The following is a 72,089-nucleotide window of genomic DNA, read 5'->3' as shown; positions in this document are numbered from 1 at the left end:
TTAAATGTGTTAATGTGCCTTTAAAGCCCCCCAGAAAATACAGTTGGTACACAATGCAGCCATGTCATGTGCTGCTGGATGCAGTGAACACACTATTCCTGTGCTGCAGGCCCAGCCGTGGCTGCCTGTAAGTTTCCGGGTGCAATTTAGAATGCAAGTTTTGTCTGATGAAGTCCTATATGACTTGGTGCTGCAGGACCTGTAGGACTGCCTCTTTCAACAGAATCCGATTGTTAGTAGCTCCCTGTTACTATGGAATGGAGGAGGAAATGCTTTTCTACTACGGCTTCTGTTATGTCGAATAGACTTCCATTATCTGGTGGCCTTCGGGAAGCAGGTTAAAAACTCTTCCAGAGGGCTTTTTAACTAGTGCCATAGGAATTGTTCATATATTGCTCCAGTTTTAAATAAATAAAACTAACCAAAGAGAGAAGCAACCTAGAACTAAAGAGAAACTTCCTGACAGAACAATTAATCAGTGAAACAACCTGCCTCCAGAGGCTGTGAATGCTCCAACACTGGAAGTCTTTAAGAAGAGATTGGACAGACATTTGTGCAAAATGGTATAGGGTTTCCTGCCTGAGCAGGGGGTGGACTAGATGACCTCCAAGGTCCCTTTCAACTTTATTATTATTATTAAATGTTAAGTATTATTTTATCACCAGATAGTGATGACGAGGGCATGGGTTACTGCCAAAGGTTACTGTCACAAGGTCCTCCTATGAAGTCCAGATTAAGACTGGTCTACCAGCTGAGCAATAGCTCTATGAATTCAATGCACTGGTTTGAATTATGAGCAATTTCCACATACACAATTTGTTAACACTTTCTTAAGAAAATTAGGAAACTAATGATACAGAATCTCTGTAGCATGTACATAGTGGTTAAATATATTCCTTTCTTTGTAGGTGCAAAAGTCAGAGGTGAAATTTATGAAGCATTTGAAAATATTTATCCTATTTTAAAAGGATTCAGAAAAACAACGTAACAGTTCCGTGTGCTTATTCATGAAGCTGGAGTACATTTTTAAAGGTATTAATTATGGCACAGTAATAACACACACATCAGGACTTGGAATTCATCTTCCCAGATAGTGCCTCTTTCCCTGTTTTTCACGGGAAGGGAACATATCACTGTGCGTTTCGTCTGCACTAAGTTACTGTGCATTGCTTTTCCGTGTTCTCACACAAGAAAAACAGTTTATTTATATTTCTGGCTCTTAAAACGGCTAATTTTTAAAATCTGAGAGTCTTATGCTGGCAAGCTGGCTAAACTGTATTATCCAACATTTAAAAACCCGGCGTTACAGTATTCTTTCAACCATGGATTTTATAATCAGAAATGTTAATTTTATGCTTTTAGACCTACTTCCACATTCCCTACATTTCCAGTGTTCAGCAGGACAGAAACTTTGCTAGTGAAGACAAATGGCTGTACATATTTCTCATTTTGTGAAGCAATTCTAAATGTATAATTACTTGACTAAATAATTTGAATAGTAAAATTTGTGGTCAATCTTTGCTTTTGCTGTTTTAATGTGCTAACTGCATGCATATAGCTAAAATAACTTGATTTTTATAAGATTTTTATTAACAATCCCAGTATTAAAGTAATGTTATTTGAAATGTTCAAAGTTATTTTTGTGTTGTTTCTTAGTAGTGTCTTAGTTTGAGGTCTTTATCTCAAAGAGGACTTACAGCTACAGTATAACAGTTTTTCCCTCCAGTATTAAGAGGAAGAATGATAGAAATAGCTTTCTGTCTCCAATTGGTTCTTTCCACTAGCAGAAAAAAAAGAACATGAAGCAGACCAGGTGTTGTACCAGAAGGGAACATGAATTCTGTATATCCAAAGCCCTCATGTCAACTTATCCCACTCACACTACTGTATTCCTATTAGGTTGGAGTGGAGAGGGATTTATACATATTTAAGTGCCAAATAAAAAAGCATTTCTTCCTCATCCGTCCCCTATAAAACAAGCAGGTGAATTTCAGATATAATTTCTCTTCAAATTCCTTCCTTCTTTCTTTCCTTCCTTCCTTCCTATTTATGGTCAATTCCTGTAGAAGAGGTTGAGCCATTCAATGCCAAAATGACAAGACTTTACCTCCATCCTATTGTTTTCAGTGTAAATTGATCTAAAATTTCAATAAACCATAATGAGTGATGTCAGACCACAGCCAATAAAAAGAATAGGACATACTGTATTCAGAAATATACATAGCTTATTTTCCATTTTTATTGAAATACATTGTAAATCATCATTGAAACTTAGAACTCAAAATTAAAGTTTCCTATCTATTTGTACTTCAAGACTCATTCCACTGGTTTATTTCCACTGCAATGACAAATAGCCATTATTCATTTTGTGAATTGTCAACTAATTTCTTAATGAAAACAATCTTTTCCAACAGGATGAATGTGAAAATTCTAGATTCTTGAATGAGTGAACGTCTTCTCAAATATGAATGGCATATTCCAGCCAACATACTGAAGAGTATTTTTTAAAAATGTGCTTCATTTGCCTTTTTACTAAACTGTGTTTCAAGGATGCTAATCTTTTATTTCAATTTCTCATCAAAGAAACTAAAGAATCGGTGCCTGGATGGGATGATCCCACTATAGTTCCATAGTTATATAACGGAATAAACTATACATTCCGTGTTTCTAATTCCATTCCACACCTGGTTTTGCCAAAACTTTCCTGGTTTGTTAAATTATATTTCAAAGTAGTTAGTCCTTTGAACCAGACTATAACCAAAATAAGCACAATGAAGAATAAGTGACGAGGATCTCTCCCATAAAGCAACCAATGGTAACACAAGAGCAAATTCACCTAAAGCATATTCAGACAGGCTCTTAAGATCCTTTACCAAGGGTGGCAATGGGAAAGGTTTCAGGAATGGGTGGAGGAAAATAAACAGTGGAAACAATTTATCACTTGATTCTTTACTATAGTGAATGTATCATGTCTATCATGATTTGATTTTTTTTCATTTCAAAGTTCTAGCAAAATAATCACCTCTCTGGTCTCAGATTGATTTTATATTCTTATTCTATAACTGATGTGGAAGTTGAAGCAATGGCGATCATTGTTATCAGTTGAATATTAAAAAAGGTGAGAAAAATTTATGATAACGGAAGAAACTTATCTCACTGCTTAAGCTTTGCAGACATTAAACAGAATTGGAAATGTCCTGCTTCCAGATGAACTCTTCAACATAGTGGTTTCCTAGATCACAATTCACAGCACATGTGTAGATAGCCAGTGTTCCCCAGTCAATACTTTCTCCAAGACTGTCGACATTTAAGTGAGCTAGAAGTTGCGGCATCACCTTAAACAGACAAAATACTTAAAGTGAGCTTTTAAAACTAAGTGGTCAAATCACTTTAATCCATAACCAGAAAGAAATATATTACTGTATTATCAATTTTTAAAACATCCAAGAGAAAAATAGGCAAACAGAGAAATTGTGTTAAAAAGAAGCTTTATGGTCTTTAATGTGCAGTTTTGCAAACATCCATACCTGGAATTCAAATACTCTTTTACTACCACACTGACAGTTAGGAATATCTGTGTCTCGAGGAATATTTAACCCTGAAATCCAGATGGGCCCATCTCCATTTCTGCAGTATCTGATCACCTGAAATTCAAGAAGAATCAGAATTGAAAATAAAATTATGTAGATTTTGTAGGAGTATATATCATATGAACTAAGAGATTATTCTTCTCTCGTTCATTTGAGAAAAGTATCTTTTATTAAATGCCCATTTATATGTACCATGTAATTACTTATGGTGCAAGTTTGTATGAAGCATGCTTCCATTAAAGTAATTAACATCTTGTAGTTTTCCCCCAAACCTGCCCTAGTTTCTAAGGCATTGTAAAGGGTTAATAAGTGCATCACTCCCTTGCATTCTATCCTTCTATGTGCATGGCTTAACAATCATGTGAATATGGAACCTTTGCTATTTATCTATCTATAAAAGCCATACTTTGAAACCAACGCTTTTGGGCTTCAGAGTCCAATTTCGGTAAATGGAAATGACAACCAGCCCAAGATTACATGATTCACATGACTTCCTTTCTTGGTTAAGATATAATTGAAGGATGAAGCACTCCTTTGTTGACTTTTCACATTGATTTAGCATGTTGTGAATATGGTCTTTGTCTTACTAGTATTTCCATGCAAAACAGTATTAATGGATCAATTCCCAACATCCAATTCTTTTAGTCAGGTTTCGTTTAATTTGTTGCTAATCTCCGTCTAATCATTTTGGTAGCATGAAGTAGAAAATGAATTCAAAGTGACAAAATTCTGGGCTGGATTATTAATATCCCATTCCCATAGTAATAAACCAGTATAAAACATTAATGGACATGAAAAATACATTTAAAAGACCTGTTCTGGTTCCAAAGATATCCTTTCTTTGAATATTTGAAAAATTCTATCTTCCTGAGTTTCATGTTTTGCCATCATCTCCAAGGACATCTCGTCTAATAATTCAGAAGCTTCATCTGGGGGGAAAAAAACCATACAGTAATTAAATTGTAAGACTGCAATTTATAAAAAAAGGGTTTTGGCTTAAGTCTCTCAGGGATGAATCAGTATTCATGAAATTTGATTTAAAAAATATCAATAAAAAATATTGTGTCCCTCTTAGAAGTGTGCAAAAAAGGGGGAGAGAATGAGATCTGCATTATGGAGGGCAAGACCGCAAATTGATGTTACAAGAGTTTCCTCTTTTCATCTGAATTGGGATAGGAGAATTTGGTGGTATTTTTTTTAAACAAATCCATCTTACAGCTTCTGTTACAGTGCTATGTACTTTCAATGTCAAAATGAGAGGAAAACGAACCAGATGTTTTTAGCAATTACATGCCAATACAGTTCTGATGCAACATACTTATGTGTCTGAAACTAACTGTTTCAAGCAAAGTCTAAGTTAAAAACTTCGGAAAAAAGCTGTCATTTGGAAGCTAGGGGGCAGATCTATACATTCTTTAATGCAAGATATATTTCAATTTAAAATAAATGCTAATTTAAGAAACAGCCTTGAAATATGGGCATTCATTCATAATTCTTACCTAGATTACCTGTTGTTGTATCCTCAATTTTGTCTAAATCTTCCTGCTCTGTGTCACTGACAGCAGCAGAATCCAACTCCTCATGTTCTCTTACAATTTCATACTCGGGGAACAGAAATTTATGATCCGGAATTACATCTTCTATAAAACAAGAAGCCAGTATCTTCATTTACTTTCTCCTAGATTTTATTATTACACATTTGTCAGAGAGTGGAGAAAAGGCAGGAACTTTCCAGACAATCCCCATTCTCTATTTACAATGATATTGACTATATACTGTGGCTTTATTTTAACTGCACAGTTACAGCCTTAAACAAAAAATTTCAAATGGATTCTTTCACATTATCTATTCCACTCCCTCTCCCAGCTACTTTTTGTGTTTTCACTTATGGACTCATTTGTATCTCAGGGAAGTTAATGAGAACGGGGGGAAAAACTTGATTCTAGCATCTTTGTCAAGCTGTCCTTGCTGGCAACTAATCTGTTCTCCAAAAATGACAATCCTTTTCACCAAATAGTTTGTTTCTCAGTTCTCTCTGAGTCCTGCTTACTCCTGCTGGGTCTCCTCCTCCCTGACATGTATAGAACTGTCAGTCCACACCATGTAATAATAATACTAATAATAATAATAATACTAATACTAATAATAATAATAATACTAATAATAATAATAATAAAGTTGGAAGGGACCTTGGAGGTCATCTAATCCAACCCCCTGCTCAGGCAGGAAATCCTATACCATTTCAGACAAATGGCTGTCCAGTCTCTACTTAAAAACTTCCAGTGTTGGAGCATTCACTGCTTCTGGAGGCAGGTTGTTCCACTGGTTAATTGTTCTGTCAGGAAGTTTTTCCTTAGTTCTAGGTTGCTTCTCTCCTTGATTAGTTTCCATCCGTTGCTTCTTGTCCTGCCTTCAGGCACTTTGGAAAATAGCTTGACTCCCTCTTCTTTGTGACAGCCCCTGAGATATTGGAACACTGCTATCATGTCCCCCCTCGTCCTTCTCTTCGTTAAACTAGACCAGTGGTGGCGAACCTGTGGCACGGGTGCCAGAGGCGGCACTCAGAGCCCTCTCTGTGGGCACGCGCTCCGTCGCCCCAGTCCTAGGCCTTCAGCTGGGTTTTATAAAACCTTTTCGCTTTAGGCCTCCACTGCCATGTGCAAAAAAAAAAAGGTTCAATCAATCAGTCAATTTCAACTTCTCGCGGGGAAAAAAAAGATCTTGCAAAGTTGGAATTGATTGATTGAACTTTTTAGTCCCACCCTGTCTGCCGTTACCACCACAGCCATGCCCACCCAATGGGCCACGCCCACCCGGCACCCGACAATACATAAGTGGGTTTTAGGTTGCAGTTTGGGCACTTGGTCTCTAAAAGGTTCGCCATCACTGAACTAGACATACCCAATTCCAGCAGCCATTCCTTATGTGTTTTAGCCTCCAGTCCCCTAATCATCTTTGTTGCTCTTCTCTGTACTTTATTTCTAGAGTCTCAACATCTTTTTTACATCGCGGTGACCAAAACTGGATGCAGTATTCCAAGTGTGGCCTTACCAAGGCATTGTAAAGTGGTATTAATACTTCACGTGATCTTGATTCTATCCCTCTGTTAATGCAGCCTAGCACTGTGTTGGCTTTTTTGGCAGCTGCAGCACACTGCTGGCTCATATTTAAGTGATGTTCAACAATATCCTCCTCCTCTTCTGCTCTTTTATTTGGTTAGAATTAGGAGACAGATGTTTTAATTAAGGATGATGTTTCTTGGTGCCTGTGGTGGTGGTGGGGAAACCCTTTAACTCTGACACCACTGCATTATCTCACATCCATCAGGGCAACTCTCCCTGACACAAATATACCTTTGTGGGGTTGTGAAACAAATCTTAAAATTACTAGACAGCAAATGTGGATTACACTCAGAACTGTACTAAGCCAAATGTGGTTTATTTGCCTCCGATATGGTACATATGACCCTTATATCTTAAAAATGATGACTTCTGCCCTAGAGTGATGTATGAACCAAATCAAGCAACCCAAAAAAGCCCCACAGTATATATATTTAATTGAACAATGGATTTATGTTTTAAAGAATGAAGATAGGTCCAAAAAACTTCAAAGCAAACTACCATTTTGGCTAAAGCTCCCAAATGAACAACCAGAGGGCATAATTGGGGTAGCAGAAAATAGGGCCCCATAGCATAGCAGGGCCAACTGGAGTTGACAATGCTAAAACTAGCATTTTTGCTTTTTTTAAAAAAAATAAACATGTTACTGTAAACAAAATATTTATAAAACCACTAGTTAAGCCATTAGCTAGAAATGTAGATAACTCTTCATTATTTTTCTCCAGAAATCTTTATTTTAAAGAATTTGTGCTTATTCTAAGAAAGATACCAACAGACGGTATTAAAAAGACATTGCCATATAAAATTATTAATCCACTTCCAATTCTTTACAATTAGCATAGAAAATAAACTCTCTTAGAATCAAGAGTGCTAATGCACACAAATCAAAGGACTATATATCTTCCAACATACATTCTTATATTTATTATATTCTATAATATTATTTTGGTGAGCTCTTACAATTCAAGAGTATTTCTAGCTACCTACCAGGCTGCAAGCATGATACGTTATGTCCTGCTTTCCAATCTTTGATCTGATGGTCTTTGCTACAATAATGAGCCTTATGACATTTGGAACATGTGCTGGGTCCCAAGCAACCACAGACTCTGCAAAGCATAGCTCCACATTTTAGCTGCAGATTCACAGAAGGTAATTCTTCCAAAGGTGGTTCTTCAGGCGGTGGATTATAAGAGTAAGTATTATTCTTTCTTGGAAGTTGGTTCCTAAAAACTTAAATGAGAAAAAAAATATCATCTAACAAATGAATACAGTACAACATACTACTCTTATGTCATTCTAGTTTAGTCTCTGCCCACACTGTGCCAAAACAGAACACTGAGGTGCCATGGGATTAACATTTGTGCATTCTAAGACCATTTAATTTTTGAAGGCCCTATAGAAAAAATGTCAAGAGTGTAGTATAATAGAATAGGCAGCATATAAATGAAATGTTTAGAAGGCGAGATCTGTATCATGGCTGGTGAAAACCTGGGGAGAGCCATCTGGATAAGGGAAGCTGTGCATTCTTTGAGGAGCTGGCCAAAATTCTTGGTAAACAATTCAAAGGAAGCAAGCTGTGGATGCTCCACTGCTTAAGAAAGTCTGGGCAGCTCACAGGACATGTGATCATGCTCCTTTATAAAGGAGTTGCTAGGTGGCACTTCAAAGAACTTTAAAACTTAAGACGTATCAGCTGCTCTTTTTTTGCTCTTTCAGATGTTCAATATATAACCAAGACATACTTTCACACAATTATTTAAAGTATTTACATATTGGTCTCTGCAGTGTAGTTATATTCCAAGGCAACAGTTTTATGGGTGCTTAACTTTTAATATCACAACCTGTGTCCCATTCCAGACAATTCACTTCTGGGAAGGCAGGCAAAGTGAAATGGTCTGGGAGAAAAATCAATGATCCAGAGTGTTTAGAAATCCCCTCTACAATGGGCTCATTTCTATAAACCTGAATTAGTAAACATTTATGAATTAACCCCAAAAGAGATCATGATAATGTACTGTTGCACCTGAGGAATTGCAGTGGTCTCCTTTAATATGCTCATATTGATCTACATCAATAGGCTACACACTGGAGTTCAGAAAAAAAGCCATGTTTTATTAGAAAAAAGGGCCATAAGTGGTAGAAATGCGTTGCATATAAAAGGTCCGCTGTTAATCTCTGAGCACAGAAGGTGCGAGTCCCCAATGTGAGGAGTGCTCCATCAATGGAGATTTTTCAAAAAAGAGGTTGAATCACCTTCTGTCTGAAATGGTATAGGGCAGGGGTAGGCAACCTTGGCTCTTTTATGACTTGTGCTGGCTCAGGAATTCTGGGAGTTGAAGTCCACAAGTCATAAAAGAGCCAAAGTTGCGTACCCCTCATATAGGGTCTCCTACTTGAACTATAAGATTGAAGAAGATAGAAGTTACAAGTTAGACTAGAACAGTGGTGGCGAACCTATGGCATGGGTGCCAGAGGCGGCACTCAGAGCCCTCTCTATGGGCACACGCGCCGTCACCCCGGTCCTAGGCCTTCAGCTGGGTTTTATAAAACATTTTCGCTTTAGGCCTCCACCGCCGTGTGCAAAAAAAAAAAGAGGTTCAATCAATCAATTTCAACTTCTCGTGGGAAAAAAAAAGATCTTGCAAAGTTGGAATTGATTGATTGAACTTTTTAGTCCCCCCCCCATCTGCTGTTACCACCGCAGCCACGCCCACCCAATGGGCCACACACACCCACGCAGCCACGCCCACCCAATGGGCCACACACACCCAGCCAATGGGCCACACACACCCAGCACCCAACGATGCATAAATTGGTTTTGGGTTGCAAAAGGTTCGCCATCACTGGACTAGAAGATCTCCAAGGTTTCCTCCAACTCTGTTATTCTGTACAGCAGTGTTTTTCAACCTTGACAATTTTAAGGCATGTGGACTTCAACTCCCAGAATTCCACAGCCAGCATTGCTGGCTGTGGAATTCTGGGAGTTGAAGTCCACATGCCTTAAAATTGTCAAGGTTGAGAAACACTGCTGTACAGTATTCTGAAAACTGGTTCAGCAAAACCAAAACAGTCTTTTTGCATTTTGAAACCTAACTAACTCGATTTTACTACCACCTATTTTATTTACAAGCCACTTCCGGACAGCTGTTTCCTTCTCAGGAGGCAGCCCCGCTGCACGCTCCCTCGGATGTTAAGTTACTTCCAAGTGAACGCGCAAAAAAAGATGCTTCGGCTGCCCCCTCCGCCTGCGCGGGGGACGCTCGAACTGTGTCGCCACAATCGGGCAAACGCGGAGGACGGTTGCGCCCCCGGACTCTTTCTCGGGTCGCAGCCGCCGCTTCTTGCAGAGGGCGATCCCCACCCACGTGCAGCGCCCCCTCACCTCTCAGGCTGCCCGGGGCTGGGCCGGCGGGGCGGTAGCAAGAAGGCTGGCGGCAGCCGAAGAGGAAGAGGGTCCTGTGGAAGGCCTCGGGCCGCTCTTGCACCGGCGCGTAGAGCTGCAAGAGGAACGCGCACGGCTGCCCGCACACGCCGCACCGCAGCTCAGAGGGCCCCGGCAAGCCGGCCTCGCCCAGCCAAGCCGGCCTGCCCCCGGCCTTGCAAGGGAACTGGTCACTGCGCAGCCGCCAAGGTGCCGCTTCTTCCACGAAGCCCAGCTCGACCTGCTGCGAGCACATTTTCTTTTTCCAGCAATCGGCAACAGCCGCTTCCAGAAGCGGCGGAAGATGTCAGTAGCCGGGCAAGTCTGCGGCGAGAGGAGCGAGCGCCTCTAGCGGGGCGGCGGATTCTCTGACCCGTCCGGGTCCCCGCTGCACTTGGCAGTCGGTTCCCGGTTCAGGATAGAGCAGGGGTCCTCAACCTTGGCAACTTTAAGACTTGTGGACTTCAACTCCCAGAATTCCTCAGCCAGCAAAGCTAAAATTCTGGGAGTTGAAGTCCACAAGTCTTAAAGTTGCCAAGGTTGAGGACCCCTGGGATAGAGGAGGTGTGACCATTTTACGATTTGTGGACTTTAAGTCCCAGAATTCCTGAGTCAGCACGGCTTGGCTCAGGAATTCTGGGACTTTATAAGTCCACAGGTCGTAAAGTTGCCCTGGCATAAAGGAAGGCTCCGCTCTGTACTGAGAGCAGTTTCCAAATCAAGTCTGAAAGACGACGGCACGTCCCATAGATCGGACTTGTGAATTGCGCAATCAGTTCGATACAGGGACTTTTGCTTTCTGATTCTATCTTCCAACTCGGATAGTTTTTGGAGGGGGAAGGAAGACGGTCTTCTCGCTGCGAAAGCACATGGTCTTCCGTTCATGCAGAGTGGATTCTGCGATCACTGAGTCTTGAGGCAGAGTTTTTGGGATCATGATGTTGCCTAGTCGAGTAATGAAAGGTCTGCAAGAAAACAACCCAGAGAGAGAGCACTCAGGATCCCGCAGTTGTTAAGATCATCCTAACACCAACTGTGCGATTTAATCAGTGTGAATTCTTTTGCAGTTCTATTTACATCCCATTTTTTAAAAGCATAAAATTTTACAGTCAGAGGTAGCCCCGGCCAAAAAACAGGAAGCAACACTTTTTAGTATAGTAAAAGGCGTACAGTAGGTTTTCATGAGCTACAGTTCACTTCATCAGACAGCTTGCTTAAGTTATAAAAACTATTATCAGAGTCCTTCCCAAAAATATAGTTTTCAAATTCCTGAGTGTAAATGTTGCCCTTATATCTGTAGGTATGGGAAATAAAGGTAGTACAATAGCAAAGGTGGCCACTTGTTTTTCTTTTGAATGGAAGTAAAATAATGTTTATTTACCTTTCGAATAAAGTTGAGGCTAAAAAAATGTTCCAAGATGAGCAGCAGCTCAGAGGCAGGAGCCTGGCTGGCCTCTTTTACATTTGCCTTGTTACCAGTTGGGAGAGCAAAGTATTGATGCTGCAGACTGCCCTGCTCAGTCTTCAGCATTTCAAGCCCGATTCTATGAAAGCTTCGCTGTAATTCTGTGTCAATTTTAAATTGTTTATGAGGACTGGAGTGAGAACTGGGGAACTGAAACAGCATGGAACTTTGGGGGCTTGCAGTATTTTTTTCACAAAGGACCTGGAATGTGCTACTTCCCCCCCTCTCCCCCAATATTTAGAATTCTATTTACTCAGGCTTATAGTGTGGGGTCCTTGGTGATTTCTGAACTTGGTTATTTTCTTGCAGACATTTCATTACCCAACCAGGTAACATCGTCAGTACTAGAAAAGAATGAGGTTTGTTCTCTCTATATATGTGTGGCCTGCCCTGTCAGTGTTGGTGGGATTGTTTTTGGTGGTTCCTTGATTAAGCTGTTGTTAACAGTTTGATTCTTTGTGTTGGTAGTTTCTTTCTTGGGATATTGTTTACTACTTGATTGTTGGTTAGTATTGATCTTGTTCATCTCTGCTAATCTGGGTGTTGATTGCTGCCAAGTAGATGTTGTGGTCTTTTAACTTTTTGATTGCTTTGAATGGTATGTAGGTGTTTATCTGTGTGTGCCTGTTGATGAGTGGCAGGCATCCAGGAATTCTCTAGTGTTTTTGGACCTAATTTAGTCTAGGATGCTCATGGTTTCCCAGTTGAAACTACGGTGAAGTCTACCAATTTCTTGTGCAATTAAGGAGTTTTCATCATATCTTCTGCCAGTTGGTGTTCATGGATGTGCTTAGCTAATCTATCTTACATAATTGCTGTAATAGCCCTTATATTGTATGTTGTAGATGACTCTTGTTTTTATTTTTGAAGTTATTGAGTCTTTTGGTTTACTTAAGACATTTTAGGGGACTTTAGTTGGTTTGTGTACTATGGTTGTAATACTATGTTGGTTGTTTCTGAGATGTTTTTGATGTATGGCAGTGATATCCTTTTCATGGCTTCTGTTGGTTGTGCTGTAGTGGGCTAAGGGGTCAGGCATGTTTTGATAAGTTGCGTGGGTATTTATTTTATTGGAAGGTGTTATATAGATGATCTGTTTCCTTTTTCTGACATCCAGGCTTGCTGCAGTGTGTTTATGCTTGTCTGAATAATGTCCTTACACAGCTTCTCTTTTGGGAGGTTGGATTGTTATTTTCTAGTGACACACTTGCTTAGTATGGGTGGTTTTATGATAGACTTATGTTTCTAATTTGCAGTCATTGCCTTTGCTGATGGCAATATCCAGGAATTTTAGTCCTGTGAAGATGTTGCTGATGGCTTCATGTGTCTTCTCTAATTGTTCCTTTTTTATGAAAAAGGGGTCATCTAGTTCTGCCATGGATTCTTTCACTAATTCTGGGTCTATGGATATTAAGAGTTACAGGAGGCATGATGGTTCTAAGCAGAAATCGAACAGGAGAGGACAGCTGATAGTGATCTGACCTACCATTGTGATGTGTTCCACTTTTGAAACCTAACAGCAAGGAAAGAAAAAAAAAATGCCATGCACATTTAAGACTATGTGCAACAACCGAGAACAGCAAGTAGCACACATTCCTCCTGTGTTAGTTTTTAATATTCCAAGAGATGCAAATACCACCTTTTAAAAATCAGTTACATCATTAACATTTTGTCGGAATTAATTTCCACGAAACAGATTAATCTCTTCATAAATACAATGGCAATAATATTTTTCTTTAAATATTGCTTTCAACTTTATATAACCTTGGCTTACTTTTTTTTTCACAGCCACAAAATTACATATAAAAACAATCATTTTGTTATCATGACAAACATTTCAGATATCACCTTATTAATCAATATTAATATCTGGCTGAAAGAGGGAGTCAGATGATATTTGCTGAAGGGAATTTGAATTTGAATGTACAAAGACTCCTAAGCATTAATGCTGATAAAGGTCCTTAAGTGATGGTGTAAACAGTTTGACTTCTGGAATTCTTCCCCACCACTGTGTAGCAAAAACATGTCAAGGTGGAAAGGGTATTTTGTAGTCTTCAATAATATTTTCCCCACTTGCGCCTCATTTCCAACCGGGCTCCACCGTTAACAGTGGACGTAAGACAAGCCATTCTAGCCTTCTCCAGTTAAAGCCTTGCAGCCATTGCGTTCCTTACAGGTATCCTAGATTCTAAAAAAGAAGGAATATAGTCTGCCAACAATTCTGAGCACAGAGAAAGAAAGATCACAAGAAACATTCCAAAGTTTTTATAGAAATAGTGCACATTGTTTTAAGTATGCATCTGAGAGAGACAGAAATATTTAATAAACTGAAATAAATTGTCAGAAGTGGTGACATTTTAGGTATCCAGTCTGATAAATTATGGGGAATCACAAATAATCATGAACAAATACACTTTTGTCTAGGAGAATGTATTTTCTTTATTCTTGTCTTTAACTGTTTCTGTTAATAATGGTTGATTTAATAACATCCACTGAAACCACAATAAAGCTCCATTTCATTACAACTACTGAAAACAGATTATTTTAATACTGTACTTTGAGAATTGTAAAAATACAAAAATATAATACATTCTGCTTCCTGCTTTGAAAAACGTAAGAGGCATACATAAGTTCCCTTACTCTATAGGATCAAATATTAATCCACTGTGAACAGTGTACAATAAGAAGCTAACTTTTACTGAACCAGAAAGTATTAGTTCATTTAAATTAGTATTCTGCCTGCTAGTGTATGATAGGAAGTAGATTTCCAAGATTTTATTTGGACTTTTCCCAGCTAAGACAAAAGCTTACAATTAAAAAAATATATTCATAGCATGTAAATCCTCTATAGCTGGACAGAGACCTAAAAGTTCCTCCAGAATTTCTAGAATTCTTGATCACTGCTAAGATCATTAGCATTTTTTAATTGTTATCCGTCACTACCATTATCAAGTCTATGAACTGTTTACCTGTTTTATCATGGAAGTCAAGTACTATTATAAAAATGGAATCATCTACCCAAATTTTGAATTGTAATAAGTAGCCAATGTAGACAGAGAGGATGTTTAGCTCACACAATTGTCTCTCTCAAGGAGAAGTCTAACTTTGACTGATCTTAAATTTCCATAATGGACAGTCCCAGTTCCTTATTAACTTGTCTATTAGAATCGAAGTAATCAAGCAGCCAAAGGTGAACGTGCAGTATATCTAAGGATATTTCACAAAGTACTACTAGATCTGGGCTAAAGAAGCTTTGTTCAATATAGATAACACATCTCTTAACAATAGTCAAAGTGCCTCGTGCCACATTCTTCCTATCTGTAACATGCCAGGCTACCACAGGAACCCACTAGAGAAAGATTATTCCCTGCTTTCTGCCATCAGTTTGACAAATGGGAGTAGTAGGTTTATTACATTTTTTTAAAAAAACCCAGCACAAATTTAATGAAATTTAAGCCATTTAATGAAATGTGCAGGTAATATCCATTCCCCTGCTCCAAATTCTCTGTAATTCAATATCTCCTACTGCATTCCTTTTCAAATTGTACTATAATTTCTAACTTGCATTGTTGTTTTTATCAACAGCAAAACAAAAGTTTAAAAATCTAGACATAAAATTATCTTATGTCAAGGTTCCCATCCCCAGATTCTTATATATATCAGTTACGCAGATTTATTTATCAGGTCTTAAAATATGACCATCCCAAACTACAGGAACAGATGCAAAATACAAAGAAGGTTTTGTTTTGATGGTAAATTCCACCCATCATCTAATTGACAGGAAAGAAAAAACAGGAAGAACAAACTAATGTTAGAATGTGAATAGTATAATAGGCCTGTGCCTACACACAGGAAAGAATGGTGGACACTGGCAATTGCCAACAAGGTGTTCCACCCTAATTTATGTAAATGACATGATAACAATTCAGTTAAAACTGGTTTTATTTGCATGGAATAAAATGAACCATCTATATAAACAGAGTGATGCAATGAAAGACTCTTCATTTAATTGGGGAGAGGGAAGATTTTATAATTTATTCAGATGCACACTTACCAAACATTCCTGCAGTCTTAGTCAGAGACTCTTTATTTACTCTGTAAGTGAATCCATCCATCCTGGTGGTGGAGGTGAGAAGGGGAAGAGAAAAATTCTGAATGAGATTCTATAATATCCAGTCTTTATTGGGGGAAAAAGACTATGAAATGAATTCTCTGAGCATGTAAACATTAAAATTATTAATCTTGCCATCAGTGCAAAAATGTTCAAACATTAAATGCTGAAGTACAACATTTAGCACATTGATCAAGCTGGCAATGCTTTTTACTGCTTGAAACGTAGAGCTTCAGTGTCTTTTTAAAAGAAAAATAATAACAACCATAACTGTTCATTGTAATCTGGGGAATAGTTAATCTATTATCTAAAGAACAAACAGCACATAAAACATTTAACCTCTGAACTGTTTTATGAAGTCATCAGAATCCCTGCCATACTTGTTGGTTCAGGTCAAGTATTTATGTTGTCATTAGTTTAACTGTGCAAAATAATTAGATCAATGTATTTTATTTATCTATTCATTTTATTTATTTATTAAATGTTTATGCCTCCCATTTTCCCTATAAAGTGGTTCTGGGCAGCTTACAAATTGTAAACATCATACACTAGCAACTTTGAAGACCAACAGATTTTATTATAAGACTTACGTTAATGCCATATAATAACATTTGTTAGTCTTAAAAAATGAAGTATGAGGTTTTTGTGTTACCATAGATCAGGGGTCTTCAAACCTGGCCCTTTTATGACTTGTGGACTTCAGCTCCTAGAATTCCTCAGCCAGGCATGCTGGCTGAGGAATTCTGGGAGTTGAAGTCCACAAGTCATAAAAGGGCCAAGTTTGAAGACCCCTGCCATAGATTAATATAACTTTCCTACAATGTGGTGCTATTTACACTTGTTCCAGATATGTATTTGGCTAGAATACTTTGTAAATACAGCTTAGCCTGCGAAAGGCACTTGTTTCTCCACAGGCAACATTTGCTACCTGATTTAAAGGTTTGGAATACTCCATCAGTTGTGCAGGTCATTTTGATATTGCCTGTCAAGGCTCATCTACGATATGGCCCCAAAATCTGTGGGGAATAAACACATCAACTCTCTGAATTTTGTCCTTCATGACATCATTATATAATCTGTCAAATAACGGACATTTGTTCTCATACCGTGAGTCATGCAATACGTATTTAAGCATTTGCTCTGGCCTTCAAATTAGGACCACTGAAGAGAGTTGTCACATTTACTGACATGGAATTGCCAGATTCTCTAGTACATCAGGTATTCCAGATTGTGGTAGCATCAGTTGTGGTAGAGTTCGCAAGAACGTTCCAGCAGTTCTCTTAAATATTTCCGTTTCAGTCCAATCTATTAGACGTGCAGCCATATTTATAGGTACAGGAACACCTACTTATATGCAGTGCCTACTCCTCCTACATACCCAAGTCATAAGAAGGATATTCTTATGGATGTTGCCATGGATTTGCATTTAGTGTCAGAAAATGGTTGTGTCTTTTTTTCTATGAAACAAACCATGCTATAGCTCAATTTGTCAGGAGAAGAAGTGAGCCCCTCCTTACCATAGTTTAAGATGGGGCTAAAAACCTTATTTACACAGTCTTTTAATGTTTTATTGTAATTTTTATATTTTTTGTTAAAATTTGAACCATCATTTTCATGAATACTTGACTGTGCAGTACACACTCAGAATCACAAAGAGAACAAATGAATATAAATCTTTACAAAAAATATATGTACAAATTTGCTACCTAATCTCCTTCATGATCGATATATTGTACTGCAAACTATAATGTCTCCAAAACTGGGTGGAAAGTGAGACCAGGGCAAGGAAAGCTCCCTTTGTGGGCAAAAAATGCTCGTGATTTTAGCTACATGCTAGAGTTCTTTTATGTTTTGTATTTAGCACTGGATGCTCTGTAGAATGGTAATAACATCACACCCCTTCTTCTGAATATTTTCTACTGTTAGGAGATTGATAGTAATTCAGCTTCTTCATTGAGTTCCAGATATTCACAACTTGCCTCCAGAATTGTGAATGCTCCAACACTGGAAGTTTATAAGAAGAGATCGGACAACCATTTGTCTGAAATGGTATAAGGCAGGGGTAGGCAACCTTGGCTCCTTGGCCAGCCATGCTGACTCAGGAATTCTGGGAGTTGAAGTCCATAAGTCATAAAAAAGCCAAGGCTGCCTACCCCTGGTATAGGGTTTCCTGTTTCAGCAGGGGGTTGGACTAGAAGACCTCCAAGGTCCCTCCCAACTCTGTTATTCTGTTATATATACTCACGTTTTCATTCTGGCCACCATGCCTAGTCGCACAAAAGCAGCCAAAGCATTTTTCTGCATATCCGAAGACAGGATCTCATAACACTGCGTGCTCCCTAAACAGGAGGAATGGGAGCAATGAAAAATGCAATCCTTCTATTTCAGAGCTAACATCAGTATAACATTGTAATGTCCAAATCCCACACCTGTCTCCAGAAGCTGGGAAGCAAGGCTTCGGACTCCAAATACAAAGTGCTTCTCAGTAAAGGCTTCATTTGTTTCATTAAAAAGGTATTTGCAGATTATCTAAGAAAAACATTTAAACTGATGTTACATTGGTGTTACTAAGCACATCACAAAATAGTCACAGTTCTTTTTACGGTAAGGTAGGCATACAATAAAACTGAAAACATTTCAGCTGAAAAGTACTTCTCAATATTTGAAAGAGTTGAAGCTGATGATTAAGAGCTATTTTTTTTAAAAAAAAAAAATCAGTATTCCCAGTAAAAATATATTTTTTTCTTTCTTTTTTGAATGGAAATTTTCCCATACTATGTACCTCAATCTGTTTCTGGAAATTTTATGTTACAAAGCACTTTGTAAACAAGAACTGGAACTGTCTATGTGATATAAAGATAAGTAAAAAGCCAGAAACACCAATAGGAAGAGGCTTGGTAAGAAAATTTCAGCCCTTCCATTCAATATTCATTTCACTGGATCATGAATGCACTATAATCCTATAACATAATAATACTCAATTATATCTAAAATAACAGCGTAGTGAGGTGACGCAACCTTATGTAAAAGGCTGGGTCTGTTTCCTTTTCCTCTGAACATATTTGTGCTAATCCATTAGAGCACATTGGTAATACTAAAGTTGCCTTGCTTAAATTAGAAAGATGGTGGTGGAAGGAAGAGGTTATAATTCAACGAATCAACTTAAAATTTAACCTTTAAAGCCCTAAACAGCTTCAAATATAGCCAGGATAGGCCACATGGTGGCTCCCTGGTAGTATTGGGAGTTAAGCTCCAAACCTAGGCAGCAAAGCATGAAATTGTGGAAATTAAAGAGCCAACCATCTGAAAAGTAACAAAACTACCTGCTCTCATTTGAATATATTGTAAATCAAGGTCGTCAATTGGGGGCCCTTCTTCAGATGCCTAGAAGGCTTTTTTCATGGCATTGCCCTCAACTCTTCCCCAGGGAAATTCTCTCCTAACATGATGAACTTTAATTGCTGGGCAAAGACCTCTTTACTTGACAGACATCTAACCCAATACTAGATAATATTTGCACTCAGTAATTTTTTGGTTCATTTCTTGCTTATCCATAAAACTCTGCAATCTTGTTTTATGATAGACTTTGAGAATCTTCTTCATTATTATGCTCAGAAAGCGTATGTGTATTACAGACACAAAAACTATTGGAATTAGGAGACAATATATTTACAGTAAGAGTTAAAGATAGAAACTCAGCACTGGCATGTAATAGTTATTATCATTCCCAACAAAAGGATGGCCACTAGTGAAAAGAATGTTGAAAAACTCATACCTGATAACCTTCTACAAATGGCTTAAACATCACACTCAAGAAAGTAATTACTGCACTTCCTTTCTCTGTGACAAAGATCTGCTGTGGCGTGTCTTGAATGGCTCCACATTTTGTAAGCAAGAAACAACCTTCTTCAAAATCCTAGAGATTAAATAAATCTCTGTTATTTTTTTAATGGCTGTAAATCAAATGTAACATCCACAATTCATTCTAAAGTCAACCAATATGCACAGAAGAGTAAAAAGCAAATCTACAGATCATGTTAACATCTCAATATTATTTTATTAAAGTCCAGTAATATGACAGCGAGATGGATGATGAGATAGATAGATAGATAGATAGATAGATAGATAGATAGATAGATAGATAGATAGATAGATAGATAGATAGATAGATAGATAGATAGATAGCTTCAATACGAAGACAAAACCTTCCAATCAAAATGAATATGAACTATTTTCCAAAATAGGCTGACAACAAAAAGAGGAATAGTTTGCAGACAGATAAGACCATGACATTTCTGGCCTCAATGGCGCCTACACCATTCATCCCCTGCTAACCAAAGATAGAAGACTTTCGTAACTATGACCAAGGTCTGGCTCAGAAAACTTGCTGGTAAATAATCAGTTGCAAGTTCAGATATCAAACTACATCTTCCAACAGACTTCACCACTGGCTAAGTTGAGCTGCTGAGAGTTGTAGTGCAACGCAAGTTCTCAACTCCTATTTAAATGATAAATAATGTACATCTCTCAGAATTCTCCAAGTATTTATTTTCTAGTCACAATGGTAGCTGCAACTGTTTTACATCCAATTATTTATACTGTAACCTTCAATCAGACTATTGCGCTACAACATTCTTCTTTCCCAGATAACACTGATGGAAGAATTATAAGCTAGAATGCACCTGACCTAATTGGAACGACCTGCTTTATGGGGCAGAAATCAGCTCCAGAAGGAGGGGAACTCATATGCCCCACCCTTTCCAATACAACTTCAAGATAGTTACTGAGAGCTTTTCCTGCGGCTTTGATTGGCTGCAGATTATCAGCTCAGCAAAATATGGCTTATCTCAGTGGTGGCAAACCTATGGCACAGGTGCCAGAGGCGGCACTCAGTGTCCTCTCAGTGGGCACACGTGCTGTTGCCCCAGCCTTGCCTCCACCCGTGACACCCTCTTCACCAGCAGCGTCCTGGAGAAGAGTTGCCCCCGAGCATGGCCCACGCGGAGCAGTGCAGTCAAGGACATGGCAGCCAGGCAGTGTAGACAAGACTCTGCCCTCACGCTCCATCGTGCACAGTTGATGCTGCGGGGCGTGGGCAGAGGCCATGGCTGCCATGGCGCTGCTGGGTGATCTGCAGCGGGCCCTGGAGGCGGTGAGTGGCCCTGTGGGCAGGCAGGGTGGGGGTGGGGCAGGGCGTGAAGTGGGGGCAGGGCCAGTTTTTGGGCACTTGGTCTCTAAAAGGTTCGCCATCACTGGCTTATCTGAAACAAGTCCATTTTAATCCAAAACATAACCAATGAAAGTACTTTCCTATAAATACCTAGCTGCAATTAAGAATATTCACAATTTGGGTTTGGATGTAGTAGAAGATTAACTTTTCATTTCCTCCATAATTTCATTGTTACTCTTTCTGTGTCCATTGCAATCATTATGTAAATAGTCTGGACTTAATCAGATTATTGGTCAATCTTTTTACATATAATTTTTGTAGCCCCCTCAAGGCAGAAAGGGTGTAGTAGGTAGCCTTTTTTTATTTGTTTTGGGGACTAAAGGAACAAAGTATGTATACTGAACCTTCTGGAAGCTTAATCATCCTACTTTATATGTTTATTTTTCTAAACATTGTGGAAAAATCATAGCTAAAAATCAGCAGCGTGATCAAGGAATGCTTTGGAATCATGCTTGTTATCAGATCACTTGTTCTCCCCCCCACATCCCCCAATTCCTAGAATTCTGGGTCTTGCATTGAGAGTTTTGCTCCCAACTGCTCTGTCAAACAAGCATAGTTTTTCCAGTGCAGAAGAGAAAGAGTTTGTCAAGAGTTTTCCGTATCAAAATTAGGAAAAAAAAGGGGGCACAGAACTTGAAATGAACTTGAATGTTTTGGAACTGAGCACTCTGTACTGCTTTGAGGATTCTTGAACTATTATATTGAGGCAAGATGAAGTGCCTTTTCAACCTGAAGAGGCAGAGTAACTGAATTCACCACAATGCCTGTAGCAAACAGTTGTGACTTGGCTTACGCAAGAGCAAAGTGAAGGACTTTTATGGCCCAGTAACCACACTTGGGAGAAAACGTGGGCTGAAGCAACTTCTCCTTTAAAAGAAAGCAATTAAACTAGATTAAGTGGCTGTGTACATACTCTTACGCCAGCCTATTCATTATGGATTTCCTCTGGGTCAAAATGGGTATGAATTAAATGCGGCAAAGCCTCAAATCCAAGCAGTGGGAAGAAGAGGTAACACCCCTAGGATAAGAGCAACTGTAGTGGAAATGAATAGGGGCAGTGGAAGCTCCGCAGATTTGGGACAAAAATGAAAAAAAAAAGAGCACAGACTGTTACATGAGAAACAAGAAAATTACAGAACTGAAAGGCTATAGGTTGAGGGCATGTAAGAAGGAGCTCATGGGGGACAAGAACGTTACTCCACCCATTTAAAATGATCCTGCAAACTGATGACCTCTTGGTTCTTTTTTGTCTCCACTCTCCAAACTTTTAAATATTTTCCTATTTAAAACTATTATTATAAGTGGAGCAATTAGGTTACCTCAAAAACACTCACTCATAATTGGGGTATCAGTGTAAGCAAAAATAATTTGGGGATGACTGAACAGAGGTTTATTTAATCCAAAGACAGTCTGAAAAACTTTGTGTATTGTTTACCAATGGGTAATGATTTTTTTTTTCAGGTGATTCAAATAAAGGAGAAGATATTTGGATGGTGGTTGCGATGTGCAAAATGTTACCTTCTGACTGTTTTGAGTCTGAAATTTCATGAAACGTCCCATCTGCAGAACTGCTGGTTCAACTGAGAAATGAGAAACTCTTAGTGCTCTGGAAATGCTTTGAGCTTGAAATCCAGTTTTTTAAAGCTTGAATCAGCTTTCTTTCAAACTCAAAATAGGGGGATTTTTTTTTGTTTGTATTTTGTTTTCATAGAAAAGAATATCAAGAAGTTAAAAAAAAACAAACACAAACCCCCAAGGCAGAAAACTGCCTCTAGTCTTTTGTTTATATTTTTTGTTTTATTTTTTGTTTTCATAGAAAAGAATATCAAAAAGAAAAGTTAAAAAAAACCCAAACCCCCAATGTAGAAAACTGCCCCTAGTCTTAATCTCAATTAAGTCATGACAAATTCCCTCAAATATTAAGAGCTCAAAACCTAACAGCTTACCTTCAGGGATATTCCAGGAAAGAAGATAAATTCTTCAAAAAAAACATCACGCCAGAATGAAAATTGGTTATAGACTTCCTCTGGAAAACAATTTTATTTATGAGTAAGACCTTTCTTCAAAGAATTATTCTATTAAAAGACAACATGTGAAAGATGCCTTTTAATGTACACACACACACACACAGAGGCACACACATACACAGTGAAACCATTGTTAGATAAATGAAAATGTCCACATTATGGACATAATTTGGAAATGCATTCTGAGGCTTCTCTTGCACGAACCGCTGAAATGATTCAGAATTGCAGAGAAACAAGATGATTGTTCCAATGGCAAACAATGGAAATAGCATTTCTAGCTATCTACTATCTCCAGCAAACAGTTGTTGCAGAATTATGCTTTGATGAGTCAAATCTGGAATCATGGCACAGGAATTATTCCAACTGAATCCACAAGGCTTAGAAGTACTTCAGTCCAATTAGTCAGGCCATGGGAAAGTACATGTGGAAAGTATATCGATGCTACTTTCGTGAAATTCGAACTTACCCAAGCTTCACATCTTACTTATGCTAAACTAATGTGCGTGCGTAACGGATGCTAAGGCTTGCTGAACTGGTTTACTGGACAGAATTGATTTAATACCACTTATTCACTTGCAGAATAAACAGAACAAAAAGACGACAGAAAAAAAGAAAGATGATTGATTGGTTGTATCTCACTGTATGTCTCTACTATTGGAATTAATACCACTGATAAGATTTATTTCCCCTTCTTCCTACAAATCTCCCATCTGCTACAGAGGATTCAAGAGTCCCCCCAAAGAAGATCTAAGGTGAAAAACAAAGTTTGCTCAGAAAAAAAACAAACATTGCCCTGCATGAACTCAAATCCATTTACAAAGTGTTGGTTAGTTCATATGCCTAAAACCTAGCCCAACGAAGATTTCTGTGTTAAAAAGCTTCTTTATAGCTATTCACAAAACATACTTACCTGAGTGCACCTGTATTCTCGCCATGCTTTGAGCTCTTGGGCCCAAGGAGAGCACTAAAATTCAACATTTGACTATTTAGTGACTTAGATAACTGAACAATGGGGTTTATCTATGATTTAGATTTTAGCTTTGTAATTACAATAGAGAAGTGAAATTACCTTTTCTGGAACTGTGTGTGTTTTGCAGTGCAATTGCTACAAGAGCTGGTCGCACAAAGACATTAAGCAACTGATTCCTATAGGAGCCACACAGGAGGCTGGAGAAGGCTCGCCTAAACACCGGGTCCTCTGTAGCAACAAATCCCATTTCTTTGTCATTGAGGATCACTTGCCCATTGGCCAAGCTTGCAATGTTGGAATGCAGCGTCAAGGCAGATTTTACAGCTTCGCTGGCACAAAGATTATCTAATAATAACAACAACAATGAACAAATGCAAAGGAGTATCAGTACCTACAAAGGCATGCTTTTTGTCTGTTTTAATATGAAAATAAATTGGAGAGGGGAGGTTTCTCACAATTAAGGTATTTTCACATTCAGAATGGACTGAGACTTTCTGAGCTTTGGGGGGACGTTCTCAGAGAAAAAAAATCATTTTGAAAAAAAGTTCAAAAGACTCAGCTTGAAGGAGCTACTCTGTTGTCATTTGCCTTAAAAAAAATTACTAAACTTACCAAAGAATGAAGAAATAAAGGAGAAACAGCAGCCAAGGCTTCTAGTTTTTCCCCCCTAAAGTTTCCAAACTTTAAAAATGAGGACTTACCCAAAATAAATATATTCTTTACTGTTGCTGGCACGCTGGGGAATAACATTTACAACTCAACTGGTCAATGTGCAAGGAGATTTTTTAAAAAAAACTTTTTTTAAAAAAAAAAAATTCCCAGACTTTATATTAGTTAATACTAGAACTACCTGGAAGCAGCTAAATCGCCTCTTGTGAAATCTACAAAAGTGCCCTGGAGGAAAATCAAAGGCAAATGTAACACAAAACCTCTAACAAATAGAGGCAAAACAGGAAAGGAGAACCACCCTTTTGTACAGTATATGGGAGAAAGATGTCTGAACTGGGAACTTTCTCATAAAATACTGATGATTTCCCCTTACTACCCCAAACAACCAGCAAGTACAACAGTATTCGATTTCCTGCCCTCAGCAGCTAGCAAAAATATCTATAATATTGTATGGCAAACTAGCGAAAACGAACAAAAAACCCTAAAAGAACTGCAGCTAAGCATCAGGAAAAATAGGAATTGAGGAAGATTTGTCCTCCTCCCCAAGTAATATTAATTCTGACTTTCAGAACCTTACCGTAATAACAAACTAAAATGGGCTTATGGAGGGGAAGGATTTTGCTTAATTTTGCCAGAACACTTTAAAAAAAATGATTTATGTGTCTTCTACTCTTAAATGATAATATTTTTATACATAACTGAACGTCAAATCAGCTCCTGAACAAGGGTTGGATAAATTCATCAAATCTTATCTCTATTGGGATTTTCACTAGGACATAATTCAGTTTTTGGAGCCGGTGGTTAAGGTGCTAGATGAGAAACCAGGAGACCCTGAGTTTCAGTTTCTCCTTAGGCACAGAAACTTTCTTGGTGGTTTTAGGCCAGTCCTTTTCTCTCAGCCCAATTCAACTCATAGGGTTGTGGGGAAAATAAGAGGAGGGTACACTGCCTTGAATTGTACCATATAAAGGTAGGATTTAAATCTAATATTTTTTTAAAAAAAATGCAAAAAGTTCCTTATTCTTCACGATAATCAGACAATCAGAATAGTCTTAGAGCCCTAAAAGAATATTCTTCAGCAGTAATTCTAGGCTTTGACTATCCTAAAATAGAAACAAAGAATAATATAAATTCTACTGCTTTTCAGAAAAGGAAAGTATATGCAAGTGTGCTTGCATACCAGGCCAGTCTAGGAATCCGCCAAATAGCTGAGTTAAATTTTTCAACCAAAGTGTCTTTTCGACCAGAAGTTCAAAATCTATGGCTGGAAAATTCTGGAGCAGGATAGCAGAAATCAACATCCATGGATTCAGTACCATATTTTCTATTTGTAAGAGCTCTATTTTGTAGGCTACATCCATGACAAATTTCTGTATTTCTTCAGATGGCTTTTGGGGAATATGCCTAGAAGAAAATGTACAATGAGCAAAGCATTTATAATGGCTATCTTGCAATCCTTTTCAGCTTTAATTGAAGAATAGAAAAGTCCTTTATATTTTTGCAAAGAATCTTTCATCCCTTCCAAAGCAACTCATCTTTTAATAAAGCCTTTTCCAAGTTTCTGTTACACACACACACACACACACACACACTTCTTACATTCCAGTTATGCAGTGATTTCAGTAACAAAACAAAGCTACCAGATCTGGTTGCAGGCATCTGAACAATCACTAGAAGCCAATGAAGAGACAAGAGTTTCTTTACATTGCCATTCAATGATTATTGTTGCAGATACTATAAGAGCTCTATGAAAGACAGATTTATTTATTTATTTATTTATTTATTTGCACTAACTTATATGCCGCCCTTCTCCCCACGGGACTCAGGGCGGCTCACAGCATGTTAAAAAACAACACAAAAAACATTTCCCCTATACCAAAGCTTTTTTCCCTTGCAAACTATTAAAAATACTCGACCATGAAATGTATACCTTGGAACTAAGTTAAATGGATATTTAGTTATTCTCCCAGCTTCCAATGTTCTAAGTGATACAGGCTGCCCAAAATGCACATGTATGCTTCCAAAATCTTCATTCAGAATTTTTCTGGCTTTCAAGAGTCCCTAAGGAATAAACATGAAGTAAAAAATAAATGTAACATAAATACTTAAAATTCTGAAAATTGATTGATTTTACATAGTTCACAAGTGTGACTCTGGACAACATACAATAAAAACAAAACAAAAATGTATCTTAAAATAGCCCCCCCCCAAAAAAAAACAGGAAACAGAAAAGAACCACGGAAGAGAGTTTAAAAATCCATACATAATAAAGCCACTTTGCAGGCCCCTGTCCCTTAGGGATCCCCCAGGCCTGCTGAAAAAAAAAGCACGTTGTAAATGATGTGTAAAATCTGTAATATAGTTATGTATATAATATAATACATACAGATATAATACATTTATCATCTCATTTCTGCAGTACAAGTAGTCCTCGACTTACAACCATTCCCGTTTACTGACCATTCGAGGTTACAATGGCACTGTAAAAAAAAGTGACTTATGACTGTTTTTCACATTCATGACCATTGCAAGATCCCTATGGTCACATGATCAAAAATTGGGAGCTTGGCAATTGGCATGCATTTAGAAAAGTTACACTGTCCCAGGGTCATATGATCCCTATTGACCTTCCCAGCCAGCTTCCAACAAGTAAAGTCAATGGGGAAAGCCAGATTGGCTTAATGACCACACGGTTCATTTAACTGTGGTGATTTGCTTAACAACTGTGGTAAAAAAGGTCATAACATGAGGCACAACTCACTTAACAACTTAGCAACAAATTTTGGGCTCAATTGTGGTCGTAAGTCAAGGACAACTTGTGCTACTTCTGAAGTTTGTATAGCTTTATGATTCTTACCTCTTTCATCCTGACAAAAAGTCTATAAAGTGTAATGCTATTGTTTTTATTATTTTTACAGAAGTAAACCTAAAGCGACCCGTGAAGAGTGATACCTTAAAGAGAATAACCAACTACAATTTAGCATAGCAGGAATTAAAAGAGAAAGCAATGCATTCTCTTTTCTCTCTCTTTCTTTTCTTCTCAAGCGTAACTATAAAGAGTTGGGAAGCTTCCGCCTCCATTTTAGATTAACCAGTTTTGTGTACTGTTCGGTCTCCTAATTATGCCTAGTTGAAATAAGTGAATATTATGAACTATGGTTTAAAATTGGCTGCAATTTAATCTAAATTTTCAATTTGTCTTCCCTTGTCAAAGAAAAGGGAAAGTGTGGTGACACCTAAACTCATTCCAGCTTATTTTATTTTCATAATACTGATTTACACTTTAGTACAGGGGTGTCAAACTCAATTTCATTGAGGGCCTCATCAGCATTGCGGTTGCCCTCGGGGGGCCGGGTGGGTGTGGCCAGGGTGATGCGGCCTACTGGATGGGCGTGGATGGAGTGGGTGTGGCCTACTGGGTGGGCATGGTTTCGGCAGGCAGCGGGGCGCTCTCCTCACAGCGCCGAGAGGTTGAGCCGGGCGGTGTTAAGCTCGCCAACTTTGCACCTTGCTGCCTGCTGAAACTGGGCAGGCTGGGGGCTAGGCAGCATTGCACTTCTCATCAGATTCATGCCACCCGGCTCAGCTCTTGGCGCTGTGAGGCGAGCGCCCCGCTGCCTCCCGAAACCCCTCCCCCAGAGCCCATCAAGCAGGATATGTGAAGTAGGCAAGGGCCATTTGCTGGCTACTTCCAGGCGATGGTGCATTTCTTCATTCCTCACAAAGGGTGACACCTCTCCAGCATGCACCCAGGGGGCGGGGCTGATGCGGCAGGGGCTGGTTCCGCACTGTTTCCAGATGGCCTTGTGGAGCTAAGACTGAATGCGTTTCAGCATAGATGGCCACCACAAAATTGTACATTGGCTCCCGGCTGGCCTGGGCCAGGGCCAAGGCAGCGGGGGCCGTTCCCTCACTGTTTCCAGGATGGCTTTGCGGGCCACATGAAACCACTTCGTGGGCCGCATCCGGCCCCCGGGCCTTGTGTTTGACATGTCTGCTTTAGTATTATAATCACTCTAGATCAGGGGTAGGCAACCTCAGCTCTTTTATGACTCATGGACTTCAACTCCCAGAATTCCTGAGTCAGCTGACTCAGGAATTTTGGGAGTTGAAGTCCATGAGTCATAAAAGAGCCGAAGTTGCCTACCCCTGCCCTAGACCACATGGGAAGACAATATCCAACATTTTCCCCACAAGTATATTAATTTGAATCCTTACCGATGTAGACTCTTTCGGTTTAGGGACTCCCAAAAGTTCATATGTATAAAGCAATTCTTCCAACACCCTCTCATAGCTTATACTGATGGGGACAAGATATATATCAAAAATCTCCCTTTTAAGAAAAGGATCCATCACAATATTGAGAAGACCTGCAAGTACAAAGAAGACTTTTTTTAAAAAAAATTAAAAAGCACAAAAAGCCTTTTTAAAAGAAAACTAAATTAATACCAAATCTTCAGGTAGGAATTCAACTCTAGATTTTAGGGCTGTGCAAAAGATCCTGCGTATGAATCATTTCATGAACAGAACAGGAAGTTCCTATCAGTCCACATCCAGAGAAGTCTTCTTTTTTTAACATGATCCAAAATATATGTGTTTGATCCAGAGACAGAATTGGAATATACCTATGTTAGACAAGATGTTCCAGAACAAATAAAACAGCAAGTGCTACGCAGGATTAGGAGAGAGGTTAAAACAAAGTAAGAGAAAAAAAAGAAGTAAGAAGAGAGTATCTGAGTATCTGGAGCAGGGGTAAATTAGTTCCCAACTAAAGGGAAATAAGACAAAAGGAACTTGGGAAGATTGACGCAGGCAGTTGGCAGTTGCAATATATGGTGGGATGACAGCCAATGGCTATGGGAGGATGGAGAGGAGGTGAGCATGTGCAGAAGAAAAGAGGGGCAGGTGAGGTGCACAGACTTAGCTTTACTCAACCTGATGTCACTACCAGATATGTCTTTACGCAAACCAGGGAGCAATATGCTCTGAGTTTCAGCTTGACTAGACAACAGACCAGACTGGAATAGTTTGGATAAACATCCAAGCCACAGTGTGTTTGTTCCATGCAGAGAATTTAACACATCTTTCATTTCAGACACACGTGTCAGTCCCTCGCAGTTGTTCACAGTAAGGTTAGATTCTCCCAAAGCTTATGAGCCAGAGTTATTAAAAAGAAAAATAGACTGGGGTTTCATAAATTCGAAACTTAAATGTTCTTCACCATTTCATTACCACTATATTCATTATGGGAAGAGTTCATTGCTCGTAATGCTGATTGCCTCCTGAAGCAGGGAGAATTTGCAACTCACTTCCCTGATATGGGAGGAATGTGCACACACTTAGGCCCTGTAATCTTGTGGAATCTTCCAGCTCTAAGAAGTCCACTAGAAGCTCCTATAGGATTTTGAATATAACTTTAAATGTTCACAGCTACATTGCACAAAGAATAAATCATCTGCACCTACAGAAACTATAGCATTTTGACCAACATACCAAACTTTGGAGACAATGTCTTTGCAGTACGGCTTCTAGTACCTTCAAGGTAAAACTCAACAGGAGCATGTCCATTCTTTAGTAAATGAGAGAGAGGGGGGGGGAAGAGGGAAAGGGAGGGAGAGAGAAGTCAACAATTAGTAAAACAAGTGAGATATATACATTTTTCAAATAAATAACCCATAAAATTGAAAAATAATCTGAAACAGCAATAACCGTAACATTTAATTAAGAGGAAAACATGTAGCTCTGATTTTCAAAATCTAAAATTAAAAAGAATCCCTTGTTCCACAGAAATGTATTTACATGTTGCAGATGAGGTATCTACCATTAGCAAAAAAACAACCCAAAATTACTGACAATTTTAAAGTTAGTCACCTTTAAAATACACTTGACATATTCAGCAAACACTGCCCAATACAGCTTGTTTCCACCAAACGTGCGTCGCATAAAAAAGGCACCTGATTTTCGTAGCAGTTCACCAACTATTTTCATTCCAATGAAATCTAGCAAAAGCAGAGAGTATAGTTGAATCAAGTTAATCATTGTCAGCTTTGCAAGATAGTCCAGTGAGTCCAGAAGTGCTAGCTCTAACTCAGGGGTAGTCAACCTTGGCTCTTTTATGACTCGTGGACTTCAACTCCCAGAATTCCTGAGCCAGTTAAGCTAAGCTGGCTCAGGAATTCTGGGAATTGAAGTCCACGAGTCATAAAAGAGCCAAGGTTGACTACCCCTGCTCTAACTTTATTATAAAATTACACTAAAAGAATCTTGCAGGTCTGAAAGTACATCTCTTCCACCTCACTTTTATAATCCAAGAAATGAGGGAAGGTCCCTTCTAAAACTTTTTTTTTTTTGCTACACCACCATTCCTTTTGCAGATTCAGCTGTTGCTTTTAGTTTAATCTGGGTTTCCGCCTCCTGTCTCCCAAGCTCATTCCCATGTACTATTACTTCCAGTTTTCCTAAAGTAGAATTTAGCTCTAAGCAGAATGAAAAATAGCTCACAATTTTGAGAAAAATTCAGGTGTGGATCTTTTAAAGAGAAATATATATAAATTAAACTAAGAAGCCATATCTGCACTGCTACTGTACAACTTCTAGGTCATCAAAGAAAGTCTATGCGAGACTCACTTGCTAGATCTTAATACTGTTTCCTAGATACTTTGCATGGCTTAATTAGGCATAGACATAAGACATAGCATGGCTAATAAAAATCCCCTTTTTATATCCATTATGGTTTCCCCCATTTTTCTTACTGATCTCACTATTCAACTGACTTTTGCAAAAGACATTTAACGTGTCTTGACTTTGAACATGGGTAATGGTTGTTAACATAATTAACATCTCTGCCTTGAGAAGCTGGCTATCGATTAAACTCTGCTTAGTTAATATCTTCTGCTTCTTCAATTGATTATCTTTAAAATAAAGTCTGAACTGCCATTAAATATTTCTAAATCAAAATTAGCTTCAATTCAGATTTGCATTAAAAAGCTAAAATGTATGTATATAGAACATGCTAAACATTTTAACACATTACAATATATATACCTTTACAAACTACTCAGAAAGTTATTGAAGAGCTCCAGTGTCTCTATCTATTTGTGGCATTATGTGATCATTTGCTGAATTCACTAGTGTGTTCAGTTCCATTATTTAACAAAATAACAGAGTTGGAAGGGACCTTGGAGGTCTTCTAGCCCAAACCCCTGCTCAATCAGGAGATCCTATACCATTCCAGACAAATGGCTGGAATGGAATGGCTGGAATGGAATGCAAGGGAAGGGAATTTATAGGTGGCTCCACAAAAATTCCATTCAAAGGGACCTGGTCTTTCAAGGAAGCAGGAAGGAAGGGAATGTCATGCAGCAAATGGAGGAATTACCTGAGGCTCAACTCTTTCCTGCTACACCCTGGAATACAATATCCCTCCTAGTATATTCTCAATTCAACATGCTTATGCAAAGTAAGAACAGATTTGGAACAGTTTGTGCTTAATAAATAGAGGACAATTATCTCCTTGAAGGCTGTCCTGTACAAAGCCGGTTATACACATCAAAAGAAGTTATCCATCAACACTTAGCTCAATCAGCAGATTGAATAAACATTCCTTTTATCTGCTCACGGCCTTCCCCACTAGTATGAAAAGTATGTTGTACTTCAATTTGAACACAATGTTTATGATTAAATTTGCATTCAGACACAAGACATGCATTTTTAATACAAATCTGTGTCTTCTTTTTATTGACGCTTTCCCTTTTGGTTCTCTTTTTGTCCACACAAAACTGGCCAAGCTATGCGTCATGCAGTGGTTAAGTTGATGAAACAGGGTCAGAAAATCTCAGGTTCAAGCCCATCATCCTTAGCTATGGAAGCTCACTGAAGGACTTTGGGCCAGCTACTCTGTCAGCCCAATTGACTGCATATGGTTGCTGTTTTGGAGGGGGGGGAGTCAAAGGGCAAGGTGCTTTGAATTTCTGGTGAAAAGGCATGATAGAAATTTGGTAAATAAGTAAATATTCCAGTGACAACCAGCCTCCAGAAATTGTGGGTTCTCTATCACTGGAGATTTTTAAAAAGAGGCTAGACAGTCACTTGTCTGAGATGGTATAGTTTCTCCTGCCTGAGCAGGGGGCTGGACTAGAAGACCTTCAAGGTCCCTTCCAGCTCTATTCTATTCTGTTCTAAAATGATTATGGTTTATTGACTACAAAACATTAATAATAATAATAATAATAATAATAATAATAATAATAATAATAATAATAATAATAATAATAATAATAATAATAATAATAATAATAGTAAAGTTGCATCTCATGTTTACTAATGTTACAAGCTCATGTATATTAGAAGCTGTTTTGAAGATTGAAGTAATTTCTGAGTATGGATTACTTTCAATCATAAATTTCAATTATGAAATCCCATTATAATTACCTTAAGACAAGTTATTCTGTTTTCTATGATGAGAGCAGGGGGAGGGCTGTGAATTCAGCCATTTTGAAAAAAAATTTCAGCAACATTTTTTCCCCTCAGAAGTATAATGATTTACCATAAACACAAAAATCGCAAAGAAAGAAGAAATATTTCAATCCAGTTTTGTAACAGTCAGGTCAAGCCAGCTTTGAACTAACATAAAATTCTGGGAACTAAAAGCAAATTCTAAGAAAATTACCTATTCCCGCTGCAATGACAGGCAAAGCCAAGTCATAGTTATATAACACATAGGACAGTAAGAGAAAATCAATGTAGCTTCGATGGCTGGGCAACAGGACAACGGGATGTTCTTGGATTGCCTGTTGTAACTAACAGAAAACAACATGTTATTTATTAATAACAGAGATTTTGAATTACTTTTTGTTTAAAAAGGAAAAGTTTTACTAAAACGCATATTACAACTATGCGTTTTTTTTCCTGCAAGCTAAAATGCTAATTTTGCATTGAAGTCCATGGGCTGCATCTACTGGTACCTGCAACCTTCTACCATAATGATGGCAACAGATTACATTTCCTATGGCTAGCCTGCGACCTTCCCCTTAACGTATAATTTATTCTGGAAGACTAGAATTCAGAAGGCATATTTATTTTATTTATTTATAAAATTTATTGACTACCCATCTTACCCCAGGGCAACTCTGGGCGTCTTACAACCAATTGCTTTATAGGGACTAAATATGCAAAACCATGTCTGCAAAAAAGGGGATTTAGCCCTGTACTTTGACAGGAAAACAGCTGTGGGGTGTTTATACAGTAACTCACAACTCTTTTCTCCCATATTTCACTGATAACAATTCCTTTGATTGGATTTTTAAAATTTTGCTTTCCTCTGAAAACCAACATGTAAATCAGTATTTTCTGTTAAGTAATTCCCAATCATTTCTATCTGGAAAAAATGGTGGCTGAAATTCAGTTGCTACCATAATATAAGCAAAGAAATTATCCAAGTTAGTACTCAGATCATTACCAACGATTGTCTTGTAGCTCCTGGGATTTTAAGAAATATATCTCAGTATGAAAAATATACCAAGAGAAATAGGCAAAAAGCAGCAAATAGAATAGCTAGCTATAAAACAGCAAATTTTTTACAGGGGTCTTCAAACTTGGCTCTTTTATGACTTGTGGACTTCAACTCCCAGAATCAGTTTCATATCCCAACTTATTTTGACAAAAATACAAGATCAGATAAATAAATGGGCTTGGAAAAGGATCTATTTGTCAAAGCATAATGGTTTCCATCTTCCAACTCAATATCATCTATTAGTTGATTAATCTTCCACATGCAAATACTCAAATCCTCCCCAGCAAATTTTGTGATGGAGGTGGGGAGAGAATAGGAAATTGAGAAATGGAGTAGTTCTATTAAAGACATAAGCTTACAGCACTCCAAAATTAAGCCCTCTTGCATAAATACCCGCTTACTTTATAGATCTGCTACAACTGCAACCAAGTTTTGCAATACTTCTAAGGAGAAATCCTCATCACATATTTCTAACTATGAATTTGGTTAATTCTAGGTTTATTTTTTGATAGGCTAGGTGTGATTAAATAGAAGAGACACACCTGATCATTTTCTTTTGATACTATGACAAATCAATTTACCCATATAGTGCTGAACACTAGCTTATTTTAGAAAGCAGCAAAGAGAAAGCAAAAAAAAAAAAGAGAAAATGAGATCAGGTTCAACATGTGTCTTAAGAAAGCAAAAAAAAAAAAAAAAAAACAACCCACAACTTTTCTATGAAAAAGTTGACTGTTAGAGGAAGCACTCCTAAAGTATCAATTTTTACATTAAGGCACATTTCCACATAATATTAGCATTGCTTCAGTCATATAGCTTATGATGCAAGCATGGCATAATTACATACTTCCAGAATAGACCTATCCATTGCAATGACTGGAGTAAGGTGACAGAGCAGTCTACAGGCTCTTAAATGGTAACTACTCTCACTAACTCCATCCCATCTTTACAGTTGTCTTCATTTGCCAACCTAATTCTTGCTTTTTTAAAAGTTTTTTTCCCACCTTAGAATACCTACTGTTTTGCTGTTGCTATGCATATAGAGAAAAACTGTAGGAACTTTTTGATACCATCTATCTAAAATAATACCATACAAGAAAAAATTGTTTGCATAATTGTTCCTTGTTCTTCACCCATTCTACCCATTCCTATATGCCCCACAAAGTAATCTACAGTCCCTCAATGTTAAGCACAATTGCGATACTACTAATATATCTAGCATAGTGGAAAATTACAGTTTTTCAACACAGAATTGAGTTACTGAGATTCTCTCTCATTGAGCTAATATTCTACCAGCTGGGTAAATCTTCCAAGTATTTACCAACTAGTTACACAACACTAAGCAAACAAAGACCTGCCTCCCAGAAGCTATTATACTTGGTTGTGGGAGTCTGGTTTGTTTATACCTTGAGACTTCCCCTGTTTGGGATAAAGAAATCCTTTTTAAGAATCATCTCTGCTAAGGCATCTGTTATGGGCAGAGACTATACTGCACTAAAATGGAAATGTGCTGGAGTAAAAATGAATTCAATATTTCACTTCTCAACTATCATTTCTGAAGGTAGGAAAAGAAGTAACAACTTGATTTCTAGTAACTTACAAAGTCTCATCTACAGTGAGGAAAAAAAATATTTGATCCCCTACTAATTTTGTATGTTTGCCCACTGACAAAGAGATGATCAGTCTATAACAGTGGTGGCGAACCTATGGCACGGGTGCCAGAGGCGGCACTCAGAGTCCTCTCTGTGGGCACACACGCACACCGTCACCCCAGTCCTAGGCCTTTTTGCTTTAGGCCTCCGCCGCCATGTGCAAAAAAAAAAAAAGTCCAATTAACGAGTCAATTTCAACTTCTTGCGGGGGAAAAAAAGATCTTGCAAAGTTGGAATTGATTGATTGAACTTTTTAGTCCCACCCAGTCTGCCGTTACCACCGCAGCCACGCCCACCCAATAGGCCATGCCCATACAATTGGCCACACCCAGCCAATGGGCCACACCCAGCCAATGGGCCACACCCAGCCAGCATCCGACAATGCATAAGTGGGTTTGGGGTTGCAGTTTGGGCACTCGGTCTCTAAAAGGTTCGCCATCACTGGTCTATAATTTTAATGGTAGGTTTATTTTAACAGTGAGAGACAGAATAACACCAAAAAATTCAGAAAAATACATTTCAAAAAAGTTATAAATTGATTCGCATTTTAATGAGTGAATTGATCCCCTATCAATCAGCAAGATTTCTGGCTCCCAGGTGTCTTTTATACATCAACTCAACTCGCCGTGTTTGGAGGAGGAGGAATGCTGCTTTTAACCCTAAGAACACCATCCCCACCAGCAAACATGGAGGTGGAAACATTATGCTTTGGGGGTGTTTTTCTGCTAAGGGGACAGGACAACTTCACCACATCAAAGGGACAATGGATGGGACCATGTACCTTCAAATCTTGGATGAGAACCTCCTTCCCTCAGCCAGGGCATTGGAAATGGGTCGTGGATGGGGTATTCCAGCATGGCAATGACCCAAAACACATGGCCAAGGCAACAAAGGAGTGGCTCAAGAAGAAGCACATTAAGGTCCTGGAGTGGCCTAGCCAATCTCCAGACCTTAATTCCATAGAAAAATCTGTGGAGGGAGCTGAAGGTTCGAGCTACCAAACATCAGCCTCGAAACCTTAATGACTTGTAGAGGATCTGCAAAGAGGAGTGGGACGAAATCCCTCCTGAGATGTGTGCAAATCTGGTGGCCAACTACAAGAAACATCTGACCTCTGTGATTGACAACAAGGGTTTTGCCACCAAGAACTAAGTCATGTTTTGTAAAGGGGTCAAATACTTCTTTCACTCATTAAAATGCAAATCAATTTATCACTTTTTTGAAGTGCATTTTTCTGGATTTTTTGTTGTTATTTTGTCTATCACTGTTAAAATAAACCTACCATTAAAATTATATGTCAGAGCATGCACAATCTTATTGCGTGAAATAACCCAGAAGTAAACACAGTAAACGATGGTCTATATTAAATGGTGATTTATCTTACACTATCTACAATATCATACACCAGGAACAATATACATACATGTGCTAATACAGCAAGATCCAACACACCACAGTTACAGCAGGAAACAGAAGAGAGAGAACACATCAGCAGAGCCTTCCCTTTTATACAGAGGCTCTTCAAGAGACACAGACCCAGTTGGCTCTTCAAGAGACACAGACCCTGCTGAGTCATTCCCATCATTACATCTTACATTACATAAGCTGATTAGCTGTTAAATCATTTCCTTGACATTATAGACTGATTTCATTGTCAATGGGCAAACATACAAAATCAGCAGGGGATCAAATAATTTTTCCCCTCACTGTATATATTTTCTGGCACAACAAAGAAGTGGTTTACTACCACTTACTGGAATTTTGTTTTGTTTTGTTTTGGCCACCTGGTCTCACCTAAAGTCGTAAATATCCCATCAAAGTCCTCATCCTTCAAAGCTAAGTCTATTTAACTTTCTAAATCAAAGTTAGCTAGGCCTCATCTTGTAGCTGAGCAATGGTAAGAAAGAACTAATCAAAACACGATCTCAATCTTTCTGGGGCATGTTTAAGAACAGCAGGAAAAGATGTTGGCATTTTGGAATTTTACTGATAGCTAATAAAGTCTAGCAAACAAACCAATAATAGGTTGCTACTTTTCATGCCTTTACATTTGTCAGTAGTGAAATACACATTTTAAAGCAATAACAGACCGACTCTTGGAATTATTTTGCAGTTTACTCCAATCCCATATTAAGAACTGCATATAATTTTTGTAAAAATTAATATTTATTATTGCATATGGACATCTGCAGTCACATTTGTTTCACTTCCTTGTTCTGCACCCTGGCATGACAATCCACAACAATTAACAACTTTCAGTGAAGAGTATGTTAATGGGACAACAAATGCACAACACAAGGAATTTGGAACATTTACTGTAACTAGCAATTCTTGCATTAATTCGCCCTGATTGCATTTGCATAAAATGCTATTTTATCAGGAAGTATGTATAGATACTTACTTTTTGCATACCATCTTCATTTACATACACGCTCTTGAAAAGGCATTTAAAGAGTTTGCTCAGAGTGAAAGCAAAAAAACGAATAGCTCCCATATGCAAGCTGTGTCCCATCTCATCCAGAATTTCTGTTGCCTCTTCTTGTATAATATCAAGGGATTCACCAGTCTCTCTTGATAGCTAAGCACAGAAATCAAGAGCCTTAATTAATAAAAACATCCCTCAGACATTCTGAATTTCTGGACTTGTTGAATCAGAGCAAAACGTAGAACCCTAGAATTCTGCCCCATGGTGGCCCACCAAATGTCTGTTAAAACCCATAAAAAGGACATCAGAGTTAACAGTGCTTTCTGCTTGTTTCCCCCAACCACTAGCCCTGAAAGACAAATAGATACATAATTGCTATAAAAGGCAGCCATTAATAAGCTTAACTTCCATTACAGATAGTCCTTGACTATAATGTTCGTTTAGTGACCATTCGAAGTTACAACGGCACTGAAAAAAGTGACTTATGACCATTTTTCACACTTAGCACCGTTGTAGCATCCCCAGGGTCACGTGATTTACATTCGGATGCTTGACAACTGGTTCACATTAAGACGGTTGCAGTGTCCAGGGGTCATGTGACCACCTTTTAAAGGTTCTGACAAGCAAAGTCAATGGGGTAACCAGATTCATTTAACAACCGTGTTACTAATTTAACAACTCCAGTGATTCACTTCACAAATGTGGCAAGAAAAGTTGTAAAATGGGACAAAATTCACTTAACCAATTTCTCACTTAGCAACATAAGTTCTAGACTCAATTGTGTTCATAAGCCAAGGACTACCTATAATTGATTAAACAGTAAGGCCTTTTTAATGCATTTATTTGTGAATGCACAAATTGCTTAAGCCAACTGAAAATGGAATATAAAAGCTACAGTTTATGCAAAAACAACTGTAAAATTCAATCACACATGAGAAGTATGGTACATAATTATAGTAAATTCCTGGCAATACGATCTGAACAGCACTCATGTACAAAAGGTACTCTCTTTTTATTAACAGCTGTATGGATGGATGTATCCCACCTAAGAGAAAAATTGGGACAACCCTCATCAGATTACCAAAATATTAGAACTATATGTCCTTGAGTGATATATCTCCAAACAACTTTTAACAAAACTAATAAATTACAATCAGCACAAATCAAACAAATCTCCCTGATTTGGAAATATGTCTTTAGAGAGCTTCAAAACTATAAGGAAAAAGCACAACTATTTCACGGAAGATTTCTATCACAAAACATGAAGAGAAAAAAAAACTAGGGCGCCAGGATAAGACTTCATAATTAGCATATTGGTGGGTAACAAAGTTACTGGTCAAATCATTATAAACAGCAGCAGACAAATAAACAACTGAAAGGGGAGCAGATAAAAGGTTGACACACCTGCCTGATGACATACTGAACCTGTTCAGACTGTAGAACAACACTTTTAATGGCACTTGGCTTGCAGGGAGAAAGATCTTTATAAACAACAGGGGTAAAACATTTCATTGCATATCTGAGGTCACTGGACTGCCGCCGCTCTTCCAAAATATCTTCAAATTCATATTTTTTCTTTGATGTGAGATTTTTCTGCTGGGAATAATACAAATGGAGAATTAGACACTGGCCACATTAGCTCACTCTTTTAAATAAAACACTCTTATTACATTTTTATATGTAAAAACACATTGTTCAAGCTTTTGCACTCACTCCCACCTGCATGAGTGGGCAGCCAAATAAAGCAGAGAGAAGTAAACATTATGTTTTGTTTTGTTTTGTTTCCTTCCTTCTTTGTTTCCCTCCCTTCGAGTCTGTGTTGACTCTTGGTGACAGCCTGGACAAGTCCTGTAGTTTTCTTGGCACCGTTTTTGGAAATGGTTTGACCCCTGCCTTTCTCCTAGGATAGAGAGAGGGTGACTGGCCACAAGTGTCAACGCTGCAAATACTGTATATTCTTGCTTTGACAATATGCAGAACCGTCTGGTATTTTTATAGTTAAATCAGGCAACAGTGAAAGCCCGGGAAAAAGAAACCGGAAATAAATCACATCTTCCAAGTTAATTGCAAGATGTGAACCATGACCCCAAAATAGGGGCGGGGAAAAATGCTTAGAATGTATGTGTAACGGAAAAGAATCCAGATCTAAGCATTTCCACCATGCCGTACCGACGTCTCTGTAACCTTAATAAATGCTTTTAGGAAAAAATATGCCTGAAAGTCCTTTTAAGTGTTTCGTTAATCAGAGACATGACAACAAGTTATATAGCAGGAATTTGTACCTAAGGAGGGACTAAAACACAGAGTGTCTTGGTTTCTAACCTGCTACCTCAAATCATTACACCAAACTGAGCCTTATGTTCTAATATACGGTACATACAATAATTTATTGTATCTCCCCAGAATCTATAAACCTGAGTTTACAGAATTACCCTACATTCAAGAAGACAAGCAAGCAGAACACAGGTTTTAAGTCGTTTAGGCACATCAAATAAACCCTAGCAACCGCAACAGATTTATTCCCAGGTAGGTATGGCAGCTTTCATGACTTTGTTCAGTTTTTAGATTCATACTGATAAATATTAGGTAATATTTTTGTAATATTTGCTGTCAATTTGTAAGATGCAATCAGCCCACGCAAATAAACCACAAGGGATTATTACTGGCATCTACATGTTCTAGAAAACATAGCCTACTAATACTGACAGGTCTTTCTTCCTTCATCTGAAGCTACGTTAAACCTGACTAGTTCTGTAACAATATAGCCCTGCTCGCATCCTACTCACACATTTGAAGAACTCCAACTTTAAAAGTTCTTAGGAAGCTAAAATCCTAATGTGAGCCTAGCAGGAGTGGAAAACCTTTATACAAGCTTCAAGTTCTGGCATTCTGCTCTGAAGAATACTATCACACTCAGGGGGTCATGTGGGGGGGAAGGAGGCACAGGATCTGACACAAATTATGCTCGGAACCAAGTATAGGTAATCCCCAAGTTACGAGCATTCGCTTAGCGCCCATTTGAATTTACGCGATAAGCGCCCCCTAGTGTTTACAAGCAAGTCCCGAAATTACAAATGTTGCAGCACCACAGCAGTTGTTCGCCCTTACGAACGACTGCAGAGACTCTGCAACATTCATCCTATTTCCCCCCCCCCCGCTCCCCACAACCGCTTTCCCCTCCCATCCTGCTGCACTGGGCTCACTTACCTTGCAAAGACCTGTCTCCTCTCTGCCATGGTCTTTTGCAGAGAATGGGTACCTGAACTCTCACGAGATCACGGATCCCAGAAACTTTCATTCTCGGCGCAAAAAGTGTTTGCGGTGCTTCCTCTGTGTGCAAATGGGGCGCTTGGAAACAGAGTGAATCGCTCCGTTTCCAAGCATCCCATAGGTGCTCAAATACTTTTTGCACGGACAGAGACCTGACGGAGACTGGAAGCCTCATTTATGTGCAAATGTGAAGCATTTTTCGCCTGGAGACCTGACAGAGGCTGGAAGCTTCATCTGCAAATGGGATGCTTGGAAACGTGATTCGCTTCGTTTCCAAGTACCCCATTTGCATGCAGACAAAGCTTCCAGTCTCCATCAGATCTCCATCCCGGTGAAAAGTGTTTGAGCGCCTATGGGATGCTTGGAAACGGAGCAAATCACTCTGTTTTCAAGCTCCCCATTTGCACATAGACAAAGCTTCCAGTCTTCGTCAGGTCTCTGTCCGTGCAAAAAGTGTTTGAGCGCCTAAAGGGACGCTTGGAAACGGAGCAATTTACTGTTTCCACAAACAGTTTTCACACTGGGAATGAAAGTTTCTGGGATCCGTGATCTCGTGAGAGTTCAGGCACCCATTCTCTGCAAAAGAGGATGGGTGGCTGAACTCGTCCGATATTACGGCGCCCAGGAGCTTCCATCGACTCTCCTCTCCCTCAAAGGCAAAGAAACCAGGGCAGAAAGGAGACTGATCTTTGCGGGCAGGAAGGGAGGGGGAAGCATGAAGTATCTTAGAGGGTCGGGGAGGCCCTGAGAGCCTGTTCCATCACTAGGTCTCCCATGACCTTCCCCACCGAGATGCCTCATGTGCACTTAACGAACCACGTATTCGATTAGCGAATGTGAGGCCGAAAGCAGGGAGTGATCGCACTGAAGGTATGAAATTCACTCCTACGAATCCTCAACTTACGAATGGAATGGGCAGGCTCCATTACATTCATAACTCGAGGATTACCTGTACTTCTGGGATCATAATCATATCTTCACTTACCGACAGTATTATTGAACTTAATGGAACTTATAATGTATGTATGTACATAGAAGTGTACATAGAAGATTGCATTAAAAGAGTCTAGGCAAAATTCCTAACATTAACAGAGTTCCTTAAAAGTGTTAAAATATGAACAAAGGCGATAAAAGTGTGAAAATGAGAACTCAGAAATGATCGGGCAAGTCTATTGTAATTTATTTAATATATCTGTATCTTTCAAACAATCACTGCCTCCTAAATCAGTTAACAAAGAGATGGGACACACCCTCAGATTTACAATATCATCTGACAAGACACATGAAAGAACTGGATTTAGAGATTAGTTTTTGAACAGTAAAAAGACTAGTGAGAAGATGTTGGTATTTACATAAACTTGAGGGTTTGGGTGTTCTTCTATTATTTTGCTTTTAAAAGCCTAAGCCTAGTTCCCCCCCAAAAAGTCAAAGAATCATCTTACCGCACTGCCTTTGCAAGCAGTCCTCAACGTATGACCAAATTTACAAGGTACTCCAAAAATGGGACTTACAACCTGGTTTTGAAGTTACAACATCACACACACACACATTTTGGGTCCTTGGCAACCAGCTCACATTTACAGCAGCTCTCTGTGGTCACATGATTATGATTTACAACATTTTTGCTGGCAATCAGCATTTTTCTGTTTACTGGCAAAACCCGCTGCATTGCACTTAACAGCAGCAGCGTTTGCTTTACAGCGGCCGTAAAAAAGCTCATAAAATCAGGTCAGGTCACATGGTGAGCCGCTTTGCAACTGTCACGACTTAAGACCATAATTGTGGGCTCAATTACACTCATAACTCGAGGAATACCTATACTTCTAACACAGGGGTGTCAAACTCAATTTCATTGAGGGCCGCATCAGCATTGCAGTTGTCCTCGGGGGGCCGGGTAGGTGTGGCCAGGGTGGGTGCGGCCTGCTGGGTGGGCATGGCTGGAGTGGGTGTGGCCTACTGGGTGGGCGTGGCCAGCTCTTCATCATTTGCGTCAAGGGTGCCTGTGGGGGCCTGGGCAGGAGTGGGACAGATCTGAGGGTCTCTGGCAGAAGGGGGTGGGACCAGGGCAAGCGCCAAGGCATGGTCCACTGGAGCAGGACGCTCTCCTCTCAGCACCGAGAGGCTGAGCCAGGCAGCACACATCCAAAAAGAAGCGCGATGCCACCCAGCCCCCAGCCTGCAGGCAGGCAGCGGGGTGCTCTTCTCATAGCGCCAAGAGGCTGAGCTGGGCAGTGCAAAGCTTGCCAGCTTTGCACCTTGCTGCCTGCTGAAATTGGACAGGCTGGGGGCTGAGCGGCGGAGCGCTTCTTTTGGGATTCACGCTGCCTGGCTCAGCCTTCGACGCTGTGAGGAGAGCGCCCTGCTGCCTGCCGAAACCCCTCTCCCGGAGCCCATCAAGCCAGATATGTGAAGTAGGCGAGGGCCATTTGCTGGCCACTTCCAGGTGATGGTGCATTTCTTCATTCCTCACAAAGGGTGACACCTCCCGAGCATGCACCCAGGGGGTGGGGCTGGCAGGGGCTGGTTCCTCCCTGTTTCCAGACGGCCTTGTGGAGCTAAGACTGAATACATTTCAGCATAGATGGCCACCACAAAATTGTACATTGGCTCCTGGGCAGCCTGGGCCGGGGCCAAGGCAGCGGGGGCCATTCCCTCACTGTTTCGAGGATGGCTTTGCGGGCCCCATGAAACCACGTCCCGGGCCACATCCGGCCCCCAGGCCTTGTGTTTGATATGTCTGTTCTAACAGATTTTAATCCTTTTTTCAATAAAAATAATTCCAAAGCAGGACTGCATATAACAAACTGATATACAGATTGTTTCTTGGCATCACAGAGTTTAATGGCACACCAATTTAACTGACCATTGGAAAGAATGGGTGTCTATTAAATAATCATAACATTCATATATCTTGTGGTTCACATAACATATATCATTTGCGCTATTATGTAATTAGCACTTTTAATCCTTTGTTCAGACCTTTTTCCTGCATCTTGGTAACAGAATACACAGCAAGACATGGAAAGTATCTTTGTTCAAACACAGACATTCCCAGTTTCAAATACTACAGAAAGAATGAGAAAGAACTGCTGCCCAAAATTTTGAAGAGCCATTCTTAATCAGAATAGACAGCAAGATGATGCAATACTGTGACTCCATATAAAAGGAAGCTTGATAACTTCCTTAGATATATTTTCCCACAAATGAGATGCATATATGGTTAAAATATTTGCATTTGTCACTATACTGCTCTGCCCAGAGAAAATTTAGTTTTGTATTAATGAATATCCAAAAAGGTGCATGGTTCAGTTTCCTTCAGTGGCATTATTAAAATCTTCCTCTTGTGTGACAAGAGTGGTGTTTTACAAGAAATTGGGAGGATGTAATATGCTACAGTATAGTACAGCATTCACTTCTTCAAAGGAAAAAGAAAAAGGAAAGGAAAGGAGGCATAGTAATAATATGTGAAAATGAAGGATTGCACAAGTCAGTCTAGAAAAACCAATCAGTTAAAGCACAATCATATTCCCTTTAGTGTTGAGAAGAGCAAGGGGGACTCTGTGGAAGTATTTACACATTTTCCAGTTTGCAGCAGTACGACACTTACAGTATGTATTTAGCTTCCCTGTTCTACAGGGACGGTAAGATTATTTTTTTCTTCTGTTCAACCATGTCCAATTCTTGGAGGCTGCCTGGACAAATCCCTGTAGTTTTGTTGGCAAGGTTTTTCAGAAGTAGTTTGCCACTGCCTTCTTCCTAGGACTAAGAGAAAATGACTGACCCGAGATGATCCAGCTAGTTTTGTACTTAAAGTAGGACTAGAACTCAGTTTCTAGCTTGATGCCTTAACCACACCTTAACACACCAAACTGGCTCTCTCTCTATATCATATACAGATTATTAAAGATACTCTAGATAAACGTATTATGTAATCTTTAAAAAATATCTCTAAAGATACTGAAGCAATTGTCAGGACTTCTTTTTGGTTGCTAGAGATTCTTCCAAGACCACGTGGATATATCAGTTTTGTGATGTCATTCCTTACTCCTATTGTAATTAATTTTGAGATGTGGTTATTAAATGTTATTTAAAGTATTTCTGAATCATAAGCATCAGTATTTACAAATACTAATCCCTCCTACATTTTGATAGAGTCAGCAATCTATTAACTTTTGATAAGATAAGCATTTTGATAAATCTCATATTATTCTAAAATCACACATACTGAAATGCTGAATAGACAATAGACTATTACAAAACAATATCTCTGCCCTAATGATTTGTTTTTGGTGGCAATATAAAGAAGTACAAAGTAAAAGTTTACTAATGTATTTGTTAGATTTATTTCTCACCTTTTCTTCAGTAGTTGAAAGCAGCATACTAATAGCTCTGTGAACTAGTTGGTCTAAGAAACAGTGATTGACCCAAAGTCACCCAATGATCTTTCATGGCCAAGGGTAGATTTTAGCCTGATCTTCCTGTCTAATATCTTAACTACCACAATAAACACTGCATTCTAAGATATTATTCCCTATATGCCTTTAAAAAACAGAACATTCAGCAGATTATGTATTTTGAACCTTTAGGATCGCAAAGGAAGTCTTGATGACCATTTTTATCAATCACAGTAATATCTGGGATTAAAGCATTAGACAAATCAACTGTATCTAAACTATTCCAATTTATGTGTGGAATAAGATTACACATTGCTCAGGAATCAGAACGCATACATACTATTTTCACACTGACAACTTATTTTCATATTTTATATGGTAAAAATCGTAACTTTTTAAAGCCCCTATTACATTTTCAAGGCAAAGGTTGTCTTTTAATGTGATAATTCCGATAAAGGGTGCTCCATTACTCCAGAACAAGAACATGGGTATAAAGAAATCCAAACAAGCAGGTTTGGTTCTTGAATTCATGCATGTGAGAAGCAACTAATCACACGGACTACGGGTGCGTGCCAGCCTTCTCCGGCCTGATGCTTGTCCGCAGTGGGAAGCGGAACTCCCACTATCCCCAGCCAGAAAGCAAAAAAATGTGGTTCAACACAGCTGCAATAGAAGGTATCAGAACATGCTTTAAAATACTGCCAGGGAACAATGGTCGCCGGGGAAGGAGGCCGCTACTACTGTAAACGGCTGAGCGCCAGGCAACCATTGCAGTACTGTACCCACTTCTTCTAGCCCAAAAAGGAAGCGGCTGTAACGTTACTACACGCGCAATGATGCCCATGAAGGGATGGGAAAAAAGCGAGGCCAGCCCAGCCTCTGCCTTCTCCCAGTCCCCCCCCCCTTCAGCCTGCGCGAAACAATCCCGCCTCGGCTAGTGCCGCGCACCCCCCCTCCCCCCAAAGCGGGAGGCAGCTACTTACCGAGTACACAGGGGAGGCCCGCCGAGCTGTGGCCCCGGGCGTTGCGGCCATCTCCAGGCTACTTTCTCCTGCCGGGGTGCCCGGCTGCACTCACTCACTCCTGGCTGGCTGGCTCCCTCCGCCGGTTACCGGTAGCACCCATCAAAACGCCCCTGCTTGCCGACGCCGTCGCCGCCCTGCTCTGCGAGCCCAGCCGAAGGAGGGAAATCTGTCACTCGGGGAAGAAGGGCGGAAGTACCCGGCGGGCGCCGCCATCTTGACCGCGACGGTATTCGCGCGGGGCCAAACCTTCTCTGGGGCGGGTGATCGCCTTTGGGGAAGGGAAGGGGAAGGGCAGGTAAAGACGCGCCATGGTGGGACTCGCGGGCGGGCAGAGCCCGTCGCCCAAAGAGGACCAGAGGGAGGACTCCGCTTTTGCAGAACGGCTGCTGGACACCGTCCTCGGGTCCCTGTATGACTTCGGTGGGTGAGGAGCCGTGCGATCTTGCATCTGACTTTTCCCCGGGACCATGGGTTTCGGTGTTGCTTGCCCTTACTCTTGTCGTGGGACCCCTGCTCCCCTTCTTTCCCATTCCGGATTCTTAGCCATCTTCTGCTCCCCATACTGTACTAACAATATATCTGCGGGGCAAGGGGCTGGTGCAATGAAATGGATGCTGGAAACAAGGTAGAAGCGAAATCTTGAAGAGGTGGGAAGGCTTCAGGTATTGATGGTTTTAGTTTTTTAAGTCAAGGTGAAGCGATCCGAAACGCCCACTTTCCGGCCATTGAAACCAACCAGTCTTGATTAAACCCATAAACCTTAGTGGGCTTTCAAGCAACAAGATATTTTATGGGATCTATCTTTTACTCATTCAGGGCAGAAACCCTGAATACTTACCAATACTTCCAATATTGGTTCCAATACTTACCCCAAGATCCTAATTTCGGCTTCTTGGCAGTTCCACATCTGCAAATTATTTTTGAAGAAGCCAAACATACCATTACTGTTTTCATGTTTGGTGTGTTGCTGTGCTCAGTGATCTGTGGATAGATAATAAGGGGATACAGTAGGTAAATTGTTCTGCATATTTAGCTCTGTATAGATCCCCTTTGTGTTCTTACGGAAAGTTCTGTGCTCTTCATTGTTCCAATGTTGCATCTAGGCTCTAAAATATTTTTAAACAAATGAAAATGTTCAACTGTAGAGTAAGTCTATTAAGGTATTTAGCTAAAATTTAAATACAATAACATAAATACAAAATTATACATATTTAAATATGTATAAATAAAAAGTCTCATTGAGTTCAATTTTTATTTTATTTATTAAATTTATATGCCTCCCATCTCGCTATTCAAAGCAACTCTGGGTGGCTTATAATGTAATTTTAAAACAATTTTAAATATAAGAGCAATTAAACTTACAAGAATTAAACTTACAAGAATTAAATACAGATTCCCAATATATCAGTTCCTAATGAGTACAGAAAAATGCTTCAGCTTTTATGGCAACAGTACGGAGTTGCTTTCCATTGCCTTCTTTCAGGATGCTTTTTAGTTTAGCCTAGAAATTTCCTGATATTCTCTCATAAAAATAATAACCAGGTCCAAGTTCGCTTAGCTTAAAAAAGTTCAGCCAAGGACAACAAGATGGCATCTGCTATGATTCATGTATTTATGAGTTCATACTGGTATAATTGTGTGAAATGTAAACATAGCACCCATGATAGTACTTGTGAAAACATTCTGCATAAAAGTAGAATCTATCACCTGTGCTATCCAGATCAATCTGCCAAATGGTTCCCAGTAGATAACTTAAACGTTATCTTACCAGAATCAAGAATTTTCTAACAATATATAAGAGCTTATAAGAAGTATATTTAAAAACAAAACAAAATGATTTAGTATGATTTGTGAAAAAAATGTGTTGGAAAAGATACAAAAAGTAGTCAAGAAAATAAATAGATCATAGAACAAATCAGTCCCAAATTCTTATTTGAGGTGCAAATGATGAGGCTCAAACTATAATTCTCTGGGAGCATTATGTGAAGACTCGGTTCCCTTCAGAAGTCTATAATCCTGGGAAAAGAAAGAAAGAAAAAAGAGACAGACAGGCAACAAGGTGATAGACTTGATTACAACACCAAAGAATGTACCATTATAAGATCTAATGAGCTAGACTGAGGACAGATCATTACGTGGTTGATAACACTTGAAGCTATACTGGTAGCACTTAATGCTGTAATTTGTGAATATGAACATTGAATTCTGAACCGGCCCAGTTCTGAGCATAAGATAAAGTGTGTACATTGCTACCCATTTAAGTGAGAGATGTTTTGTATGATTTTTGTTTGTTAAAAGTAAAGCATCCAGTATAATTTAAATTTCCAAAAAATAGGATATTTAGATCCTTCTGGGTTGAATGGAACAAGGAGATGAACACATTTGCTTTTAAATTATAGGTGAATCACCACCAGAGAAATGCAAAAAGAAAAGGAACAAGAAAAGACACTCTCAACAGATAACAGCAACCCATACTGTATCACTTGTCAATCCTGAACTTGGTACATCTTCTTTGGGCAAGAGGAAAAATGTGTCCAACTTCTTTGACAATCTAAAAGATGAACTGGCAGGTGTTGATCAGAAAAAATGTGTCTCGGGTTCCAGTTCCCCTAATCCACTCCCATTCGAAAGTGCCCAAGAAGAAAAGGCAACACAGGTTGAAGTTGTGACATTCCGCGGTCGACACAGAAAGAAGATAGCTAAACTTGAAATTCCTGGAAGTGATGACTTAAAGGTAAGGCATTCATATTTAATTCCCTCCTGTTTGGAAGCAGAACATTCAGTTCATAAAAGGGATTCCTCAAAAATAATTGCAAATTACCTTGAAAATATTACTGGTCTGTCTGCCTACATTATGACCATATGACCAAAGAGAAATAAAAGACTTTTCATTTTGTGAATTAACTCTGGTCATTTAGGAATTAATTTAGTTGGCTAAGTAAATTAATATTTACAAGCCTCTTTTAATGAATAGGAATTCTTCATAACAAAATGTTCTTAAATATATTCAGTATTAAAATTATACCACGTTTAATTGCAAGGTGAGATGGGAATAAGCATTTTGCCACAACACACACACAGACTCTTTGCTCTTCTCTTTGTAAGATGAGTAGTGATATCAGGATGGGTAAAGGTTTCCCCCGTCCAATTGTGCCCAACTTTAGGGGGCGGTATTCATCTCCATATCTTAGCTTGAAAGAGCCAGTGTTGTCCGAAGACATTTCCATGAGGTACCTGGAACATTGTTATCTTCCCACCTAAGTGATACCTATTTATCTGCTCACATTTGCATGCTTTCAAACTGCTAGGTAGGGGCAAGTAAAGGTAGTTCACCCTGTTTTGTGGCACTTGGGTCTTGATCCCGGCTGTCAGTTCAGCACTCCCCGACATAAAAATACTCCTGATTAATTCATAGCTTCTCATTTTATTTGAGCTTGAGATGCTGTACAAGGGAAATAAGAGGTCCATATATTAACTCAACTTTGACTTGACCTACCCAGACTGATCTATGGAAATCCACATGACCACCCAGACAGTAACAAAATGTTTATGAATCTTTTTGCTACCATCTCTTGACTAAATGAATTTTTGCAGCCTAGATCTGGTAGCCCTAAATAATTTTCTTTAGGAAAAAGCTCAGTTATTAGAAATAATTTTCCACATTAGACAAAGTAGGAGACTATGATTAGCTTGTGCTTTCAAATAAGATGCCTAAGTGGACGAAACCATAGACAAATTTCAGGCAAAATTTGTTCAAACCAGACCACTCAGCGGAGCTTACTGGACTTATGCAGAAAATAGCAGTTGTGGAAAACTGAAATAAAATTTAATTGGAATTCTGTAATAGTCTTCTTTTATATTTTGTGATCACTATCCTGGCTTTTGTGGTCCAATGTCCAGTCTAATCTATTGACAGGATTATTATTTTTTGTTTTAACAATCTTGCAAACCGTGTTCAGATGATGGGAATTATAATTGGGTCAGGTTAATGTGGTTCTACTTCATTTCTCACTGTTTCTAGCCTATTCTTTCCCAGTATCTATTTTAAATCTAGAACCACTACATGGGATTCACCTGTTACAAAACCGGTTTGGGACTGACTCACAAACAGATAGTTCAGTAGAATTTCATGGCTACTGTTGTTGCCAAATACCAGTATTTCAAAAGAATTAAGCAAGAGCCAAATGATTTAATTACCAAATTTTAATATCAGCTTCTAAGGTTCAGACAAGTTTTAAAAATTATATTTATTAAGAATTTTACATTGAATAAAACTGAATAAAAGACTAATCAAAAGGAGAAAATAAAAGAAAGTAAGTGCAAAATATGAAAAAGAAAGAAAACCCAAATTTTAGAAATATAATGTATGAATGACTTCTGACCTTTTTGGCAGATAATTACAATTTTATTATCGAGTTTTATACTCAAGTGTTTAAAGCTTTGGAGCACTAATTCACATTATATAAATATTACAAAAAGGATTATAAAAAGAATAGAATTTAGAGGGAATAATAATTAAAATCCTATAGACAAATATATTTCTCCATTGCGATGGCTGTTCACTGACTATAGAATCACATATTTAATAATTTATATAACATGTTGACAATCATTAGAGGCTTACACAAGATAAAACAATAGTCTTAAGACCATAGAAGTAAGTAGGTGTTAATGATGAGTATGACCTACTACCTATCCTGATGCAAAACTGATCAAGGTAATTAGTCTTGTTTAAAAATAAATAAATACATTTCTATAGCCAACAAGAAACACTGATTAGGAACACTTAAACACAGCCTGTATGAACAACAACAAAACTGAGGCCAGCAATACATTCCATTCAATAATACAATAAGATCGACAAAAAAAGAAAAATGAACCCTCCTTCCTCAGCAGTATATTGCACCACAGTAACAGCACTTGCACAATGCACACGTTTGCATTTGACAATCTTTTGAAAAAGAAACACAACACAATCACAGTTTTTTTCATTAGCACCCAAGAAATGTAACCTCTTTAAAGCAAACAGTTTAAATACACCAAAATGTCAGTCTATCAGACCGAAAGGAAAGGGTTTTCTTCTTAAATCCAAAATCATCCTCAGTCTTACTTACTCTTACTTACATAGCACTCGCCAGCTTTCTCTTGCTTTGAGTGCTGTGGCTAATGGCAAAAAGATTGAAAGAATTGCCTGTTTTATTGCCTAACACAGGGCTTTTCAACCAGTGGTACGGGTACCACCTGTGGTACATTGGCACCTGGCAGGTGGTACGCAACCATCCTAGAAAAGTGGTAGTGGGGGAGGGGAATGAGCTGAACCGGTAGCAGCACCGCACAAGCCTGAGCGAGAGATGGCTGGAGCTGCAGGGCTGTCAGGGCTCAGCGGAAGCGCCAGGATCAGCGCTTCTTCAGAACTGTCAAAGCTCAGTGGAAGCGTCAGGATCAGTGCCAGATTCCAGCTGGAGCTCGGCGCTGATCCTGGCGCTTCTGCTGAGCCCAGAAGAAGCGCCGGTCAGCTGGAATGTTGCAGCATCTCCAGGGTCTTGTGATTTACATTCAGATGCTTAGCAACTGATTCATATTTATGACGGTCACAGTGTCCCAGGGTCATGTGAAGTGACCAAAACCTGCTGCAACCACCCAGCAGACGGGGGGAATAAAAACCAAACACCACCCCACCCCCGCTGCCAATCCTCAACAGAAATGCTCACAACAATGAAAACCTCGGACAGGAGGAAGAGCGCTGCCGGGCGCTCTCTTGCTCGGCTGTGGCTTGCGGGGCACTTTTTTCAATGCCATTGTAACGTCAAACAGTCACTAAGCGAACTGTTGTAAGTCAAGGACTACCTGTACTTCATCACTTTTTTCCTTTTTTTTTTTGGGTCATCAAATTTTTGACACCTTGCTAGGCGACTGGTTGTACTCAGATGTTGCCATATCCTAAAAGTGGTACAATGGGTGAAAAGGTTGAAAAACCCTGGCCTAACATGCTGCATCTTTGTGGCTTAGAGCAGGGGATGCCAGCAACCGGTCCGCACAAACAATCAAATCCCCATCTGCGAGATGCAGGCAGCACATAAAACCATGCACCCTCTGCTCTGCGGAAAAACCTCCACAGAACCGGTCCCTGGTGCCCAAAAGGTTGAGGACCTCTGGCTTAGAGAACTTAAAAAGAAGCCACCATAAGCCAGTCTAAACATGTGAAACAACGTGATATTAAATGCCCCATGTTGTTCTGAGTTATGGGCATCTGCTTCCCTCTCAGATATTTAGGTGTGGTCAGGAGGAGGCAATTCAGATGATTTTGTTCCTTTATAGTTTAACTCTGGTACCTTGTTATGTCCAAACAAAGGGCAACAGTTTGTCTTCAGTGCAATTACAGGTGGTCCTCACCTTAGAACCATTCATTCGGTGACCATTTGAAGTTATTATGGTACTCAAAGAAGTGACTTACAACTGTTCCTCGCACTTACGATCGTCACAGCTTCCCCAGGATCATGTGATCAAAATTTGGGGCAGCGGCAACCAGCATGTATTTAACGACGGTTGCAGCATCCTGGGGAGGGGAGGTGTCACGTGATCACCCTTTGCAATCTTCCTAGCTGGCTTCTGACCAGCAAAATCAATGGGGGAAGCCAGACTCACTTAACGACCACATGATTCACTTAACAACTGCAGTGATTCCCTTAACAACCCCAGCAAAAAAAATGGGGCATGGCTCACTTAACCACTGCCTTGCTTAGCAACCAAAATTCTGACCTCAATTGTCCTAACTCGAGGATCACCTGCAGTTTTTTTAAATTGAAAAAAAATGGTTTGAAAAAAAAAAACCCTCAGCTGAATGCATTTTCGTTGTTCCAATAGTTCACCCCGCAAAAAGCCCGCAGTTCAGTCAAAATGTTCTCATCATGGAAAAGCCATTTTTCACAGATTTTTCTCTTTGGTTGCATATCTCCCATGTACTGGAGAGGAAATTGATCTTGAGGTATATTTTCTTTTTCTTTGTTCTACCAGCAGAAACAGCCTGTTATATCGGAAGTTTTCCTGCAGTTTTCTCTAAGAAGGGTTTATTCTAGATCCAGCTTGTATAGCATGATACTGTCATGTTTGAAGTGACAAAGTTAAGATTAGTTATTTACTCGGAAGAGTAAACCTCTGGTTCCGGTGTCCGACCCAGATTGGATCCTGCAAGATTAGTTATGGCTAAAGAATTGGATTGCATAATAACTTGTGGTTAAAAGAAATTGGAAACAAAACAAAAATGTTTCCTCACAGTATCCCTGAGAAAGGGAAATGAGCACGTGCTAATGAATATTTTATTGATAATGCTGATAAAGTGATGAAATACTAATACTTTAAATGCTAATACCAGGCTTTTGGATGTAATTAGGGCCAGTATCTGTGTTCTCATCCTGTTTGGTGTTACATCATAATTGCTAAACAAGTTGCCTCTTTCTGATCAGATTTGGCAAAGGCTGGGTCTATACCAACTATTAGTACACTTGATATTTCCTTTAGTTTGGGGCACAGCTAATTGAATAGCTATCACCTGAACTGAGCATTGTGCAAAGACTTTGATAAGAGTAAGGCTCTCCTCCAACATTCAGTGATCTAGTTAGTTCATTTTTTCACCGTGCTGTACAACTCTCAGTTATAATAAGATTTCGCTGAAAGTGGATGCCTTCAAATCAGTCTTGATTCCTGGGGAATGGCTGGACAAGTCCCTGAAATTTTCTCAGCAGCATTTATCAGAAGTGGTTAGATATTGTCTCCTTCCTGGGGCTGAGAGAGAATGACTGGCTTTGTGCTTAAAGTGGAACTAGAATTCAAATTTCCCATTTCTTGCCTAGTGCTTAATTGTTACACCAAACTGATTTACGTAATGAGAATAAAACGGAATCTATATCAGGATTGTTAATCTCTCCATTTTTTTTCTTTAGGTCCACACTCTTAAATTCTATTTACATGATGTGTAAGTTTTCATAGGGAAAATCAAGGCTTTTGCATACATAATTGCATATTAGTTTCTTCATTTTTCAGCAGACAAGCTGATATTTTTAGTTTTCCAGGTGGCAGGTGTTAAAAGGCATAGTTCTACAAATTTAACAGCATGTAATTTTCCAGTTCATTATAATAAAATTTATGACCGTGTTTCCACGAAAATAAGACCTATCCCAAAATTAAGCCCTAGCGTGATTTTTATGCATGTGCCTAATATAAGCCCTACCCTCAAAATAAGCCCTAATTAAGAGCCTGCCCACCGTCCCACCGGCTGGTTGCTTGCTGAAGCCCACTTACCTCAGGGCCCCCGCAGCCAGGCCACTCCCTGCTCAGTGACCTCCCGGCTGCCCGCCCGCCTCTTCCCTTTCACTCCCCTCTTGAGCCAGATTGCCATGCTACAGAGAATGGGTTGGAGAGGCTCGGTCCCCTTACCTGGTCCTCCTCAGCTGTTTTGGAGCGAGGGGAGAGTGATGGCGAAAGGCTCTGCCACTCCTGTGCAACAGCCACAGCCACTGCTGGAGAGGCTTTCTTCGGTCCTGGCCGCCCCTGTTTCGCCCTGCAGATCATCTGCCCAGCAGAAGCCTCCTCCTTCTCCTCTGCCAACTCTCCCGTGGCTTGCATATCTCTCCTCCAGCCCTCCGTCACCGCCACCAGGGAGGGGCAGCAGCTTTTGCTGTGGGGCTGACCGAAGTTTTTACACCAGATAAATGCGGATCTCCAGAGAAAGACCCCAAAGAGCGACTTAAGGACACATAAAGGCACTGGGTTCCCTAAAAGTATAGGGAGGGCGGAGTAAGCCGCCTGAGGGAGAGGCAGAGGTGGAAAACTGCTGCAGGGTGGTTGCTTTCACCCATCACCATCCAGGAACAAAACTTTTCCAGCAGCCCTAAGAAGCCTTGGTTGCCAGGGTCGCACCTACTTGTATGAAGCTGCCTCCGTCCAAGCCGGGAAAGGGAGAAAGGCAGCTTATGGTAGATTCCTTCATCTCCCCGGGTGTCCTTAAGTCTTCCTTCCTTCCTTCCTCCCTCCCTCACCGCCTCCTTCTGCCTGCCACACTCTTTCCTTTTGCAAGCAGACAAATCTTCCAGTCTCCCTCTGGGCAAAAAGTGTTTGGGCGCCTATGGGACGCTTGGAAACAGAGCCATTCGCTCGATTTCCAAGCGCCCCATAGATGGCCAAACACTTTTTACCCAAATAGAGTACTGACAGTGACTGGAAGTTTCATCTGCTTGCAATAGGAAAGAGTTGGCAGGCGGAGGGAGGTGGCAGGGAAGGCTTGCACCACCCAGTCCTTCGGCTTCCCCCGCCTGTCCATGCCACTCTCCTCCTCGCCTGAAGGCATGTTCCTCCAGCACTACCCTCACCTCCTGGGGGTCTGCCCTGGGAAGCCCTTTAGGCCATAGCGGCTGTGGGCAAGCAGACGGTGGGATGGAGTAGGCAGGCGGCCACAAAACAAGACAACCCCTGAAAATAAGCCCTAATGGATCTTTTGGTCCAAATATATATATATAAGACCTGGTCTTATTTTTGGCAAACACGGTACATGCTTTACAACCTTCTTGTTTAAATTCTTAAGTTCTGTAAGCTTACCTTCTTACTCTTCATGTGTTGTACACTTGGGTTACAACTTTTTATTGGGAAAATTTAGCATACAAGAGGTACCAAACAAAGTATTAAAAGTAATATTTGTGGATACCCTATTTAAACTTTTAAGATCCATAGTAAGTCTATTGTGCATGTTCAAAAGTCTCATTAAATTCATTGAGATTTATTGTCAGAGATAAGTCTATAATAGTAGCATTGATGAGTTTCTTTAAATAATGTAGTTTTCTATCTTAAGAGTTCTGTAACTATCATTATATTCAAAACATCTTGCTCTAACAACATTATACTTAAGCTGTCTTAGAAGTTATTTGAAAAATCTTACTTAATAGCAAAACATACTATTTTATGTTTTAAATTGTATCTAGGCAAAAATGACTGCTGAAGAATCATGTATGGATACCCAAGAATTTAACTTGGAAAAAGTAAGTTGATGTATATTTAAAGATATGCATGCAACATGAAGTCTGATGGAGAGAAATAGAATTGTCCCTTGATCATAAGATCATTAACCAGGCCCCTTTTTCCCCATAAACCAGTCTTTCTACAACTATTTAGAAAGGTCTGCAATATTTTAAGACTGAAATCAGAGCTATATGCTCAGGGACTTCTTATTAAATCCTTGACATTAGAGAGTTTCCCAGTGGCAAATCTATCACATGCTTCTACTTTCTTAACATTCCCCAAATGAACAAAGATAGGGACACCTATCTGTATCTGAAATGGATGAACTGTCATGTCAAAAAATCTGGATGGAAACCAGAAATTCTGCATCGAATACTCCAGAAAAAGGAATTCTAATCCCTGCTGGACCTCCATGTGGCCTATCTTCACATCCAATATCTATCCAACGCACAGAAAGTTCCTGAGCTTCAAATATCAGGATGCCCACTAGTAGAAGGACCTTTCATTCAACCTGTCATCCCCTCCCAGAGTGTTCAGGTGATGATTACCATGATTTTATAATGAAAACTCAATTTGTGTTTTTGGGGGGGGGAGCAAGGAATTCTGGGAGTTGAAGTCCACAAGTCATAAAGTGGCCAAGGTGATCTAAGTAACTTAAATAATGCAAATGATATAAAAAGAGCTATCATGCAGAATACACACTATGTCCATATTGTATCAGTTTGTCGATTGTTCGGGACTGAAGTCTGAAATAAAGTTTTGTCAGTTAACATATGAATCTGACGACTGTTGACTAACAAATATCCGTCAAGTTTCACTTGTCTGTGAAAATAGGTACAGAACACTTCTTCTGCTTATGCAACATGATGGCATGATGGGTTATGCAATTCCTCAGATGCATTTCTTATGAAAGTTCAGCTTGTATGCTTATGTTTCTTGGAAAGCAAAATTACAAAAGACCAAAAAAAAATATTTTAATTTTATTTGCAATACTTTAGGCCCGGTTAGAAGTACACCGGCTTGGAATTACAGGATTTACAAAGAAAGAACAGAGAGCTTTGGAGCAAGAACGTGCTATCGTGTTGGGGGCAAAGGTATGATACTTTTTTTGTGAGTCAAGAGGTGGTTTACAAAAGAGGAGATTTTATCCTTAAAGCTTTCCCTCTGCCAAAGCCTTTGGCTATTTTTTTCTCTCCCCCAAATGGAGGGGAAATGGCAGGGTCAACATGTGGGAGAGCTTTGAAATTTCAGAAGTAAATTGTGAATGAACAATGTAGCTATTCTTCATCCAGAATTCCTGTATTAAATTCCTTTTACAATTTCAAAACTGGTACTACTGAATATACTTGAGTATAAGCCAACTCTTGAATTTTTAATCGAAGTATGAAAAATGTACCACTCATAGGTAAACCAACACACATTTTTTATGGCATTTTAGTTGAAATTTTTGGCTTATCCACTAATATATATGGTAACTCTTAATACGTAAATGTGAGTTGTTGCATAATTGTTTAAAAATGTTGCCTTTGTATTGAAGATATTTAGAAATCTTATGTAATACAGCTTTTTGCTTTTTGAATTTGTACTGCCAGAAGTGCATTCACATCAAGAGCTAAGAAATAGGGAAGGTGGTCTTTACTTTTCTGTCAAACATTGTGTACATAAATGTTGTCTCAAAGCTACTGAAGGAAATGAGAACAGTGATTAGGAATCGCTAATCAGTTCATAAATAGTCATACTCCCAAAGAACATAGCTACATTATTGAAAAGGTTTATTTTAACCACATTTCTATTGAAAGAATCAAATTAAATTATGTTAGCATTTAAAGAACCATCATTATACATGAGTGTGTTATCACTATGAACTTTTCTCTCTTTTTTTAGTGTATTTTTCATAAATTTCTGAAATGAGTTATTAAACTCTTATTGCAGCCTTCAAAAAAGGAATATGTGAACTACAAAATTCTTCAAGAGCAAATCAAAGAAAAACAAGCAGCAAAGAAGAAAGAAAATATGACGGTTTGTGTGTAATATTTCATATAAAAATAAAATGTAAAATCAAATAGGAAAGCTCTAGTATAATGGTTTCCAGTAAGACCTGGGCTATGCATTCAGGTACAAGAAATTAGAACAACAGATTGAAGTCATTCTCCATTGCATGTGGGAAACGTATTTGATTTAGGTAAAATGTGGTATATGACCAATTAGAATATTCCTGGTCCTATTTCTATTTTCATTAACAGGAAAATAAATCTGATTCTCTCAAGAGGAGAAAAAAGAGAGGGCATGAAGAGAGGTGAGCCAAGATTTCAATCTTATATAAACAAGGTGTAATAAATTGGATTTATTTTTGTATTTGTTTTGATTGTACTAAACATCTAGTGCTAAACAATACCGTAGTTTTGGCATTAAATGACTGAGCCTTTAGCCTCTTTTTTTTCTGTGTGTGAAGTGTAAGAAGAAATAATTATGTTTGTCGTTGAATGGGATTCAGCAAATATAAAATAGTTCGGTTTTAGAAGCAATAGGAATCTCTTGATAGTTTGAAACTTTTCAGGATAAAATGTCAAAACAATTATTATGATTGATATATATATATTTAATATATAATTGCCAAACTCTAGAAAAAGGTATAGATTCATTTGTTGTGTGTGTGTGTGTGTGTATTTATATATATATATACATGTTTTGTTTTTAAAAAACAGAAAATCCAAGAAGACAACAAAACAGAACATATTACCAACAGGACGGTTGGGAAAATTTAAAAATGGAACTTTGATTCTTCAAAGTTGTGACATAAGAAAGATCAAATCTTCCAAGTTGAATAAATGAACATGTTGAACACAGAATAGGATGAACAAACTGTGTAACAAAATAACTCTTTTTTTAAAAAAATGTAATTGTTCTTTTTTTAAAAAAAAAATAAAGTCATTTAAAGATTTCATTTGTGAACTGAATTTAATAGTGTATTATTGATTAGTGTGCAATAAGGAGAAATCCATCTGAACACTAAATTTTGCAAATGTTACTTGAATTGCATAATTGTTTACCACTGAACTGGTTGAACTGGTTACCAACATATATGCTGAGGAGTTCGTCAGAAAGTTTTACACTGAAAATAATATGTACCAAAAATATTATTATTAATTGCTCTGAATTCATTATATTTTCTGCTGCTCATTTCTATGAATGTTCTATGGGAAATAACAGTTCCAGTATTACTCTTAGGATGACTCTTTAGGCTTAATTTGGATTCCTTTATGACGTGATGATCCATTTTTAAAACTTTGCCTACAACTTTAATCTTTAGGAAAAAATTAATATTTAGTATTTCATTGAAGATCAAATAGTCCTCTCCACACTGAAAAGGTCTTCTTTGCATCTTCAAATGCTGCCCACATTTCTGTTTCATTTATAACATAATATTTCATGCTAGGACAATCAGTTTGGTGTAGTGGTGAAGGTTTTGGTCTAGAAACCAGGAGATTGTGAGTTCTAGTCCTGCCTTAGGCATGAAAGCTGGTTGTGTGACTTTGGACCAGTCACTCCCTCTCTCAGCCAAACCCACCTCACAAGGATGTTGTTGTAGGGAACATAGGAGGCAGGAGTATTAGGTATGTTCACTGCCTTGAGTTATATATTTAAAAAAGTGGGACAAATATATAATAACAACATTTGTCTTTAATGAGCTCTAAGTAGAATTGTGTTGGTGTCTGTTCTCCCCAGAATAGTAGATGACCAGAACAAAATCTAAACTTGATTTAATTTTTATAGGCTTATTGTCCAGTTAAGTATTTAATATTTTTTCCTTGCTGACTCATTAAAAATGTAATTTGATAATGGCATATGGAGTTCTCAATGGGAGGATTATTGCCAAGTCTTTTGAGTCCCAAGGTCTTTAAGCACATCAGTTCTAGAATTGTGATGGATGGTGCCCAGGCTGCAAATTAACTCAGAAAAAGAGGCTTTTTTTTCCTGCTTTGAACCATCTCAAAGAAAAAAGGTAAACGACATTTCGCAGAAGAGAAAGTTTTGTTAATATATATATATTCTGCAAATCAGTTAAAGTGCGTGATACTTAAGGGAATAAATGCTTTAACAGGACACCGTTGACTCAGATGTGCATCCTCTTAAATAGTTATTTAGTGGTGGAAAATAGAAATGTTACTCATTTTGAATATTACATGTTGCCTTTTGTGCTTCAGTGCTCTCTGGCTATGATAAAAGTTCAACATCTAAACAAAAAACAGATTATATCAACCTTTTTTGCACCTGTTTTATAAGGTAGTAGAGAATAAGGATCTTAAGAAACATTTTTGTTATTTCTGTATGCCAAACTTTTTTGCAGTGATGGTTCAAAAGTAACCTTAAGTCTGTCATCAGGGAGATCTTTGAAAACTCTTTACAGAGGATCACCCATGCTATAAATCAGCTGGAGACTAAAAGATACAAATCATACAGATGATATTAAAAAAGAACAAGAGACACAATTAGGTGTAGAAAATTATCAACCCACTGTGCCAACTTCACAAATCTAACACCAGCTTTTATTATGATGATGGTCTGAATATAACCCTCTCAGCGCAATTGAAACGAGAGTGCCAAGTAAATTCACAATTTTTAAGAGGTGTCAAGTTCAGGATTTTTTTTCTTCATGGATACTAACAAGGTTGAGAATTCGTCAAGAGAAAAAGATATGATAAATGTTTCAGAGAAGATTTTATTCTGCGAGGAAGTGCTCCAAGCCAATCTACTACTTTTAACAGAACAACTTTGGGTCTTTTTTTTCCATGGATATTAACAACGTTAAGAATTTTTGAAGAAAAGAGACTTGACAGATATTCCTGAGAAAAGTAGACTTTATTCTATGAAGATAAGCTGATGATTTAATTAGTTAGGATGGATTTTTATATGTGTTGAAAGAAAGCTCCAAGGTAGTTTTGTATTTATAAAATGAGTTTGTAAATGTATGTTTTCTGTCCTTCTGTGTAACATTGAATAATTCCCAAGGTTTGTAAAATATTATTGATCAAATTTGAAAATAATAGAAGGAAAAAGATTTTAGTCCGTGAGGATAAATTTGAGGGAGAGATTTAAATCCAATGAGCTAATTGGAGTCAATTGGATTTTTATTGGTGTGATACATATAAGTGAATGAAAGCTTTAATGTAGTTTTGTGTTTTGTGTTTAAAATGAAGTTCTTTTTCTCCCTTTATATATAGTATTTGAGTAATTTTTAACGTTTGTAAAATATCACTAAAAGTGAACTTTAAAGTATGTACATTAAGAGGAAGTTTAAAAAGGAAAAAAAGTTTACAGTTTTAAAAGCTAGAAATTTTTAACCCCTCTAGGGTTAAAAAATATCTGAAATAATACAGGGAATTCTTTTAATATAAATTTGACAGTTTATAAAGACTAATGAGTAAACAGAAACATACTATTCCCCGCAGCAAGGAGAAGCAGAGATGGTTAAATCGATTCTTTTATTCAAAGAAGAGAATATATTTAATTTTGTTTCTATTTGTAAATTGCTTTCAGATTTTGTGCTTGCAATGGGAAAAAAAATGAAACTTTATTTTGTTTTTGCTGATTAGTTAGGTTTGTTGCTATAGAAGGGGCGTTGTCTTACCTGAACGCCTTTTCTCAGCACGGAGATGGAGGATCCACCCATGGGTAGTAGACTGTATTCCTGCCCAATCAGATTAAGTCAGCCAAAGTTGCCACGCCCGTCCTGGACCCTAGAATCCAGTCTTGACGCGAGCGAAGCCATTGACTGACATAGGACGTACTGGCTCAGAAACTAAGCTNTAATTATGTTTGTCGTTGAATGGGATTCAGCAAATATAAAATAGTTCGGTTTTAGAAGCAATAGGAATCTCTTGATAGTTTGAAACTTTTCAGGATAAAATGTCAAAACAATTATTATGATTGATATATATATATTTAATATATAATTGCCAAACTCTAGAAAAAGGTATAGATTCATTTGTTGTGTGTGTGTGTGTGTATTTATATATATATACATGTTTTGTTTTTAAAAAACAGAAAATCCAAGAAGACAACAAAACAGAACATATTACCAACAGGACGGTTGGGAAAATTTAAAAATGGAACTTTGATTCTTCAAAGTTGTGACATAAGAAAGATCAAATCTTCAAAGTTGAATAAATGAACATGTTGAACACAGAATAGGATGAACAAACTGTGTAACAAAATAACTCTTTTTTTTAAAAAATGTAATTGTTCTTTTTTTAAAAAAAAAATAAAGTCATTTAAAGATTTCATTTGTGAACTGAATTTAATAGTGTATTATTGATTAGTGTGCAATAAGGAGAAATCCATCTGAACACTAAATTTTGCAAATGTTACTTGAATTGCATAATTGTTTACCACTGAACTGGTTGAACTGGTTACCAACATATATGCTGAGGAGTTCGTCAGAAAGTTTTACACTGAAAATAATATGTACCAAAAATATTATTATTAATTGCTCTGAATTCATTATATTTTCTGCTGCTCATTTCTATGAATGTTCTATGGGAAATAACAGTTCCAGTATTACTCTTAGGATGACTCTTTAGGCTTAATTTGGATTCCTTTATGACGTGATGATCCATTTTTAAAACTTTGCCTACAGCTTTAATCTTTAGGAAAAAATTAATATTTAGTATTTCATTGAAGATCAAATAGTCCTCTCCACACTGAAAAGGTCTTCTTTGCATCTTCAAATGCTGCCCACATTTCTGTTTCATTTATAACATAATATTTCATGCTAGGACAATCAGTTTGGTGTAGTGGTGAAGGTTTTGGTCTAGAAACCAAGAGATTGTGAGTTCTAGTCCTGCCTTAGGCATGAAAGCTGGTTGTGTGACTTTGGACCAGTCACGCCCTCTCTCAGCCAAACCTACCTCACAAGGATGTTGTTGTGGGGAACATAGGAGGCAGGAGTATTAGGTATGTTCACTGCCTTGAGTTATATATTTAAAAAAGTGGGACAAATATATAATAACAACATTTGTCTTTAATGAGCTCTAAGTAGAATTGTGTTGGTGTCTGTTCTCCCCAGAATAGTAGATGACCAGAACAAAATCTAAACTTGATTTAATTTTTATAGGCTTATTGTCCAGTTAAGTATTTAATATTTTTTCCTTGCTGACTCATTAAAAATGTAATTTGATAATGGCATATGGAGTTCTCAATGGGAGGATTATTGCCAAGTCTTTTGAGTCCCAAGGTCTTTAAGCACATCAGTTCTAGAATTGTGATGGATGGTGCCCAAGCTGCAAATTAACTCAGAAAAAGAGGCTTTTTTTTCCTGCTTTGAACCATCTCAAAGAAAAAAGGTAAACGACATTTCGCAGAAGAGAAAGTTTTGTTAATATATATATTCTGCAAATCAGTTAAAGTGCGTGATACTTAAGGGAATAAATGCTTTAACAGGACACCGTTGACTCAGATGTGCATCCTCTTAAATAGTTATTTAGTGGTGGAAAATAGAAATGTTACTCATTTTGAATATTACATGTTGCCTTTTGTGCTTCAGTGCTCTCTGGCTATGATAAAAGTTCAACATCTAAACAAAAAACAGATTATATCAACCTTTTTTGCACCTGTTTTATAAGGTAGTAGAGAATAAGGATCTTAAGAAACATTTTTGTTATTTCTGTATGCCAAACTTTTCTGCAGTGGTGGTTCAAAAGTAGCCTTAAGTCTGTCATCAGGGAGATCTTTGAAAGTTCTTTACAGAGGATCACCCATGCTATAAATCAGCTGGGGACTAAAAGATATGAATCATACAGATGATATTAAAAAAGAACAAGAGACACAATTAGGTGTAGAAAATTATCAACCCACTGTGACAACTTCACAAATATTGGATAATAAATCTAACACCAGCTTTTATTATGATGATGGTCTGAATATAATCCTCTCAGCGCAATTGAAACGAGAGTGCCAAGTAAATTCACAATTTTTAAGAGGTGTCAAGTTCAGGATTTTTTTTCTTCATGGATACTAACAAGGTTGAGAATTCTTCAAGAAAAAAAGATACAATAAACGTTTCAGAGAAGATTTTATTCTACGAGGAAGTGCTCCAAGCCAATCTACTACTTTTAACAGAACAACTTTGGGTCTTTTTTTTTCATGGATAATAACAAGGTTGAGAATTTCTTGAAGAAAAGAGACTTGACAGACATTCCTGAGAAAAGTAGACTTTATTCTATGAAGATAAGCTGGAGGGAGTGACTTAAATTTAACGATTTAATTAATTAGGATGGATTTTTATATGTGTTGAAAGAAAGCTCCAAGGTAGTTTTGTATTTATAAAATGAGTTTGTAAATGTATGTTTTCTGTCCTTCTGTGTAACATTGAATAATTCCCAAAGTTTGTAAAATATTATTGATCAAATTTGAAAATAATAGAAGGAAAAAGATTTTAGTCCGTGAGGATAAATTTGAGGGAGAGATTTAAATCCAATGAGCTAATTGGAGTCAACTGGATTTTTATTGGTGTGATATATATAAGTGAATGAAAGCTTTAATGTAGTTTTGGGTTTTGGATTTAAAATGAAGTTCTTTTTCTCCCTTTATATATAGTATTTGAGTAATTTTCAACGTTTGTAAAATATTAAAAGTGAACTTTAAAGTATGTACGTTAAGAGGAAGTTTAAAAAGGAAAAAAAAGTTTACAGTTTTAAAAGCTAGAAATTTTTAACCCCTCTAGGGTTAAAAAATATCTGAAATAATACAGGGAATTCTTTTAATATAAATTTGACAGTTTATAAAGACTAATGAGTAAACAGAAACATACTATTCCCCACAGCAAGGAGAAGCAGAGATGGTTAAATCAATTCTTTTATTCAAAGAGAATATATTTAATTTTGTTTCTATTTGTAAATTGCTTTCAGATTTTGTGCTTGCAATGGGAAAAAAATGAAACTTTATTTTGTTTTTGCTGATTAGTTAGGTTTGTTGCTATAGAAATGGCTAGTATATACTGTTGTGTAAAAGTAATAAGTTCAGGTTGTTATATTGTTACCTTTTACTGTGCTAAAGAGAGTTGGAAGTTGGTGCCTTTTTCTTTCTTTTTCCCTTTTTACTCCATATTTTCTCTTTTTCTCCGCCCCCCAGTTTTCTATTACTTTTTAAAATTTCTCTATTTTCTACTTTGATAAACTAATACAAATGTATTTTTAAAAAGTAACCAGGTTGACTTGTCTGCCAAAGAGTAAAATATGTTGGTTTTCCATAGAAAAGATACATAATCTTCAGTGTAATCTAGATCTCACATTGGACCTGAAGGTATAGAAAATTTATGTAACTCTCAGAAATATTTCATCATTTCATACATGTAATTTGGGGAAACTATTCAGTGTTGTTCTTCTAAATATGATATTATATATCGTTTTTGTATCTCTATTCCAGGAATTTGGGCAGGAAATGACTTGACCACGTTTTTCTTTTTTCTCCAAATCAAGATCACAATCATTTCATGCTTAAACCAGGGGCTTTTCAGAGTGGTACTTTTTTTAGTGGAATCATATCAGGAGCTTTACAGGCAATTGGTTTGGGCTGGAAAAACAAGGCCATGGCTGCTAAGAAATTTGAATTTTCTGTATCTCTTTGTGGCCATCTAGTGGTTGTTTGCCACAGCTCCAGATCTGGCCGCCCTAACATCCCCCCTTCCTTTGTGACATTCTTTTGGGACTTGAAACAAAAATCCAATTTAGTGGTTTTCAAGATTTCATAGGAATTGTGCTTGTGTTGTTCCTCAGAAGCTTCTCAGGGGGACCTATTCACTCAAAGCTGACTTGTTCTCTCTGGGGTGTTTCTTCTAGGGCAGGAAATCTGTTCACACTGTAAAATTATATGGGACATATCTCAGTAGCAGAGCATGCTTTAAATGTGAAAGATCCCATGTTTTATTCTTTATCCCTCCATTGAGAAGGACCATGGGTGGAGCCATTGCTGGTCAAGTAAATAATGATCTAAGAGCTTCTTCCTTCATGTTGGCTGAGGAATTCTGAGAAGTGAAGTCCATGCATCTAAAAGTTTGAGAAATGCTAGTCTAGATGCTTTGGGAAGAGTACACAATTGCAATTCTATCTAAGCAAAAAATAATAATAATAAGTGAGACAATGTCTTTGGATTTGTTGGCAGTGTAATAAGAATTTATTTTAATTCTGTAAAACAGTGTAAACTTATACTTCATGTTTTCAAAAAGGTAGTACATAAACATTTGAGACAATAAGACAAAAACATTTTGCTTCCAATTGAAAAAATACAAACTTTGCTACAGGTAAAAAATTAGAAAAAAATTGATTTTTTTTCTGAACTCCTTTCTTGATCTGGTGACATAGAAGATGTACATTCCACCAGATCTAAGGATATAAACAAAACATGTTGTGATTAGGGGTGACAACTAGTGCAAACAATGTTTTTCTTACTTAACCAGACTTTAACATAACATGTGACTTTCTTTTCTTTTTTTTTGTTTTGCCAACATTTAAGTTAACATCTTCCATGCTTTTATAACTTGAGAAAAAACAGCATTTCTACCTCATGCATTAATTCTAGAACATTGTCATCATACCATGTTTCTGGGCTGTGCTTCCGTTCACTATTTTTTACAACATTATATTTTTATTGACAGTATTTATGTAACACAGGGTTAGGAACACTTGTGAAACTCCAAGAGGAATCCTGCTTTTTTAATATTGAAATTAAAAAGACATCCTTTAGCTTGACCATCTTCCAACAAAAACATTTATAAGGACAAAGCCAACCCTATGGCTTTCTGCCATTTATGATCAAAACCCCGGTTACCCTTGAAAACCAGCTATTGATGCTACTTTCTAAGTACTTTCTATCAAACCAGTGAATCTCTGGTGTATAAGGGGGAAAAATGAACCATACTGTAAGGTGGAATCTTCCCACCTGGTCACTTCCCATCATACTTCCCTGAGACAGATTAGGTGAGTGCAGTGATCCAAGCAAGAGTTTGACAGGTCAGGAGCAAATGCTTGGCATCCCATGAATGAACTTTTCAAAACAGTGGGGGTCAGCTGAATAAAACATAATTGGCTGGGTGCACACAATGCATTGAGTCAAAACCAAACAAGCCATGGTTTGACTTAATGGAACGTGGAAACCCAATCAGGGATTGACTTTTTCTTCCTGTGCGAAAGGGAAATGGACGATAAATCCTGAAATTAGGGCATTTTAGGAGATAGTTTTATGAATCAGATTTTTCCAATTGACTGTTTTTAGACAATTATACCAGTATCTGATCCTAGTACCACTTGTTCTAGTGCTACATTCCTAGGGCTGATCATGACTGACTTATGTACGTATACTTGATTGGCCCTCTCTGTTATTACATGATGCTGATCATGAGTACATGAGAACCGAACTATATGAGGGTAAAAAAGAAACATTTTGTAATGTAAGTGTAGAGAGTTCACCTAGTCTACTGTAATTAAATCCTGGTTGCAAGCATGATTCCTTCTTTACCCACCGAAACCATTTTTGCCCACCAAAGAATTATGTGGAAAAATTTATTCTATCTGCTTATTCCAGCTCTTGCACTTTTTTCACACCAAATGGCTTATGGTTAGGGTTATCAACTGATGGATGGCCTCTGCAAATTTATGTATGCTGTAATCACAGCAAGGATATCACAGCAATCTGTTATATCTGTGGTGAGCAAACCATTTTGTATAGCAGATTTTAATACTTGGGGTGGTCAAAAGAGGAACAAGAGAGTATGAATAAATGAAATACATAATTAAATTCATTCAGATTTTGGAATGAAAGCACAAGTAATTTGTCTAAGTGTTCTCAAGAATTTTGAAGAAGCCTTGATATGATTATTTCACCCTAAATTTCTACATCACTTCACTGTTCTCTTTGATTTTCAATATTGTCAATAAAAATAGGTAATTGCTTAAAACAACACCAATAATGAGCCACATTTTCTGTTGTTTTTTTCAAATTGATTCACTCTCTTAAATGGGAAAAACAGATTATGAAGTTATTTTAATACTGTGTTCTGTTTCTTTTTTCATATATTAATGCCACCACTTTCTATTCAGGGCTTTGGAAAGTTAAGAGAAAGCCATAATAAAGCTGCTTTAAGCTGGACCAAAACTTTCTCCTACTAGCTATCATCAGGTTCACGATCAAACTGCAATAATCCTAAATCAGACTTTTGTTTACTTCTGTTCCACACCTTGAACATTAACAGCAAAACTAGAAGTGCAGGAATTGCAAGAATGCAATTAATATATATGTCATTTATTACACATATCAATTTTGTAATTTTGGGATTATGGAAGGTGGGAAGATATAACTCTTTCCTTCTTCATTATGACTGAAATCAAAATGACAGCCCTGGAGCTTCTGTTTTTGTACACTCATCAGTGCTACTGAAGTGTCCCCAAAAATATTAGAAGCCTTTTCAGGATGGTTATGTCTAAGGAAGAGGAAAGAACTAACAAACAAATAAACCAACAAACCACTCTCCACATCTTCATTGGTTTCAAGGCTATTCAAGCTTTCTCTATTTACACAATAAATTATGGGGCATCATAATGATAGGATCTTCTACTTCATGAGGAGGCCCATTTTTTGTGGTTCCTGGCCCACTCTCCCTTGAAGAGGATCTGCAATGGACTTTTGTGTGTAAAGGCCTCAGCATGGAGCATGGCTTCATGTGTTACATTGCAAGTGGAATGGAGAATTACCAGGCATCCATCACACAAAGAGGACCACTAGACCGAGACATGCATGGTCCAGGCCAGCTGTGTTTGTGTACAACTGAATCAGTCTGATTGCAACAGTAACCATAATGCAGTGTCTTGAATTGCAGTGCATAACTCCATCTCTCTAAATAGTGGCCATATTAAAAGCAGATGGAAAAATTAGAACAGCGCATTTCCTCATGCTCTACACATCTAAGTAGCTTGAAAACCAAGTACTTCTTTTCTTTTTTGCTGAAGACATTTAAAAAAATCTACAACACTACAATGGAACTTGACCACTGATCAATAACAGACTACTTAACTACGTTACAATGCATTATTTACACTTAAGGTGATAGATATGCATACATTAATACATTACATGTGTAATATGAAATAGTAATGTCTCCTCTTAAACTCTGTTAATAGCTTAATAGCTACAACCCTACACAAAATTAGGCACACTTACTGAAATCTATGGTCCTAAGTATACCTATTTGATGGATCATGGGCTTTCTATTTTTTATTTTGCAGTGGGGATTGGCATTTTCTTTATTCTGTTTTCACCTGGCCAGCTCAATTTTCATGCAGAACAGAATAAGCCATGCAACCCCACTGTTCTTTTACCCTAAAAAGAATGGTTTTTTTTCACTCCCAACATCAGACTATGAAAGAGTCAGACAAAATTACATTAACAAAACTTCAGGGTTTTCTGTTTTAATCTTTGAATAGAAAAACCACTGAGCAACTGCATAGTTCTCTGACATGTTATGTCATGATTATTTTCCAAATTAGTTGCAAAAATATTACAGGAAACAAATTTGTCATGGAACAGAACGAGCTAAAGAAAGAATGAGAAATGATCATTCTCTATTCTTAACAGTGGTATGTTATGAGTTAAGGATGTCAATTCATCTTTCTCCCTCTTAATGAAAAAGAGAATCTAAAGTTGTGGTTGTAGGATTTAAGGCTTTTTTAAAAGCACTAAAAAGTGGCTTTGGTCTTCAAGCCCCTTCTTATTTACCACTAAATCCTCTGTAATGTTTGTGTAATCCTAACAAATACACAGAATTTCTTCTTGCTATGTTTGATCACTATCTATAGGGGAACAGCAGGCATATAGGGGAACTCAACAGAACAGAAAGATTAACTCTTTTCTCTGAGATTATCAAGGAAGTAATTCTCATACCACTCTACTGCCCAGTCCTATTGTTTCTCTAAAACCATATTGACATGTCTTTTGGCCTAAACCAGGGGTAGGGAACCTTGGCTCTTTTATGAACTCCCAGAATTCCTGAGTCAGCATGGCTGGTTCAGGAATTCTGGGTATTGAAGTCCACGTCATAAAAGAGCCAAGGTTGCCTACCCCTGGCCTAAACCATCTACAGAAAGAGGTTGTTTTTTTTTCAGCTTACAATGCTAAAGTTGCATTGAATTCCACACACCTCTCCAAAGGTTTACATTAATGAAATTGTGGAAGACCTACTTGTCTCTTTAATATTAATGTAAGAATACTAAGTATGCATTTAACAAGGTAAGAAAAGAGATAGATCAGTGATGGCGAACCTTTTAGAGACCGAGTGCCCAAACTGGAACCCAAAACCCACTTATGCATCGTCGGGTGCCGGGTGGGTGTGGCCCATTGGGTGGGTGTAGCCGCTGTGGTAACAGCAGACTGGGTGGGACTAAAAAGTTCAATCAATCAATTCCAACTTTGCAAGATCTTTTTTTTCCCGCGAGAAGTTGAAATTGACTGATTGATTGAACCTTTTTTTTTATGCACGGCGGAGGCCTAAAGCGAAAAGGTTTTATAAAACCCAGCTGAATGCCTAGGACTGGGGCGACGGCGCACGTGCCCACAGAGAGGGCTCTGAGTGCCGCCTCTGGCACCCGTGCCATAGGTTCGCCACCACTGAGATAGATCATGGGGGAGGTTTATAACATGACAAAATAGCATGGCCAACTGGACCACATACATACATGCATTGTATTTTGGTTGATGGGTGGATATCATACCTGAACCAAATATATAAAAGAACAAGACTTTCCAAACTTGTTGTAACAACATTTTTCATTTCTGCATGATTTTGAACCTCACACTTGCAAAATATAGCCTCGGGACATTCAACCAAGAGCCTCAGTATGCCATTTTATCTGCTGTGGCAAAGTCTCACTCATATATTTCCTCAATAGCCACCCAACTGCTTGAATTCTACAAAGTCACATGAAAAAGATCAAAAGAAAGCAAGAAAAAAAGAGGGAAAAGCAGCATGGTTCTATGGTAGTAGTAGCTGTGGGAGATAGTATCTGGGTATGTTTCCCTGTTCAGATCCAGAAAAACAAAGTACAGACTCATTGAAGTAAACATAAAACAACTGATACTGAGTCGAAGCCTGCCCAGTCTGCTATCATAATTCCTCCCTACACACACATACACAACTGGATAAATTTGAAAGTGGCAA

At 38.3% G+C, this 72,089-nt stretch overlaps 4 protein-coding genes across 4 annotated transcripts in view; 2 read left to right on the top strand and 2 right to left on the bottom strand.

Annotated features, from left to right (window-relative positions):
- Nucleotides 1-1,629, top strand: part of TBP (TATA-box binding protein) — a 7,369-nt gene extending 5,740 nt beyond the window's left edge. The window contains exon 7 of the mRNA XM_015819044.1: nt 909-1,629. Within this exon, the coding sequence (XP_015674530.1) occupies nt 909-988 (80 nt within the window). The 3' untranslated portion in view covers nt 989-1,629. The remainder of the gene's footprint in view (nt 1-908) is intronic.
- Nucleotides 1,630-2,219: 590 nt separating this feature from the next.
- On the bottom strand, nt 2,220-10,386 carry PDCD2 (programmed cell death 2). Its single transcript, XM_015819043.1, has 6 exons — nt 10,092-10,386; nt 7,697-7,939; nt 5,090-5,230; nt 4,404-4,519; nt 3,528-3,644; nt 2,220-3,335 (listed from the first exon to the last, which is right to left on the bottom strand). The coding sequence occupies exons 1-6, from the start codon at nt 10,384-10,386 to the stop codon at nt 3,177-3,179; spliced, it is 1,071 nt and encodes a 356-aa protein (XP_015674529.1). The 3' UTR covers nt 2,220-3,176.
- A 2,806-nt stretch (nt 10,387-13,192) lies between these two features.
- On the bottom strand, nt 13,193-46,921 carry GNPAT (glyceronephosphate O-acyltransferase). The gene is made up of 16 exons (XM_029284700.1): nt 46,838-46,921; nt 39,595-39,783; nt 38,167-38,343; nt 33,271-33,400; nt 30,474-30,601; nt 30,096-30,171; nt 28,821-28,972; nt 26,533-26,663; nt 25,783-26,006; nt 24,033-24,278; nt 22,883-22,962; nt 19,482-19,622; nt 18,136-18,235; nt 17,952-18,045; nt 15,650-15,711; nt 13,193-13,783 (listed from the first exon to the last, which is right to left on the bottom strand). Exons 1-16 carry the CDS (start codon nt 46,886-46,888, stop codon nt 13,740-13,742), a joined length of 2,025 nt encoding a protein of 674 aa, XP_029140533.1. The 5' UTR covers nt 46,889-46,921; the 3' UTR covers nt 13,193-13,739.
- A 237-nt stretch (nt 46,922-47,158) lies between these two features.
- Nucleotides 47,159-59,774, top strand: CUNH1orf131 (chromosome unknown C1orf131 homolog). The gene is made up of 7 exons (XM_015819041.1): nt 47,159-47,299; nt 49,279-49,613; nt 56,851-56,907; nt 57,886-57,981; nt 58,820-58,906; nt 59,131-59,183; nt 59,593-59,774. The coding sequence occupies exons 1-7, from the start codon at nt 47,188-47,190 to the stop codon at nt 59,717-59,719; spliced, it is 867 nt and encodes a 288-aa protein (XP_015674527.1). The 5' UTR covers nt 47,159-47,187; the 3' UTR covers nt 59,720-59,774.
- The last annotated feature ends 12,315 nt before the right edge of the window (nt 59,775-72,089 follow it).

The sequence above is a fragment of the Protobothrops mucrosquamatus genome, unplaced genomic scaffold (assembly GCF_001527695.2).
Source record: "Protobothrops mucrosquamatus isolate PMUCROS unplaced genomic scaffold, P.Mucros_1.0 scaffold853, whole genome shotgun sequence".
Classification (NCBI taxonomy): domain Eukaryota; kingdom Metazoa; phylum Chordata; class Lepidosauria; order Squamata; family Viperidae; genus Protobothrops; species Protobothrops mucrosquamatus.
Note: the sequence above shows the minus strand (reverse complement) of the source record. Positions and strands in the feature narration are given on the sequence as shown.

Bases quoted from the DNA above. Each gene is read 5' to 3' on its own strand.
- PDCD2 (XM_015819043.1), bottom strand. From the start codon at position 10,386: ATGTGCTCGCAGCAGGTCGAGCTGGGCTTCGTGGAAGAAGCGGCACCT. The intron at 3,645-4,403 runs GTCTTTTAAATG...CTTGAATTTCAG, and splicing joins TATCTTTGGAACCAGAACAG to GTGATCAGATACTGCAGAAA. The intron at 3,336-3,527 runs GTATGGATGTTT...TGTCTGTTTAAG, and splicing joins AAAGAGTATTTGAATTCCAG to GTGATGCCGCAACTTCTAGC.
- GNPAT (XM_029284700.1), bottom strand. From the start codon at position 46,888: ATGGCCGCAACGCCCGGGGCCACAGCTCGGCGGGCCTCCCCTGTGTAC. The intron at 33,401-38,166 runs GTAAGTATCTAT...GTTTTCTGTTAG, and splicing joins ATGAAGATGGTATGCAAAAA to TTACAACAGGCAATCCAAGA. The intron at 28,973-30,095 runs GTATGTTGGTCA...TTGTACTTGCAG, and splicing joins GACATTGTCTCCAAAGTTTG to GTCTTCTCAATATTGTGATG.
- CUNH1orf131 (XM_015819041.1), top strand. From the start codon at position 47,188: ATGGTGGGACTCGCGGGCGGGCAGAGCCCGTCGCCCAAAGAGGACCAG. The intron at 58,907-59,130 runs GTTTGTGTGTAA...TTTCATTAACAG, and splicing joins AGAAGAAAGAAAATATGACG to GAAAATAAATCTGATTCTCT. The intron at 59,184-59,592 runs GTGAGCCAAGAT...TTTAAAAAACAG, and splicing joins AAGAGAGGGCATGAAGAGAG to AAAATCCAAGAAGACAACAA.